The sequence below is a fragment of the Rosa chinensis genome, chromosome 4 (genome assembly GCF_002994745.2).
Source record: "Rosa chinensis cultivar Old Blush chromosome 4, RchiOBHm-V2, whole genome shotgun sequence".
In the NCBI taxonomy this organism is placed as follows: Eukaryota; Viridiplantae; Streptophyta; class Magnoliopsida; order Rosales; family Rosaceae; genus Rosa; species Rosa chinensis.
In genome coordinates this window covers 49044015-49116103 of record NC_037091.1, presented here as the reverse complement: position 1 = coordinate 49116103, position 72089 = coordinate 49044015, and the positions used below count along the sequence as shown (strand labels likewise).

At 37.5% G+C, this 72089-nt stretch overlaps 1 long non-coding RNA gene and 1 pseudogene across 1 annotated transcript; both read left to right on the top strand.

Annotated features, from left to right (window-relative positions):
- Nucleotides 1-31863: 31863 nt before the first annotated feature.
- Nucleotides 31864-32854, top strand: LOC112198312. Its single transcript, XR_002935934.2, has 3 exons — nt 31864-31999; nt 32306-32365; nt 32472-32854. It is a non-coding gene; the product is annotated as an uncharacterized LOC112198312 (long non-coding RNA).
- A 10087-nt stretch (nt 32855-42941) lies between these two features.
- LOC112199467 lies at nt 42942-45392 on the top strand (annotated as a pseudogene).
- The last annotated feature ends 26697 nt before the right edge of the window (nt 45393-72089 follow it).

The window sequence follows — 72089 nt, the reverse complement described above, 5'->3', positions numbered from 1 at the left end:
ATTCAAGTTATTAATAAGAAAACCAAATATTAGAGAAGTTTCTCTATGTTTCTTACGGCTGTGTCCGTAATTGCTAGTGGATTCTAGTTCATCTCATATGGCTTTCGACGTTTGACGGAGCCTTTTACTATCGTGTTCACGCTTCCCGCATCAAATTTGAAGCCATAAATGGTAAACCAAGCAAGAATGTACACATATTTCAATAGCATATGCAAGAAACCTGATTAAAATATATACAATACATGCGCTCAGAGCTGGCCTTGGGGTAGTTCAACTGGTGCAGCTGCACAAGGCCTCCGAAACTTGGAGGCCTCCAATCTTATAATTAATTTGATGGAAATGGCTTCTGGTGGTGGGTTCGATTAATTTTGTTTACTTTTCTTTCTTTTTTCTCTCTCCTTTTTTCATCTCTCATTTGGTGGGCATTTATTTTCTTCTTCTTCTTTTCTTTCTTCCCTTTTATCACCTCTCATTTTTTGCTGTTTATCCTTATCTAGTTTTTTTTTCTTCTCTTTCCTTTCTCAATTAAAAAAAAATTACCAAATTGGAGGACGTAGGCCTTATAACAAATAGGAAAAACTGAAACTCAACAACAATGAACTTTATATTCAATATTTTATAGTTATTTATTAAGTTATAAAACTTATTTACTTTTTCTACTGCGCCGAAATTCTCATAATGTTTTGATGGATACACAATTAGTAAGCATTGTTATAATTTTAGTAAATTTATAAAAACGTACGTACTTAAAAAGACTGGCTAGATAAATAGCTTCTTTCCATTGTAAACAGCTTATAAGTTATAACATAAAGCCGTGGAAGTGCTACTACATAAGGGTATCAGTTATTACTCTGATGAGATAGTACTGAGAGATTCATCTGATAATCACTCTGCATGCTTCTGTATATAAAACTTAAGAACGCCTATTGACGGTGGGATTATTCGTAGTAGTACCATATTCAGTAATGACAATCCCACCGTAGCGTCGCGCTGCCTCGTCAGAGTTGATGGGCTGCTTCTTCGGTGCTCCTGGACAAGGGTAGTTAGGAGGAGTAATAGTATTCCTTGGTTGAGGCCGTGTCGGAGGTGCTTGAGTATTTCCCATGGTAGAGATTAGCAGAAACAAGTACACGCCCGGATCTAGTAGCTAGCTAGTTTTGCTTTGTTTTATTGTTGGAGGCACGCCAAGCCCCATTATATAGACATCTTGGAAGCTTAACCAGTACGTTTGAACCCAAAGTCTTTCTTTACTCTTTATGGTGGAGGCCCCCTGTTAGCTTCATGTCAGTGTTGATCTTTAGAGCCCGCCCCCACCACCCCCCCAATCTTTGAAAATATACCTCATATATTGATAAATGAATCTTATGGTTCTAACTTTATGTAGTGATTACAAACAACGCCTTACAGTTTATCATCAACCCACCCCCCCCCCCCCCCCCCCCCCCCCTCATTTTAAAAATTTATATTCATACCTCTTTTATTGGTAAATAAATCTTATATAATTTTTAAAATATTTTAATTCAAACTTCACCTTTTTAAAAACAGTATGCGATTGCAGACAACAACGCCTTCTCCTCCCACCCCCCTTCCTTCCTTTGTTACCTACGCTAGCTTCAGTTATTGAAGAATTTTATTGCAATCAACTAATTGAAGTGTTGATTGCAATAAAATTCTTCCTCTACAATTGGGAAGTATTGAGTTCATTCTCAATTGGATTTTCTCTCTCTCTGGGCAAAAGGGCAAAATTAGTTTAATGTGAAAAATTAGAACACAGAATGTCCAGAGGTCAATTTCAGAAATCTGAATAGAAATTCTCTTATTTTTTTGATAAGCAATTTAATTTTTTGTTGGTTTTTAACATTTTCTTTAGTTACATCTAGAGCGCTTATTGAAAGAAATATTTTTTTTTTGTGGTGTAAATTGAAAGAAATATTTTGGAAGCGTAAGATTGTGAATTGATCTTTTTTGCTAATAAGAAGAAAATAATTACAACAAAATGCGTATGGCCAAGGTAAGCTGCTTACGGTGGCAAGCTTATGCAAGAAAATTATTCTGCTTCATCACTCAATTAGGGTTGGGAGGATTTGAGAAAATCTATTTCAGTAGTGGAAAGGAGCATCTTTATTGCCTATTGGCCCTGAAAAAGTAGGGTTTAGAGCATTTATAAATACTTATATAAATAAAAGGTGGTGCTATTTACACACATATTTTCTCTATTCACACACCCCATCTATTGTTCTATTACTATAATTTAATATTCTTTTACAAATTACCCTAACTACCCTTCCTTGCAATTATGTTTTCTTTTCTTATTGCTTTTTTTTATTTGGCAAGTCAGTCATGAATCAACCATCATTTTACAATAAATCAATTTTTTTTTCTACTAAGATATTATGATACTAAGATCTTCCAAGTAACACTAATTTTCAGCGGTAAATATAGTTTTGCTCTCCACATTGTTAGATAAAAAGGTACCTGATCTAATTCAACATTGTGAAGAGAATGCCAATACAATAACTTGTTGGTTATTTAGAGTAGTAGTTATAGTTACTGAACTGAAATGTATAGATGGTAAAAAGTTGGTACGTATATAAAAATGAAATGCATAAACCATAGTTGGGGCTGCAAAATCAAAGAGTAAAAAGTTGCACATGAACTTACAGTAGCAAAGAGCAAGCTATCCTTATCTCAACACATTTAATTCCTTTCAACTAGAAGCAATGATAAAATTGCAGCACAAATACTTCAATAATGTATATTGGAGCATGAATTACCCAAATAATTTGGTAGAAAATAACAAAAACCAATGTACCAGTCCACGACATTGCTTCATAAAAATAAAAGCCAATAAACAAGAGTAATTAGAAGCATCAAAACCAATCAACCTTCAATAAAATACACAACCCGACCCCCACAAACAACCACCCCTTATCTCTGAAACCCCCCTCAACTCATATTTGTATAATTTTCCTATGGCAAAATATTTTGTATTCTAGCATAATATAGTAGAACAAATCATGTCCATAATCATAAGGCTATCATAATTAGGTTGTTGTAAAGTTATATAGTTGCTCAATGGATACAAATACACCAAATATTTTCAGTTAGAATCGTACCAGGATTGATGGATTCAAAGGGACTCGAATGATCACTTAACTCATATTTTTCTCACATGTCTCCATTGCCAATCAAGTGTAAAATTTTCTCTAAAATGGGTCTAAAGTTGCTTGTTCTACTTTGATTGAACTTCAGAGCATCACATTAGAGAGATAGAATGACTATGCTAGAGAAGTTTTTATGGAAAAAAAAACAAAGGAATTGAAAAGAGTTTTGAAGTCCTCTGTGCCTACAGGAAAAAAAAGGTTTAGGATTTGGGGATGATTGAATTGCCAAATAGAAAAAGAAAAAAGAAAAAAAACTTAATTACAAGAGAGGGTAATTAGAGTAATTTGTCAACAAAAAAAATTGATTTAAAGTAATACAAAAATAGAGGGGGTGTGTGAATAAAAAAAATGGTGTGGAATAGCACAACCCTAAATAAAGTGTCTGAAATTGGATTTTATTCCCATAGAGTTATACCACAACTGACCTACCAGTGGTTTCATGCTTCCTATTTGTGGCTTAGCAATATATGCTTAATAGGCTAGATGGGATACAGCAAAATGGAGTAGTTGAGAGTATGAATAGAACTCCTAATTATCATCAGCTAGATATTTACTTCTTTAGCAGAGCATATTCTCTGTATGTGCATCTTTCCTTTCACTGATATTAATGTCTTACCTAGACACATGCACATGGATCCACATGCCAAGTTTAACTTAAAAGTCGGAAGAAAAATCTTCGGGAAAATGGAAAGGTATTAATTATTCCTAGAATCCCAGCTTGCTTATATACAAACTTGATTTCGGGAAGGATCGAATTCAAGATAAAAAGAAAGCTCAATAATTGTACGTATAAATTCGTCCATGTTCAAGTAAATTCAGAATATGTGTCTGGCCCAAACTCTAGGTTACTTGACCTAGTTGTAATAGAGTTTAGAATTAAAGATATCATCGGAAATATTCATAGATATCCGATTAATTGTACGATTATCTTTCCTTGGACAACTCTGATACTATGTCTTGTAATCCTCTATATAAAGAGGCCCCTATTATCAATGAAAGCATGACTCAATTCTCTCCCAATTTTGGATTTCCTTAAACACGTGATCAGCATGAAGGCCTAACCCTGAAACCCTAAAATTCGTAGCCTTCAAACCCTAGCAACCACCGCCTCATATATTGCTACCAAATTTTACCACCAGCAGCGCCTCGATCCCAGGATCCAGGAACTGGAAACAGAACTCTAAAAACCAGTCTAAAAGCTGTTGAACCGGCCTGCAGAAAAACCAGCAGAAGAAAGGAAAAAAAAAAAAAAAAGGTAGCCCAGAAGCCTACAAGCCCAAAGGCCCACAGACGCGCCCACTACCACGTCATCACCGGGCCCCACTGCCACGTCAGCACAGGGACCTACTACCAAGCATCACCGAGATCCACTGCCACGTCATCACCGAATCCACTACCATGTCAGCAACTCGACCCCACTACCACGTCATCATAGGGACCCACTGCCACGTCAGCAGCCGGACCCCAGCACAGTCAATCCAGCGATTTTTTCGGGCACTTTGCCGGCGACTTTTTCATGTCAAATTTTCCGGCGACCTATTTCGAGGTATTTTTTTACTAAAAGTTCCCTTTTTGAAGTTTTTATTTCTTTTCTCTTCTTTTTCTAGGGGACTTGCAAACTTCCTTCTTCTACCCCCCTTTCTTCATCATAGGGGAGACCTAATTAAGCCGAACTGTGGGAGTTCGTGCTCACTCCAAACTTGGAGCTTGTTGAGATCTCCAAACTTAGAGTTTGTACAGAATTTATGATCAACCACTTACGTCATTGTTTCGATCTAATCCAATACCTCTTGGAATTGAATTTCTTGGAAGCGATTACGCTCAGGAATTTTATATGTTTTCGTGGTAGCTTTTTCGCTCTGAAACTAACCTTTTTTCTTGTTCTCTTTCAGGATGAGTAACCTGAACAAATTGGACTTTGCTCCATTGGGAACAACTGGCTCTGGATATCACAGGTGGGTTCGTGATGTCTGCCAGCATCTCAAGGTCGATGGAATCCTGGATATGATTCTCAAGCATAGCCAGGACATGCTAACTGTTAAGCAAACTCAAGGTTTGAAAGCAAATAGAGCAACCTTAGAGGAAAATAAGGCGAAAGCCATCATCCTAATGACTCGTCATATGGATGATTCGCTCAAGTATGAGTGTATGAATGAATAAGACCCCAGAAGGATGTGGGTGTCACTCGAAGAAAGATTTGGCAACGTCCATGACTCCCTGCTTCCTGACATAGAAGTAAGATGGCATAGCCTCCGCTTCTGTGATTTCAAGTCAATTCTTGACTACAACTCGGAAGCACTTCTCATTAAATCCTTAATGGAATTCTGTGGTAAAGAGATTGCAAATGCGATGTTGATTGAGAAGACTCTCTCTACCTTCCCAGTCTCTGCATTGATGGTTGCTAAGAACTATCGAATTGATGTTACTGCAGGACGGATCACAAAGTTTCATGAGCTTGTTGGAGCTATGAATGTCGCTGAAAAGCATGACAACATCCTTATGAATAACTATAATTTGAGATATGTGGAAACATAGCATATTTTGGAATTTAATTATAGTCGTGCTCCTAAGAGAGGCCGCCAAGAGCGAAACCCTAATCTTAGGAATACTTCTGGATGTTCTGGTCCATATAATCGCTCTACCTGGGAAGGTAACCTCCAAAATAGGCGAACACAGAACCGAAGAGGTCAACGTGGAAAGAGAGAGGAAGGCAACGCCTCTGGCCATGTTGGTGGCGCCACCAACACTAGGAGCCATCTAAATGACGCTTTCAAATCGCCTCAATCAATGGAGTCTGAGCGAAGAGATGTATGTTCTCGATGTGGAGTATCCGGTCATTGGGCACATATTTGTAGAGCTCGTGAAGAAATTGTCACCGCCTACAAAGCATATTGTGAAGTAAGAAAAGCTCACTATGTGGAACAAGAAGATCAAGAAGATGATCTAGAGTGAAGGGTTGAAGACTACAAATCTGGCTGGGATCAATAGATCGCCAATTCTGTGTAAGTCTTTATTTTTCCAAGAGATGTAATAAGCAATTGCCATAAACTTTGTTGTAAATGCCATTGGTTTAGTTTTTCTTCACATAGGCTCATCCAAAATAAATATGATGTCTAGGAAGGTTTTGAGATAAGTGGTACTTAAGCGAGCTTTACTGCACCGACATCTCTCTACTCACCTGGTCATATTTATTTTGGAGTTACCAAAAGAAGTCAAACGACTACCTTTTTTTTTTGCATTAGCTAGCATTTGAATTAGATTCTCCTAATGGTTAAGAGATAATGATGTACTCCTTTGGCTTATAAATAAAATCTCGAGTTCCTTTCATGACTCCATTTTGATTCTAAGCATATTACTTTGTGACTACAATGGCTGGGCCATCAGTATTAATTCAAGGACATGAAATAGCCCAAGTTCCCCTTGCCAAATGGCACATTGATTACAATCACAGAATCTCTCTACGCTCCTAGGGCAAATCGCACCTATGAATAGCCAACGGATTCCATGCGAAAACGCATGTAGAGAACGGAAATGATTTCCTTTGCAATACCTCTAATAATTGCGAACAAATACGCATCTTAGAGAAGTTTATGTGTCTCTCTAGTGGACTCTATGTCACTATTCGAGCTATTAAATCCAATAAAGTTATAAGAGAAGATCTCTTGGATTTTGACAGATATTGGCTTTGTCATGACAGGATAGGTCATCCTGGTCTTGATATTATGATCCGTCCACTAAAGACTTCGCACGGACATCCATTCTCTCGAGCGAAAAGAAGCATAAATCAAAAGTTGATTCTTGGACTAAGTGTGATCGCCGCCGCAGCCTCTGGCGCCGCCGCCGTCCACCACCAGCCTAGGGCTGGCACAGTCCCTATCCATGACTCCATGGATGGCGTCCATCATGGTGATGGGACCCTAGGTGATACTGCAATCACCAACTTTTCTTCAAATAGCGTTTCAGACGCTCAGGCCCAACCAAAATCCTCAATGGTTGCTTATAAAGCCTCTCGCTCGTTTTACAAAGCCTGTTCCTTAGGGAAATTAGGACTGAGACCATCCTATGCAAATGATATGAAAATACTAATGCTGTTCCTACATAAAGTCCGTAGGGATTCTGTGGACTAGTTCAACCAACCTGCGAACGTTTAAATATCTCATGATGTTGGTTGACACGCAAACACGCTGGTCACGTGTTGTGCCATTGTCCACCTATAAATGCTGCTTATGTTACACTCCTAGCACATATCATATGACAACGGGCTCACTCCCCGAATCATCTTATTTAGTCAATTGGATTTGACTATGCTAGAGAGTTTACATTGAACACTTTCGATGGATATTGCAATGGGGCTGATGTTGAACATCATATTCTCATGAACACACCCAAATGGTCTCTCAGAAACGACTACGATGGTAGTCAGGACATTGGTAATGCGCACCACTTTCCTTATATCAGCTTGGGGTGATGCAATATCACATGCAGCTATGCTAATTCGTCTACGACCTACCGCCACTCAATGTATCTCTGCGTTACGTACAGCTAGTGACTGGGTACAAGTATTTCATACTTAAGCACATTTGGGTGAGCCATTTATGTGCCAATTGCACTGCCACAGCGCACTATGACAGGTCCTTACAGACGAATAGGCAATTTCATTGGATTTGAGACTCCAACAATTGTCTGCCACTTAATGCACTTGCAAGGCGATCTTATTACCGCTAGATTTGCAGGTTGTCACTTTGATGAGACAGTCTTCCCATTGTTAGAGGGAGATAAGAACATGAATGTTCAGCAGGAACGACAGAAATTGTCGTGGTCTGTCCCCACTATGTCTCATCTCTATCCCTACTATATCTGCTGCAAACATGCCTACAAGGATGGATGTCCTTATGAGAGCTGCAAACATGCCTACAAGGATGGATGTCCCTATGAGAGGACGTAGCGCCACCCTACATGGAGGTAGGCATGGCGCCAACACCATAGAAAGTGGCACTCTGGCGTTACAGGCCATGGCCCCAGCTAGAATGCATGGGAGGCCCGTGGGTTCGAATGATACTTTGGCACAACCCAATGCTTGGATCATCGACACTCAAAATCCATCTCATGAGTATCTTCCGAATTATGGTTATCGTTGGGGGACGCCTCAACGTCATAACCTATTCCTCAGAATATAGAGCTCTATGAAACTTACACTAGTGTACATAAGACGTGGGATAAAAACTCCATCATAATTGATGATGTAGTCGCGCATTTCGTTTCGCATGAGTTTGTTGATTCCGATGATATTGAACCACGCTCCATTGATGAATGAATGCCAACGTAGAGAAATTTGGCCTAAATGGAAAGATGCGATCCAGGTTAAGATGGATTCTCTAACGAAGAGGAAGGTTTTTGAGTCAATGATGCCAACACCTCCTAACATAAAACATGTTGACTAATAGGTCTTCGTTAGAAAGCGTGGTGAGAAAAAGAGATGGTAATCTCACCTTATGGCACAAGGCTTCTCATAAAACTCCCTGGAATCAACTACGATGAGACATATTCTCTCGTCATGGAAGTCATTGCACTCCACTACCCTGTCAGTTTGGTAGTTTCCAAATAACTGATCATGCAGCTTACAAATGTGCTCACTACGTATCTCTATAGGGATGTAGATACGAAATGTACATGAAAGTTCATGGTGAACTTCATTTACCCAAGTCAAGTGGCTCTAGACCACGGAGTGCGTTTGTAGACACAAGAAATTTAATGAAAATAAAATTCATTAAATAAATCGGTCAATCTTTGAAATTTTGACTAAACAGGCTTAGTTGGCACATGGGTTGTAACGCCCCAAACTGCACCTCACCAGCTTGAGTACGTTACAGTGCCGCGAGTCTCTAAAACATAAACCAAAAAATTCAATTTACCTTCTAGAAATTCGCTAGGCATTTGTTCGAAATAAATTTTGACAAAAATTTGCAACGGAAGCTTTTAAATTCTTTTGAGGTGAAAACCTTTCTAAACTTTAAAATCAAATGTTCGTCCAGAACTTAACGTTGCAAACAACCGAGGAATAAAGGACTTAGCATCTAACAAACAAATTGTGACCAGTTCCGAAAATACAATTTTAAGGAACATGAATAAGATTGGAACCCATAACCTGACTTCTATTGATATCTGCACACCCAGCTCCATCCGCTCTGATTCCATTACCAGTGCACAGTACATGCATCCACACTGTTGCAGGGGTGAGCTTTCGTCCTTGCTGCTCAATAGGGGCTTCACCCGACTAGGTTTGAAAACCGACACATAAGATAATAATTTGGGATCCCAGTATGAAAAAGTTAAACCATTTCTTTAAAGAATGACAAACTTTAAATATCTTTCGGACTCAAAATCCGATGCACGAAACTCAAAGAAATGTATAATACCTTATGGCCGGTCCCATGGACCAACTACACGGCCTTACCTCAAATAAAATCATCACCAGGTAAGCGTAGTGAGAGTGTCCACTTACGCCATATCACCTAGAAATAGTGCCACACCTCAGAGGATGTCAGACACCATTCCGTCCATACGGCCCCTTCGGAGGTTTAGGGGATCGAAGCCCAAGGAATCGCTATGTTCCACTCACTCTCAAGCCATCAATAACCAAACCATGCAACTCAAATATGCATAAACATTTAATTCAAAATGGAAAACAACTAACCGAATGAGTCCCGAGTCCCCTACCTGGATTCCGATGCTTTAACCTTTTACGTTGTCCGAGATTCACGAACCTTACGTTCCTCGGGTAACTGGAAATCCTAGATTCTGACATTTTGATAGTTAATATCTCATTCAACAATTATATGAAATCTCGACGATTAACAAATCATCCAACCAACTTTTCCTGGTTTGACCAGGAGTTGACCAATTTGACCATGTTTGACCCATCGAGATAGGTTCAATAATTAACTTAGATTATCGAACATTCACTTGAAATTACGATATCGACCAAACCTATATTGAGTGCACCCGATTACTAAGGCCACCCAATATATATATATATATATATATATATAATTTCTTTTATTTACTCACTATCAATTTAACATATGCACAAGCAAAAAAAATCATGTTTCCGTTTTCATCAACGATTTATCTCAATTCATCCGACACTTGGTCTTTTACTTCCAATTCACCTTTTGTTGCATAGTAATTCGACGAAATTTACTATGGACACCCAGTTCACAATTTTAATGTCAAATATGGTTTACTCAAAACACTAAGGACACCCAATTAAGACCCTAACTTACCCATTTCTCAAACTTTTCCCAATCATTTCGATTAACCTGCCTTAGCAACACTAACAAGATTTAACTTACAAAACCAGAAACAATCCCAAATCACCCAACCACACATCAATTCAAATCAAGTCACTACCAACCCATTCTGCACATGCAAACAACATCTCATAGTCAACACAATACACTTAACTCATGCATCACCGGTCAACCATTTCACAATGAGTATACAACAAAGCAATCAATCCCAATCCAAAGTTTCGATACCAGTAACAGATTCATCAACACATAATCAAGAAGCTTTCAATTTCCCATACACTCAAAATCCCAACAACTTTAGAGAACAGAACTTTGATTTGAGGTTCTGCATTATACCTTTGAGAGCTTTGATTCGTAAACTGTTGCTTCGATGCTCAAACTCGGTTCTCTGGGACAAAGCCGATGACAAGCTGTTGATTTGATGCCCACAACTCAGCGAGTTCCTAAACCCAATTCCAAATCGTTGTCAGCCTTCATTAACAGGAGCAGCGAAGCTAGAACGAACCAAGAAAAGCCAGAGAAATCGCCGGCGTCGAAGAACAGCGCCGGAACCGAGATGAACCCAGAAACAAAACCATCAAAACTTCATCAATTTCAAAGACTAATTAACCTAACGTGTAGAGAAAGGCGAGAGGAGGAATTTCTATACCGAATGCGGCCCAGACGGTGGCCGGAAATGGCTGAACTTCACCGGAGCAGTCAGATCTTCTCACTGTCGTTTCTCCCTCCTCATCCGGTGCATGGGTGATCAAAGACCACAGTCATGACAGCGACGACGAGACGAAGGCGATGGTGTCCTTGCGCCGGCCGTAGGTGGCCTGATGGTGGAGCGCCGACCGAGTTGAGGTGTCGGGTCAGAGAGCTCCCAGCTCTCTCTCTCTCTCTCTCTCTCTCTCTCTCTCTCTCTCTCTCTCTCGCGCTCCCAGATCAGGTGGTCTAGCAGCTATATAAGCCTCCTCTTCTTAAAATCCAACGGTTGTGATCAATCGATGGAATGATGGATGGCTGGGATTGCTCCACCTATTTTCTATTTCTTGAATTAATTTCCAAAATCCCAAAACTTTGGAAAATCACGATAAATAGCTCGAGTATCCGAAAACTTCAAAAATTTCCACGAACTCGTCGTGACGTGTACTTTATTATCCAACTCCGAATTTGAGGATTTCACTTTATGAAAATTTCTGAAAATTTCCTCGAGCACTTAGATGATTATCGAGATCATTAAACAATTCCTCGCACGATCAACTAAGCTCGATACAGTTTTCCGGGGCTCACATGGGTCTTACAAAAGGTACACGTGGCTCATACGTCACCAAAATTATGTGAGCTTCAAGGATGACGCATGTCAAAATACGAGTGATCTATCGATTGAATGATGTGGAAGCATCAATTGTGGAAGCATCAATTTGTCGCTAATTGATTGTTTCTCGAGTTAAACATTTAAAGCAGATCAATTGTATTAAACTGATTGATCTCGATGAAAATCAAGCATCAAATACAAATATCAATCAGATTAAATTGTTTGATTCTGATTGAAAACAAGTATGAAATACAAATATCGATCAGATTAAATTATTTAATTTTGATTGAAATCAAGTAATAAATTCAAATATCAATCAAGTTAAATTGTTTAATTCTGATTGAAATCAAGTATTAAATTCAAATATCAATCAGATTAAATTGTTTAATTCTGATTGAAATCAGGCATTAAATCAAATCGAAATTGATTGACATATTCCTTAAATAAAAGGGAATTAAATCAATCAATTAAAACTGATTGATTTAATTACACAATTAAGGAATGTGATTAATGTTGTGTCATCAATGTCTTCCAAGTTGAGGGAGGTGACAACACTATAAATACCCCCTCTCAAATCAAAATAGGACGACGACAAATGACTGAGAAGGACGACAGACAAAGGGACTCAAGCAAACGGAAGAAACCTCTCCAAAGCTCAGAAGTCTCCCAAGCTCGTGAAGAACCATCAAGCTGCCAAATAGCTGGTCTCTTCACATTATCAACTTCAGACAAACAAGGGAAATCACCTGCAAGCTCAGAAGTTGTCAAACTTGTGGAGAATCAACAAGCACCAAGCAAATGTGCCGATTCATCCGCCATCAAAGCCATACTATCCATGTGACACTTCTCGTGGTTCAAGTCTTATCAAGATCAAGCCTCTATAGCACTTGATCATCCTTCGTCTTCAACAAAGTAAATCCTCTAGTAAATCCTCTACAAGTTCTTCATCAAGCTCGTGGAGAATCAACAAGCACCAAACACACGTGCTGGTTCGTCCCCTACAAAAGCCGAAGAACGCTCACTACGTGACACAACTCATGTCCTAAATCAGATCAAGATCAATCTACAGCCCTTGGTCAATCATCTTCCTCAAATTGTCAACATAACAAGAAGTTCACACTGCAACCGTTTGATTTAAGATCAAGTGCTCGCCACCTTTGGATCAAATCAACGTCAGAGATTGAATAAGTGGAGATTCTTCTGAAAGAGCATCTACAGAGATTGTAACCCTCAAATTCATTAATAAAAAATATATTATTTTGTACACGTGTCCTTCTTTCATTCGTTGCAGGATTTTCGTGTTTACAGCGTTTATAATAAGGTTGAAACGCTCACTAAAGTGACTACTTGATTGGGAAGGGATATTCCCGCGCGTTTCCATAACAAGTTTCGGATTCTATCGCTGTTCATGTTGGACATGATCTTCATTGGAAGCCCTTAAAGAGTTAAGGGAAACCGCTGAACACTTGAAATCCGATTTTGAGATGAAGGATTTTGGGAGAACATGATTATGTCTCGGTTTGGAACTTGAGTTGATAGATGCTTAGGCATTTTGACAAGGTCAAACCTTCAAGCACCCTCATGATTGTCCATAGTCTTGATCCTGAAAAAGGGTCCTCTTCGTCCGAATGATGATGACGAAGATGTGCTAGAGGCAGAAGTGCCTTACTTGAGTACAATAGGCGCATTATTGTTCTTAGCTCAATGCACAAGACCGGACATCTCATTTGCCATGAACTTGTTAGCTAGATATAGTTTTGCGCCAACGCGACACCATTAGATTGGTGTAAAGGATATCTTTCGGTACTTGAGATGTACGATTGATATGGGCTTGTTCTATCCCTACAGAGAGATGATGGATTCGGACCCATCACACACCAAGAACGCCGCCAACGCTGGCCTGCATCCACTATCCCCATTCCAAAATGACATGTGTTTTGGAAGGTTTTGCTGATATTGGGTATCTCTCTGACCCACACAAAGGTCATTCCCAAATTGGTTAAGTGTTCACCATGGGTAAAGACCATGATATCTTGGAGGTCTACAGAACAGACCCTAGTCGCTATATCTTCGAACAATGCAGAGATTATTGCTCTTCACAAAGTGGTTTGTGAATGTATATGGATTGGATCCATAGATTCGCATGTTCGAATAATTTTGGTTTGAAGTCTACCACAGATGAGCCTACGAGCATATAGGATAATGCTGCTTGTTTTGAAGCAAGGCTACATCAAAAGCGACAACAACAAGTATAATCAGTAACAACAGACTCTTCTCAAGATTAAAGTGAACTAGGTTCAATTTGAGGACAGTGCGGCAGGCTTGCTCACTAAGTCATTGCCTAAATTCCACTTTCGGGAAACATGTTGGTAGTATCATTTGCGGAAGTTATCCGAACTCCCATGACTGTAGTCATCAGGGGGAGATGCAGACATTAGAGGGAGATGTCTACATGTATGGTCTCGAAATGTGAAGGGTATGTTGTGCTCTTTTTCCCCTTCGACCGAGGTTATTTTTGTCCCATTGGGTTTTTGTTACTAAACAAGGTTTTTAATGAGGCAATGAGAGGAGCACCACGTTAGGGTGAAACAAGGGGGAGTGTTCAAGTAAATCAAGAATATGTGTCTGGCCCAAACTCTAGGTTACTTGACCTAGTTGTAATAGGGTTTAGAATTAAAGATATTCTCGGAAATATTCATAGATATCCGATTAATTGTACGATTATCTTTCTTTATACAACTTTGATTCTATGTCTTGTAATCCTCTATATAAAGAGGATGAAAGCACGACTCAATTCTCTCCCAATTTTAGTTTTCCTTAAAGAGTCCCAACTTTTTTTTACCATTGTTTAGATCTTTGACCAACACCAAGAACTCTTTCGAGATTTGTTTCTTGATCACAAACATGTTGTGTTTTGTCCTCGCTGAATCTGATACCCTGCCTAATCTTTCGTTCAACTCTATGGCATAATAGTACAAGACAAACAATTAAAGTGGGCAAAAAAGAAAAAGAAAAAATCATCGGTAACATGTCAGTCGTTAACTAAAGCTATTATCAGTGACTCACACCTCGATCTATTTGTAAAAATTAATTTGATCAGTCAGTAAGTCCAAGTCACGGAAAATGATAACAAGCTTGCACAAAACTATAAATACTGATTAATAAATTGATTTTTTTTAGTTGATGTTAGACTAGGAATGTGTTCATACATTGTATGAAATTAACGGTTTTGGCAACAAAGATGCCACAAATACTTGGGCACCGAAACCCGTGTATGAAAATATAATGAAAAATTGTCAAAAAAAATAAAAATAAGAGAAGACACAGAGACTTTGGTGGTCATAAATTGATTCAGCCTAACAGTCTGCACCCTATTTCTCATGGGATACTGACCCTGTAAGCGAATATGATGAGCGTGTTCGTCTTCTTTTTTGTTCTGAGCCTATTGTCGGAATTCTAAACCTCTCATCATTCAAAGCTTCAGCAATTTTCATTATAGAAGCATACATAGACTACTAATTTTGTTAGTGAGGGTGATTACACATTATTAATTATGAATATCTAGATTATATATAAAGTGCAGATTCAAATCACTTGTGCATATATTTTTGATCTGAACCACCGATCACCTTTAAACATATACGGTACATGCATGAACAGCTTTATTTATTAGCTACTAATTTACACCGAATAGTATAAGCTAGCTAGCGAGGCTACTAACATCGAAACCGTTTTTGGTCATATTCTTTGATCTCAAACCCTCCAAAGGCCAGAGCTGCATCCTTGCTGTTAATAACACCGGCCTGCTGAGGACGTGGTCTTCCGGCTAGTATGTGATGAGGATGAGCTCGAGGTTGGTGATGATCTTCATGAGAATAAGGAAATGGAGTCCTGATTCCCCCTCCGGCAATGGGCCGGCCATAGTACTTGTCTAGCATAGCAAAAGCCTCCATCCCAAGCTTTGCTAGGTCTTCTTGCGTTGCCATAGATGATGCTCTAGTATAATTGGAAAATATAGAGATGCACAAATATGTTAGTTTTCTTTGCTGTTTCGATATCTGGTAAAAGGGTTGGCACCAAGCCCCATTTATATAGGAGTTAAAAGATGACCCTGAATGGATGATGAATCCATCAACACTATCTTGGAATGGATAACATATATATATATATACAGATCCTATCCAGAGCGGAGCTCCGCTTTGAAAATTAACGTGTGAAGTTCGAGTTTTGGGTCACTTTTCGGTCGCACATCCACATCTCGACCATTCAGTTTTTAGGTACTAGTTTATAGATCATCTCTGCAAATTTTCAGCCAAAATGATGATCGTTAAGGCATTGTTAACTACCTTAAAACTAGTACGGTTCAGGTTGACAGATTCAGTCCGTCTATTTGTTTAAGCGAGTTAGATACCTTAACAATCATCAACTTGGCTGAAAATTTGCAGAGATGATCTATACACTAGTACCTAAAAACTGAACGGTCGAGATGTGGATATGCGACCGAAAAGTGACCAAAAACTCGAACTTCACAAGTTAATTTCAAAGCGGAGCTCCGCTCTGGATAGGATATATATATATATATATATATATATTATGAGTGAATGGATAACATATATCTTCTTTCGACCTTTTGGTGATTCTCTATCTGAACACCTAGACTTTTGAATGTTCTTTATAATTAATATCTGGGGGGTTTTTTCTGTTGAAGTTTGGGATACATATATATTGGCTGAAAGATGAGTGAATGGATAACATATATCTTCTTTCGACCTTTTTGTGATTCTCTATCTGAACACCTAGACTTTTGAATGTTCTTTATAATTAATATCTGGGGGGTTTTTTCTGTTAAAGTTTGGGATATTTAATAATGCATATAATTACAACTAGGTGCAAGTACTGTTAGATTCTCGCTCACAATACTACAAGTTTGGTGGCACACATGGTTTGGCCAAAAATTAATAATGAATAATACTAGGATTACTATCGAGCTGATTTTCTAAACTGAACGTGGAAAGTTGGAGCGAAGATATCAACTACCAGATTCCCCGAAATGATTGAAAGGAATCAAGATATGTTATCTGGTTTTCCCTCAGGTGGCTTATGGATACTTTATAATTTATATATCTGGTATCTTATAAACAGTGCTTCTACAAACACAAGCTATGCTGCTGCTATAGCACAGATTGAGGATCACATTAGTTCAGCAAAAGTTGTTCCTCCATTTGGCACTATCTAATTATATTGTTGAAACATAATAAGGCTAGCAATAATTAATCCTTAATTTCATGTAAATTATAGTTCACTAAAGCAAGTACAAAGATGTACTTTCGTATATATATTGACCGATTCACTGTGTAATACAGACCTGGCCAATCTCTTTGGGACCGCAGAGATTTTTACTGGTTCACCTAACCCATCATATTTTATATCCAAGGTATAAATGTGATTTAAGTATTTTAATCTCACACTACTACAAAAACTCAATCAGACGACGCCTATCACACGACGTATCATAATTTTCCGTCGTCTAATTGATTTTTATTTTTTCAGACGTCGTTTTTACAAAATTTGTCATCTGATATGGACTTGTGAATTAGTTCAGACGGCGTTTAAGGAAAAAACCGTTGTGTGACGCTTAAAAAATTGAGCGGCAACTTTCCCACCATGTAAGTGGTGCCAAACCCCATCTGAAACCCCAAATTTTCCCCTAACATGTATTAATCCGACGACGAAAAATAATAAAACTGTGGTGTGATCAGTATGTTTGGCTGAAGGAGGGAGATTTCCCACGCCACAATTTTTCTCCAACTCCCGAAGGAGGGAAGTCCAATTAATAGGATACAACCCCCAAATTTAAATGGCTTCATTCAGACCACTTTCTTACACAATTCTGTTGTGTGAGTCCTTTTCCAAATTGATAGGGCATATATTAGGGCCTCACAAATCTAGTTGAAACCCTAACACGTACTTGGAGCAAAAAACATAACAAAATAGCAAAACCCTCTCTCGACAGCTAGCGCCTCGCTCTATCTTAATTGACTCGTCTCACTGTCGATTGACACACCCAAAAACAAAGCCCTCCTCTTGGTCGCCTCACTGTCGACAGACCCAGACGAAAACTAGAATCCTCACCCTCTACCCTAAACCTCACTCTCCCAAACCCTCATTAATTCTTCTCTCTATCTCGATAGACCCATACCAAAACGAAAATCCTCACTCTCTAGCCGAAAGCTCACTCTCCCAAACCCTATTCTTCTCTCTAACCAATCTCATCTCTCTGCGAATTGGATTGAGCTGGTGAACTGAGATTGAGCCTCTCCAGATCGAGCCGATTCCCTTGGAGCGAAGCACCGCTGGCCAGTTTAGCCGAACTTGTTCCCGTCGCCTCAGGTATCAAAATCATTTCTTTTGGTTGATTGTCTTCGATTCTGTAACTGGGTCTCGATGCTCTTCAAAATCGTTTTCAATTTCTTTGGGGTGGGGGGCGAGGGGGATAGGTGGTGTTATGTGATTGTGAGTATGTTGGTTTTGTTGTTGTGGTTGGGTTATTTTGGCTGTTAAGGTTGATATGAAGCGAACTGAGACATCCACTCGGGCCTATCAGAACGATGGTGGTCGGTCTGTCACATTGGTCTGACCCACTCCATCTCCATCCCCAATTTCATTTCACCATCTCCATTCTCATTTCTCCTCCACCACTACCATCCAATAAGCTATGTTGTGTGCTATGGCCTGCCATTCAAAACTTATAGCTTCCCTTTTGGCTCCTCCTTTCTGCCTTCATGTCGTTTTGGAATTCATCAGTTATCACCACTTGAGCAAGTGTTGGTGTGAGAGACCTCTAGCAGAGCAATGGCTTGTAATATATCACAGTTTCAATTGGGCATATAATTATTCTACCTGGGAATTTTTGTGGGTGGCTTGATGCCAATTCCACTCGATGGCATGAAACTTTATTTATTATTTATTTATTTGTTTGCTAGAGTGATTTCTTTGATAAAGTTTCGGATTGGCAACAGATTGCAGGGCATGTTCAAGAGGTTGGGGCACTACGGGTTCCCCACTTCCGTATTTTCTTTCACTTGGGTCCTCTCAAGTTTTGATCTTTTTGTTGTAATTATCATGGCTAAGCTTTTGGCTTTTTAATAATCTGTGAATATGTTTGATCATGTTCCTTCACGTTGATTTTCTTTAATTATCTTATGGGTTGCTTAAAATTTTGTTTATATGTATATACATGGGGTGATGATAATGAGAAGCAGATTTGAATATTTGATTTCATGGGGTGCTATGTATATTGAGGAATTGAAAGGTGGGGAAGGTTGAGAGGAAGTGGATTCAGGGCATGGAAGTGATGGCAGGGGCATCGTGGGTTCGGATGGGAAACGGGTCTTGATCAGCGCGGGGACTCATGCGCTATTTTACCCGACTCTGCTTTACAATGTTATCAGGAATAAGCTTCAAGCTAAGTGGTGAGGTACAATATGCTCTTTCTCATAGTTTTTTGTGTATCGTTGATTTGAATTTTGATCGAATGTGAATTTATTTCTCTAATGCTTTTTTTGCAATTGTGAATTGCTTTGTAAATATGGGAGCTTTATACATGGGTTAGCTGATGTTATTGTGAAAATCTTTTGCTTATTAGTCGATTGGACATGTAATGGAGATGTGCTACTTGTGAATAAACCGAATTTTTTGGGTATGAAATGTATGTGGCTTTTGCATGCTGAGTGTGTTATGTGACTGATGAGGTGTTCTGTTGATTAAACTGCTGTTCTTTTGTATTAGACCTGCAGCATCTTATTTAGTTTAATTTTATGTCGGTCTTTATGTGTGTGAAATGTTGGACTATCTAGATTTTGTTTAAATTCTAACAATTCTGTTTTCTTTTTGTATTGTTAGGTGCCTCACTTAAAGGAGGTCGGAATTCGTGGAGTCATCACACTTAATGAGCCATATGAGACTGGTTCCAACATCTCTTTATCAGGTTAGTTTCACATACACTCCATATGGTATGCTTGCTGGCGTTTTATTTGGCACCTCCTTATTTTCAACTTTTTGCTTAAATTTTGCAGTCCAATGGCATTAGCCATCTGGTGATCCCTACCAGAGACTACTGCTTTGCACCATCGCTGGATGATATATGTCGTGCTGTAAACATCATTAATGGTAAGCATTCTTGCGACTTGAATTGATTGAATTTGATAAATTTTTCTGTAATGGAGGAGGCATATGTTGGAGTTGCTTGTTGTAATTTTAAATTTAAGGGCATACAAATTTTTTGATTGGCTTCAAAGCAGCACTCAATGTGATTTCTTCAGTTAAAGGGGGCTGCAGAGTTGTGATACTTCTGTTTTTATTTGCTTTGTTATTTTAGTCTATTTGCAGACTTTCCTGAACAATGATTTAACTATATATTTCTGATTTTTTGTTGTCAATATATATATATGTATATGAATCAATCTAGAGATGACAGATCAACCCTATTGTAGTAGGATTTATATTAGGATTACAGAACCACTCCATCAGGCAATTAGCTAGGCCGCATGTTTCAAATTATCATCTATAAAACACCTATTAATCCACAAAACAGCTTTAGGACAAATTGACCATGGACTTGAAAACCAAGACATAGATATAACAATATAGCTAATAGTACATAGTGTGTGTGTGTGTGTGTGTGTGTGTGTATTTCTAGAAATTTGAAGCTGCTCAATCAACTGAGAGTGAAGGTTTAAATGAGATATGTATATTGTATAGGGATTGAATAATTCAAACTGGTATGTACTCTGTTTCCATAGTAGAAAATGAATGCTCATCTTAAACATTGAATCTAAAACGGTTTTAAATATAGCCATGGGCTGGTCATGAAATATTATATGTACCTTTCTATGTATTCCTCTAACTAATAACTTTCTACAAGTCTCCTACATACCTATATGCTTAGCTTGGTGTACCTTTCCAAATTCAATTATCTCACCTGCTTTATATTGACACAAAACTCATTTAAACATTTCCATTGTCTATATCTAATTAATCTAGGTTTGGAATTGTTGATTTTGCACTGAAGCTGCTAACCACAAAACTGAAATGCCAGAAGCATAAAATAACATAGCTTTCGTTTGGTTTGTTCTACCAAGCATGAAACTTAGAAAGACTGTTTGTCTTTTGGTAAGTTCATTGTGAAAATTACTAGCTAGCTAATACAGACACTAATAAAGTAAAAATAGATCTGTCTCTTTGGTAATTTTCTGTCTCTTTGGTAATTCCTTCAAATGCAATGGTAATTTTCTATCTCTTTGGTCTTTCAATTGTTGTGGCATGTACATCTTTAGTTATAAATACACGGTTGTTGCTTTAATGTCATTGAATTGACAATCATATCAACCTCATATGTCGTTAACTTGTGGATTATGAACTAGAATACGTATGCAGCTTCGTCAATATATTTTTGTACGACATTGGATGCTAAATGAATTTGGTTGTGTCATGCTAATTTTGTTGTTGACTGCTTGCAGTTGTACATAGCACCTATATATTCATGTTGCAGGTTTCATCGCTATGTATGCTACACTTGCCAGTCGCGATGTGGACTATTGTTTGATTCCAGATTCCCCCTTTCTTTCTTTCTTAAAAGGACGAGGTGGACTTTTTGAGTTCATTGAAAAATGACTCAGAAAATGAACATATGGTTATTGTGATTGCTGAGGGAGCAGGACATGATCTTCTTTTAGAGAGCTTGTAATCCATGAACCAGCAAGATGCTTCAAGAAACAAGCAACTTAAAGACATTGGGTTATGGATATCTCAGAGGATCAGGGTATTACTTGCAAATCCTATAGAGTTAGTGCTTGGAAACTTCCAAAGCTAGACTCCAATGAGGCCATGAGAGCAGCAAAACTAGACACAAGTAAATTTCTGGATGTATTTTGCTAGGAGAGTACTATTAGATGTACTCATTTTGGGGATAAAAGATTAACTTTGCACAATCCATTTTGGTGCATGATGTGAATTATAACAATTTCTTCTATATATATATATATATATATTGATCAGTTAATTTGATCTTTTTTTTATTCCACATCCAGCAAATATAATGCATTGAATCATTCTATTAGGACAACAATAACCACAAAAAAAACTATCGTATGTGCACAATAGTCACAATGACCCAAAAATAAAAACTGTCGTCTGAATGTAAAATAGATAATGGATACTTTGAAAAACTGTCGTCTGAATGAAAGTCACACAACGGGCATAAAATAAAGCGACCTCTGAATTGCCTTCACACAACAGTTTCTAAAGTCGCCCGTCGTCTGAAGAATAGTCACGCAACAGCTAATGCTATCGACAGGCTGCCGGCATGCTGCGCGCCATGCTGCCGAGCCCTTCACACGACGGTTCCCTACAATCGATCTTCATCAGACGGCGCCTCAATAGACGACGCTTTGCCTCCGTATCAGACGACGGTTTTTAGCCGTCGTCTGATTCAATTTTTGTAGTAGTGTCAACTCTTAATTTTTTTAGTCAAATGAAGTAAATGATCGATTAGACCACACCAAGATAATGAAAGAAGTGCTGTCTAGTTAGGAATTAATAATACTAATTAGTTGTCCTAAAATTAGTGTTTTTATCTTTTCAAAAAAAAAAAAAAAAAATCACTGCAAGTGGCCTAGTGGTTCTTGCCTAGTTGGGTGTGCTCCCCAACCTAGGTTCGAACCCCCGACGCTGTCAAAGTGACCAGGCACTGTGCTGCAATGCACAGTTGGAGCATTTCACATGCGCCGAAGGAGTTTATCTTGGGCCTAGGAAGCCTTTGGGTTCCCCTTGACAAAGTCAAAAAAAAAAAAATCTTTTCAAAAAAACAAAAAAAAATTAGTGTAGCACTAACCCCTATTTCAGTTTAGAAAGTAAAATCCAAACCTCAGTTTTCGTTCAGACCAAAAAAAATAATTAAAAAACTTAGTTTTCGTTATGAACATCTTGTATTTGACTAGGACTATGTTTCCTGATTAAGTAGGATTTTTTGTATTAGTGGTTCCATTTATCGTAGATCAATTAGAGATTTACTTTCCAATTGTAAATATCTTATCTCACTATATATAGATATACCCCTTCAAAGGACAAACAATATGAAAATTTTGTTAACTCTGTATTTACTCAAAATCATGTACTAAAAATACAATTAAGTACCTGTGTTATCTGACCTAGCGCTCTGCTAGGGTTTAAGAACGGTCCCCCGCGGCGATTCGTTTCTCAAAATCTTCTTCATTCTTTGGAGACTATGGCAAATCTTGGTTTGCTCGTCCTTTTCTTCTTTTGTCTGAGTGGTGTTGCTTCTGGTTTGTTTTCGATTTTTGATGTAGGGAGTGCTCTGTTTGGTGGGACTTTTCCCGGACGCGATGGTGGCACGGCTGCGGGTCTCAGCAAGGCTGACTTGGTGGTTTTAGAGGTGGTCAACCGCGTGTTTGAGAGGCTGAGTTCTCGGCGTAGGGCCATGGATTTGGCTTCTGCTAGGCTGGGATGGATCTGGTCTGGGCCTGGTTTGCTGGTGTGATTGTACGTTGTCTGGGCGGAGGTGGATCTGCTCCTACTTGGTTGACCGCTAGGTGCTCCATAATGGCTTCTAATGGTGGAGTCCCTATTACCGTCAGTGGTCCATTGATTTGTCCTAGCAAGTTGGATGTTTTTAGGGTTGTCCAGTTTGTTGATGGTGGAGTTGCAGACGGCGGCGGAGGCGGATGTGAGGATTCAGGCTCGATGGAATCTGCTAAGACTTTTCCAAATGGGCTTATTGGGCTGCTGAAGGAATATTGGATTTCATGGGGGCCTAGTTGGGTGTCCCTGGTTGTAGAGGGAGGAGTGGAAGGTGAGGCATCACCTCCTACAATTACTTTAATTTAATTATGTTTTCGGGTCGCAAAAATCAGTGTCTTAGTTGTTAACTTTTGATGCCTGCTTCGAGATTTCTAGTTTTTGTTAGAATAATGGTGCGTGGATTTCCAAAAAGGTGGGTGTAGGGGCTTTCTGGCATGCTATTCGTTTAGAATAAGGTTTTTTGAGGTTCTAAGGAACGATTGCTTTCTGTCGACCTCATTGGGGTGTTTCGTTCTTGTACTGCTTGCTGAATTTAATGAAAGGGCTGATCTATTTTCATTCAAAAAAATATATGAAAATTTTGTTGTCCATCAAAATATGTTTTTTTTTTTTTTTTCACTTTATTGCTTTCGAAAATACCATACTTCTAAAACTTACATTCACTATTTAACCAATCTGAAAGGGTAAACTAAGAAAGGAGTATGCAATATATGTCATTGAAAGCGTCCATTCAAGAAAGACCAACATATTAACAATGGATCCATAACTTTAGGTCAAATTTAAGCAATTGATTATTGAAAAACTAAACTTCAATCACTGTAATTTGATATAAAGCTAAGGATCCATCATTGGTGATGTACGTTGTTCTTTTTTTCTTGAATGGATGTTCTCAATGAAATATTTTGCAAAATCCTTTTTGATCAAGTTCATTTTTACACATCGATTATGATCCAATAATAGGTGAAGGAACTGTATCTTCGAAAGCAACAAAGTAGAAAAACTACATGTTAATATACAGGCAACAAACAAATAAATTTCTTTCACATACACAAAAATTAAATTGAAATACCTTGTATTATTCTTATCGTCTCAAAAGAATATTATGTCTCAATTTCAATAAATTTTGGGATATTCAATCCTTCATCTATTTTATGCAAATAGAACACGTTAGTTGGGTAATATGCACTACTATAGAAATTGAATCAGACGACGCTATGCAATTATCTATCGTGTAAATGATTTTTTTTTTTTCAGACATCGTTTTTGTAAGAGCTGTCATCTGATAGGGACTTAGGAATTAGTTCAGAAGACGTTTAAGATAAAAACTGTTGTGTGACGCCAAAAAAAATTGAGCGCCAACTTTCCCACCTCGTTAGTGGTGCCAAACCCTATATGGAACCCCAATTTCTCCCTAACATGTATTGATCATATGACGAGAAATAATATAACTATGGTTTGATCAAATAGTTTGACATAAAAGAGGAATATTTCCCACTACAATTTTTCTCCAACTCTTCAAAGGGCGAAGTCAAATTGATAGGAAACAAACCCCAATAAATTAAAACTGATGCATTCAGACCACATTGTCATGAATTTCTGTTATGTGAGTCCTTGCTCAAATTGATGGGGCATGTCCAAAATTGATATAGGCTGGGCTTGAAACCCTAACACTTGAGCCAAAAAATATCAAACCTCCTCACTCTCTCTCAACACAGACTCAAAAGGCCAAAACCAAAACCAAAATCTCCTCACTCTCCCTACAGCATCTCCCCAAAACCAAAATGGCAAAACCTACAACCATCACTACCTACACTTCAAATCCATCAGATCTAAGACATCTTTTCTACACCGACACCAAATCCATCGGATCCAAAACTTAGACTTCTCTGCTCTCTCCTTCTTATCTTCTACACCTATACCCCAAATCCATCTCTCTGACAACCAAACCTGTTTTCGCATCAACCAAATCTGCGAGGAGCCTCTCTAGCCTCAAAGATGACGTCGTCACCTGCGGCCAAACCCTCTTGGCTCAAATCGAGCCTTCAATTTCCAGCATCAACGGGTATCCAATTTCTCTTCTTTTCTATTTTGACCTAACTTTTTAATTTTCTGAATTTTGGGGATTTTGATTTCTGATGCAATTGGTTTCTTTGTTGCAAGAAGAGGACCAAGAGGGAGGTCATCAGGCTTAAAGTGGAGGGTCCGGAGATCAGAATCGGAGCTCTGGTCGACGGCGGAGGTGGAATCTGCTTTGGTAGGGAGCAGCGGAGGAGCTCTGGTTAGGGAGGACTTGGTGTTCGAGCCTTTATAAGAGGACTCCAAGAGTTTCTGCTGCCAGAAGCTTCTCGAATTCATTGATTCTCTTGGTAATTGTCAAGCTATTCGTGTTTCAGTTTCATTTAGCTTAAGCTAATCTTCGACCGAAGTTAGATTTTTTTTTTTTATATATTTTTGAATTTTTCTTAATTTTTTTTGTCTTTGAAAATGAAGAGGCTTGGGTTCTTGTTTTTTTTTTTAGGATTGGTGAGTACTGAAAGTAGGGAATTGGAGCAGGGGCTAATGATAGGACTGGTAAGGATTGGAAGAAGCTGCTTCCTTGTTTGAGGTCTCGTCTTGGTGCTTATTGCAGTGTGAGTTTGTTATCTTTCTTTGGTTTGTGTTACCAAGTTTTGAGCTTGACCCAGATACCCAATTCCGGTTGACTAGTTCATTTGAGGTTGGAACTTGGAGGCATTGATTTTATGTCGTTGTTGGATATGGATGAATTGCTTGTAGATGTAGTTTTGGATCGGTTTTTTTGTTACTTGGCAACTGATATGATTAGTGGAGATTTGCTTCCACTAGGCCAAAAAAGCTAACAGACAACGGACCAAAATCGTTGTGTGATTTGGACGATTTCCGTTGTGTATCGGAGCGTTGTGTGATGAAAAATGGCACAACGGTGGAAAACCGTTGTATGAAACACAAACAGTCAACAGTTTCTTTGTTATCAGCGTTGTACCTTTCCTCAACAGATGCCAGGCACATCTGCCACGCAGCCATGCGCAGCATGGCGGGTGCATGCGTCAGACAACAAAACTTGTTTCAAACTGTTGTTGGAAAGCCTAGTCAGACAACGTATTTTTTAATTTCACTGTCGTCTGATTTCTCCTCACACTTCAGTTGTAGAGTATGATTGTTGTGTGACTGGATTTTGGACAACAGAATTCAGTTTTTACAGTTGTCTGATCGTAAATGAGAAGACATAGTTTTTGTAAAACCATTGTGTGATATGTAAAAATGCATTGAGTATATGACCCAATTTTGTGTGTTCAAACAATGTTGGATTGCCATTATATAAAACTGTTGTACGATGCATAATAATGCTCCAATTTACCTAATGAACATTGATCAATTGGAATGAAAACACATTATAAATCAATCAAATGAGTGATCCAACCCATTCTATATACCTCAAATGTCAAAAGGGAGCATTTCCCAATCATCCAAGCCAACATTCAAAGAAGAAAAGTATTCTCATACATGCTGATCTAATTGGGACATCAAAAGCTGATACAAATACATATTGTTTCAAAACATGCCTCTAATAAAGTCTGCATTGATGGTTGGCAAATTCCTTGAACAAATTCTTTAGCATCTTTGCTTTCCTGTATTCTCAATTACCAAAAATGATAACCTTTAACTCATTGCTATTTGAAGTTCTGCCCTCCAATGCTATCTACAAAACATATAGGAAGAGTACATTATGCAACTATACAAGAAAGTGCACAGCTTTATAAACATCCCAAAAAATTATGCAAGTAGTTAGGCCTAATCGTACCCATTAGAGTAATGGAATCACAATGACAACAGAAAAGCAAGACAAAAAATTTGGTATACTTATCAACATACAAGTCATGGCTTCAAAAAATTAGGATTCAAAGAAGATACTCATGGCTTCATGGCCTTTAGTTCATAAAACTTCACTGCTACTAAGAAAGAAATGTAAACCAACTATCAGAGAACAACATTCAATAATATTCAGGGAAGAATGAAAAAATATATTGCTGAATGCAACATTTTAAGAAGAGATAGTCCACTGTTGCTTCTTAGTTCACTTTGAAGTTACTCAAAGACTAAGCTACATGGTGCAGGTGTAATAGATATAGCTTAATGACCATAACATATCCTTGTTCTATCATGAAATAAAAAAGGATGAGCCTAGAAGACTGATCTCTCAAACAACTCCATATATACGTGCAATACATAAAACTACTATACAAAGTAAATTATAAATTTCTCTAATCCTAAAGGCTCAAATGTTAGCAAGTGCTTTTTAGAAACACCTAAGTCTGTCTCTTACACACATAACAAGAGATGAAATAAAAGATGGGAATAAAACATGATAAGGTCTGCGTAGTAATACGTACCTCATTGAAACCATGACGGGCCTCGATCACAAATATGGAGTAGAAAGAAAATGGTAAATCTGTGATTTGGTCCAAAGATGCGAACTTTCATTACCTTTGTAATCCGATAAGAATATAGATATATGTATGATCTACGTAGGAAATTATTGCACTGAAAATACCAAAGGGATTGCTCATAAATTCTCAGAAGTTATAAATCTATTAGTATTCATGTATGTACCTGTTCCCAAATCATCACACAATGTAAAAAAGAAAGCTTATGCTATATTTCATTGTTGGCATTCAGGCCAGTTAAGACAAGAAAATCTCCTGATTTCTGCAATACAAAACTTATTAAACAGTGACAGTGCATCATCAAGAAGATCTCCAGTTTTCCATAGAAAGAATCCCTATTATTAATAACCTTCCAAAACCATGGCAAAATTTATAGAACAAAATTGCTGAGTCCATAAGTAAGGTCAGAAAACAAAATGGAAGTTGCTGAAAGTCAAGAAGAAACATCAGTTAAGATTACCAAGGAGAACTGATGGCAATAATAATCACATGCATATACCTTATTTCAAGACATTAGTATCAAAAACCAAATTCACATCCATTTTCTTCAAGAAACGAATCTCAGACACAAGCAAATAACATCCAGATCAAGATTCACTCTAAACAAAATCTGTACAGTAAAAAAATGTGAATGATATTTTACTTCACAATTCCATTGTTTTGTTTGGTAGACAAAAATTTACGGATAACAGCTACTGTTATGTTCTGGTATAGCCCTTTAGATATCTTATCCCAAAAAAGCAATATTAGCTCATTTCAATGCAAAAACATGTTCTTCAATTAGCAGTAAAAACCACCTCAGGGAGTTGGACAGTTACCATTGTAAAACCAAAGAAGATGACAGTTACTGAGATGCAGCCTCTCTCTGCCTTCATGTTCTGCATCTTAGACATGTACTATTCTACATGCTCTAAATTTGTACTCATAGATATGTAAACCCCAGGTAACATGTCATGAGGGAGTTTAAACTCCCATTCATAAGCATAAATGAACTAATAGAGTAGACATGACACCTTTTCCCCTTAAAAGGGTCATGGAAAAATTCACAAGACTTCCTCGTACCAAGGCTTACTATGCTTCCAATTTTTGTCACTGATAGTGAAAATACCTACACAAAGTAAAGTTTTCATATATTTATACATTCATTATATAAGTCAAATCACCTTTCAATTCAATATTAGGAAATGAAAAGTGAACGATCAAAATTATAGCCTATAGGATTCCAATGTCTGAAAATAGGACTTTCCAAAGTAAACATATAGCCATACTGAACCTTCACAATTACTCTTCAAATTCTACAATTCCACAAACTATTCAGTGTTCGTACTAACAAAACATCACCTACTTTCTGCTCCAATCATACATTCAAACACTTGCTGTAGGAGAAAACTGAAGTAGCACAAAGCCTTCACTCGACAATTTGAATGCTCCTGACTGCAGAAGACACCAAATCATGATATTAAAATCAATAAGCAATGAGATAAGGCATTACAATTCCCAATTAATAATTATCAAAATTAAGCAATACCAAAAGTTAACACACTTGCCTTGTTGAATCGTTGTGCAGAGCTTGCCTAGAACCTTTTACTGAGCCTACTAGTCCCTGAACTACAAGCACCTTTCTCAACAAAAGTCGTATTCAGATTAGAGCAAGTGCTTTTTATGTTCTCCTGGGCTCTTTCAAGAAATGAGCTCAACACTGGGCTTATTTCCTCATCATTAGTAGGCAGCTTAGAATCCCAATGTCTGGACCACTAATCCACTCCACAATGAACCTGCAAGTACCTATGCTTCTTCCACACAACCTAACCATAACAAACCACAATAAAAACACCGTGACATCTTCACAAACTAACCAATTAAGTATGCTTCTGTGTTCTATATATAACAATTAAGTTATTAACAATTAGGAACTTAGTAAGTACTAAGAATCAATTAACAATCAGTAACTAAAGTAAGTAAGCAGATGATGCTAATAATTAACAATTAATCCAATCATCAGTCAAAACCAACTAACAATCAGTCAAATAGTTGAATATAATCCAACAATTAAGTGAATTAACAAAACAACTCGTGTCAACTTCAAAAAGTCAGAACCGAATTGAAGCAGAGGCTGGCCTGTTTCGCAACTCACCAAATTGAAGCAGAAAGAATCCAAATTTCAAGTTCGAGCCTTGCGGCAATTTCAAATTTCAAGTTCAAGCCTTCGAGTTGCAAAAAAAATAATAATAATAATAAATAAAAAATAAAGCCACAAATTTCAGATTTCGAACAGTGAAACAATTCATAATTTTGAAACTGCAAATTTCAAATTGGGTCATTGGGAGACTTACAAAGTTACAAATTACAAGCAAAGATTGGGACTTTGGGAGGGAACGAGAGAGAGCGCCTAGGCTCAGGCTGTGCCTCTGTGAGATGACGAGAGGGCAAGGAAAGAGTGAGAGGAGGAGTGTCGCTAGCCCGCTGGGGTCAAGGAGGAGCCGAGGAGGTCGATCTGTACTTCTTTCACTTATTTGGTTTGTTGAGGCTGAGAGAGGAATGAGAGAACCCTAGAGGGGATTGAGAGAATGGGTTGAAGAAAACTAAAATTTCTTCCTCATTTTGAATTTCTTCTTTATTTTCTAACCCAGGACCTCACTACGTCGACAAATCGAGTACCCACAATCCCCAAATCCGGTAGCCCACAAATCGAATAGCCGTGAAACCCCCCAAATCGAGTAGACCACAAATCCCCAAATCGACGTTGTAAACCCAGAGATCGAAGAACCCTAATCTTCATCAGTAGATCGAAGAACCTCCTCCTTCTTTCCAGTGCGGAGAATCCTCCTCCTTCACAAATGGAACCTAAGTGACGGCTGAGTCAAGATAATAGAACCCTAATCTCGGCGGTGATGTGTGTAGGATAAGGTCATGATGTAGATGTAGATGGAGGAAAGGATTGTGGAGATGATAGCAAGAGAAGAGTGATTTGGGAAGAGAGAGAGTAAAACACCAAAGGAGACGATGTTTTGAGGAGAGATGGTTTTGAGGAAACGACTATTTTTGTTTAAGTGGGCTGGAGACAAAGTCTAGCCTTAGTTAAAATGTCAAAGGTGCGCTCCTTTTTCTTTTGTATTCATAATCAGACAATACATAGATTAGGTTAGGTTGTCTGATAATGTATACATTAAATTTGAGCTGAGGCTTCAAAGAGGAAAAGTTCCCACTATGTGATTTAAAGTATCAGTTTTGGCGCTAGAATGAGCATTTCTCATTCAGACAACATAAATAAGTAATTTATGTTGTAGGAGCTTACAATCATCACATATTGTCAATCAAAATTTTTATGTTTGGGGGAGAAGAGTGGCATTTGAAGGCACATCCAAACATTCCCAAAATATCTTCCTTGATCATACAACACAAAGTAAAAAACTGTTGTATGACATTTTGTAAGTTACACTCATACAACGGATATAACTATTCTGATGTACTATGTAGTACAAATTTAGAGCTAGATTTGAGTCAAGGTAGGAGGGAAATGTGCCGCTCAATTTTATTTCATTCACACAATAGACCATTATTATAAGTGTTGTGCAATTACCTTTTAGCTAAAAACTTTTGAATTTTAACAGCCTTATACGACGCAAGTTTTTTAAACGTGTTGTATGATTCACTTTCCCTCATCACACAACAAATTTTTTTTTTCGTTGTGCAAAAAGTGTTGTATGTTGAGGTTATTGGCCTAGTGTTCTTCCATAAAAAATGTCTATTTGTTGAAAAGGGTAGTCCTTTTGTTAGGGAAGTGTTTTAACCGTGTATGCTTTGAGTAACGTCACTACATCTATGATTTGGTTGTTCATATTTTACAATATGTTTGAAACTTGAAGTTTTTCTCATCATAAAATTTATGGGATGGTTCAGGACTTCCGTCTACAAGGTATATCTGAGTATGAAGAATGGTATGGTCAGGCACATAGAGCCCCAGATTTGCTGGTATGTTGATTATTGTATATGCATATCTAAACTTTATCGGTATACTAAGTCCACCTAGCTAGCATCACTTTTGAAATAAATTGCTTCTAATAAAAACTCTTGCATTCTTAGTTTCTAGAGTGCGTCTAGTTGCTAACACTGGCTGCTATCCAACTTCGATCTGTTCAGCTTCCCCTTGTTCCATTGTTTGAGGTGTGTATGTTATTTATTAGTTCTCTGCAAATTGCATCATGATGATGAATATGTAAGGTAGCTAGGTGTCATGAAGTATAAATTCTTTTGAAGTTTAGTTATGCATTTTTCTTTTTCTTTTTTGAATTAGTCTTCATGAGTCGCTATAATCATAAAAATGTCAGTTTCGAGTCACTGACCTGATGCTAGTTAGGATTTTTTTTATTTTCTATGGTCCTGGCACATGCTTTATATCTTGAGTTTGTTTTGATTAGCCATATTAGTCAATCACAACATCCTGGTTTTCTTAATGGACTTCCTTTGCAGGTTAATCTCATTCAATCTAAAATATTATTATTGACTCAAAATCGGGTGTTAGTGGAGCAGGTTAGGATGCGCCAACTGTTTCTTACCTTTCTATGCAAAATATGGCCATATATATTTTTCGTCCTACTTTTGTATAGTAACATTTGCAACTTGGTTAATTGTGCAGGACGTGGTGCCAAGGAGGCTAATTTGTACACTGAAATAGTTGAAGGCATATATTCTTATAGCATTACTCATCATCATCGTGGTAAAATTTTGAATTTGCTGGAATTTGGATTGTTCACTTCTTGGTAGCTACTTGAATGAACTTGAGAAATTAACTATGTTTATGTTTGTTGGAATTTGTATCTCTCGATTTTGACAAAAGATTTTGATAATATCTCTCAAAATTTTTTGCCAGCTATTATCACTGCAATTCTCCCCTGGTCATTTCAGAGAAAGGGTACGTGCTAAATGCTATGTTAGCAGAATGTTTTTAATGGCTACACGAATGCAAAAGGATATTTATGTTTGTAACATGCTCAATATACAAATCCATACTCATTTGTATTTGTAGGCAATGCATTTAAATATTTATTTTTTAAATTTTCCTGCTTTAAGTTTGTTGAGCTATCAACATCTGTAAGGGCGGCTTTCAGGTGGAATTCTGTGGTCCATCTTATATTCTCATGATATGACCTTCAACTAGGATGTGAATCTGTTCTTCCGTGAGTATAGAACCTCCTAGTTATCCATACACACACACACACACACATTCAAGATGTGCTGCTTATGAAAAACTCCAGTACATATGCTTTAACTAGGAATGGATCATCATGTTGAAATGCCTTCATCCTTCCTTGATTATAAAATTTCTTTATGCAGATAAATTTGTGTTGGTTGTATGAGTATTTCTTTTTCAATTGCTTTGTTTAGCTTGTGGTAATTTTGAATGTGCTTCTGTTTAAGTGATATTATCCTTGTTTCTCAATAATTTTGGTCTTGAGAATTTGTTCTCAGTGATTATTTCTAGTATGTTGTCCTTCCTTCTTTACTTACTTTCAGTTCTAAAAAGAAAGTACTGAATTTGTGCGATCATGTGTAATTGAGCTGGTGCTAAAATTGATTGATATTATCAAATTGCAGACTCAATCACAGAATGTTGGGTGCAAAGCTGCTTCATATATAGATTGTGCAGGAGGGAAAAGATACAGTTCATGTAATCTCAATCAAGTCAAGCTGGGGTTCTTAGTTTAGTTTTTGTTTTCTCCTTTTTCTCCTCTACAGGGTATATTGATTACAACAAGCTGGAGGAGAAGGCAAATGTAATTTGTGTGAATATTTGGGAAATATATATATACTTCCTTTTGATATCAATTTACTGAATTCATTTTATATATGGTGGGATTTGAATTAATTTTATATAATTTGTAACAATTAGACAACAAGAATGAATGGAAAGAATTGTCCAAGATGTTATAGCACAATGGTAAAAGCTCAATGTGTCGTCGCATAAATACATTTAATTGTTATTCTTCACATCACACTTTTTGCCAAAAGAATTGTCGCATGTATATGATAGTCACAATGGATACAAACTAAAAACTGTCGTCTGAATAACAGTCACACAACAGTTATTAAAAAAAACGACTTCTGAATTGCAATCACACAAAAGGGCACAACGGATTCTTAAGTTGCCTGTTGTCTGAGTAACATTCACACAACAATTAATGCTGTCGACATGGATGCCGAGTTCTTCAGACGACGGTTCTTTAAATCATGTTTTATCATACGGCAGCGAGATATACGACAATCATGAGCTCTGTATCAGACGACAGTTTTTAGCCGTCGTCTGATTCAATTTTTGTTTAGTGATGTATTATGTTATTTGTAATTAATATTTGTATCGGATCCGTCGTGATGGCCGGTTTTTGTAGTTTGTATTTTAGAAATCAAGAAAATGGAAAGTGCTAAGATCAAGTTAATTTTACTAAACCATTTGACGCACAGCTGTTTATCAGGATTGCAGAGAGCCAGAGATGAACATAGGATTAATTAATCCAGTACTATTCAAGTAATTCAACCAAAGCCTGTTTTCTTTTGGCATGGGTTACTTAAAGAGTTCCAGCTTGCATGATTTTGCGTTGCATAATTATTTGACTAATTTAATTTTGTATGTATAGAGTTCTTTGAAACCCCTTAGAAACGCATTCAAGGCGGCCATGTGAATCGAAATGAATAGTGATAGATGGACATGCATCCACTAGACTTGAAAACATATACCAATTAACTAAGAGCGGATCAAGTAATACACACGCAGATTTATATATAATCAAAGACTAGAAGCTAAGCTAGTCTTCAATTTTCCTTCAACATATATATATATATATATATATATATAAATTAATTAAACAACTTCCTTTGTAAACAGCTTTATAAAGCCACGGAAGAGCTTACCGTACAAAAGGACTAGGCACCGTCATTCATTCATATATCGTGATCATCACCTGCATGCTTTTAATAACGCCAATTACGATTGATCACAGTTTTATTCGTAGCAGTACCGTATATTTCAGTAACGACTACCCCACCGTAGCGTCGCGCAGCCTCATCAGAGGTGATGACGGGCCTTTGCTTCTGCCCTCCTACTCCTGGAATTTGGTCACGATTATCCTTGTTCATGTTGGCATATGCATGTCGATCGGTATCATGTCCCCCACGAGTGTAATTAGGACCAGTTCTTGGAGGAGGCCGTGTAGGAGGAGGAACAGAAACTTGAGCATTCCCCATGTTACAAGGAATTGGAGAAAATATATATAGGAAGCAATCTAGCTCTGCGTAGTAGTAGATCTGCTTAGTTTTTTGACAAATATTGTTGGCGGCCAAAGCTCCATTATATAGAAACAGTCTCGGAAGCTTATGCAGTACGCTCACTTGAATATTATTGCACATTCTGCTCCAATATTCTCTCCACAACACTGTTAATCCAATATATTAAAGATATTTTTTTCATTAATTGTCATGCTTTATATATTCTTCTGCATACATCTAGCATAATTAAGAACGTATTACAAGTATATGGGATTTGATTCCTGGATCACTTTTTCTTCTAGATTGTTGTATATATTAAAGGAATAGGCCGGTGATCAATCTAGGGTTAGGATTAGAACACGTATATTGGTTTAGTCTTATACACCATGCACAATTTGATATGTTTAGTTGGTTTAAATTAGTACCGCCATTAATAATCATAATTGAACCCGACGGAGCAATGAATCATGTGTGAATATATGAAAGTGAATGGTGTCTCGATTAGCATAACATCACAAATTTAGTGCTTCATAGACAATTTATCGATCAAAAACGTACGTCATTAGTCAGTTGTCTGAACTGGCGGAGATCATGTTAACTTATAGTTAATTTTTCGCTAATTGAGGCTCTAGGGCAATATATTTCTGCCAGCGATCGGGGTGTGGCAACATATAAGTTGTCTGAAGCAGAGTATAACTGTACATGAACGTATTCCATGATTAGTTTGTGAATCAAAACCTTTTTTATTTATTTTTTAATCGAGATCGAACACAGTATCTTCATAAACATATTGGATTCAGAGACCGGTCCGTGTCAGGGAGTTATGTTATTTCCCCTCGAGGCACCAAGAATAGATTGAGATTTAAACTGTCGGCGGGACTTGGACACTGATGTGAGGCTTCCACATTTAGAAGCTCTTATATATCAACTCGACCACATGTGATCATTGTCAAAATATAATCTTGATTCTTCACTTTTGTTTTCGGTATAAATAAAAATCATTAATTACTTCATTAGTATCTGGATTTTATTCTCAATTAACAATAAAGAATCAAGAAAAGGTGGTATTTTATTGATTTAATCACACTCGAGTTGGTCTCCATCCACTTCCAATCTAAACATATCAGCAGGTTCCTTTCAATTTTTAAGGAATGACCATCAGACCTAACTAATTAATTAATAGCTCATTATATTCCCTTCCATTTGGATTATAACTACAGATTGATGTAACATAATTTGTTAAATCATAAGCAAAATGTAGTTAGATTCCTCAATAATTTAGGGCTCATTGGACATTTATTTTGACTATGAAAACTGCTTTGATGAAATGAAGATTCTAATGCACATCACCATCCTCAATTCCTTAATTATATATATCGTTCAGTGCTGTAATTTTATTTTATTTCTCCTACACTTACTTTGGTTGTTTAGTGAGGGAAGGGAATCGACTAGCTTCAAGGAAATCAAAAATTAGACGAGTGCAGAGCGTTGGTGGTTATGAAAAGGAACTCGTTGTTTACTTTCTCAAAAAGCAATGTAGATGCTCATATATTTAAAAGTGCTTCTATAGGTTAGGAAACAATTACAATATCTATCTCTGTTACTTCATAATAAAAATACTTTCAAGCTAGTTATCAAATTCAGTTGGCAGTCTAAAAACGAGAGAAAACCTAGGGAGGCAAAAGAAAAAAAGGAAGAACCCTCCGGCGGCACGCCCTCGTGGCGGCATCATTAGACAGGTTTAGAGTGGACCTAGTGTCCAGTGTTGAGTGTGTAAAGACTAAAGAGTATAATTGGTAATGAAGAATATGATCCAGAAGTGGACACGTGTTTAGCTAGAATAGTCTTAAGGGTCTTAAGTCTCTGTTAGTACAAAAAAATTGATTCTCTTCTATCATGTTAATTCTCAGCCTTGTAGAAACATTTTTTACTGTGTCAATACAACTGTAATTTCTTCGTCTTTTCTCTCAAATCTTTCTTCCTTGTTCATCTTCTTCCTCCTTTAGATTCATACTTAGAATTCCAACATGGTATCAAAGCCCATGGTGGCCCGACCATTGCTCTGTCACTCTTATTCTGCTGCGATTTTCTTTTGATATCCAAGAAATAGCCCAATTTCAAAACCCTAGATTGATTCAGATTTGTACAATTACCAAATCAAATACCAATTTTCTGTACAATTACAAAGCAAAATCATCAACCAAAGCCCGATTTGTATATCTCAAAGTTTCAAGAAGATTTGTACGTAGCTATTCATTCTCAATTTCTCAGTTCGAAGATTCAGTCTTTTGCATCATACAATAGTCGCAAGATTTGTAGCTGTTCATCTTCAAGTTCCAGAAAAATTGTTCCATCTTCAAGATCCAAGAAGTTGCTCACAGCTGATTCACCTCAAGATCTGATATGGCGACCTTGAATCAACTTTGTAGTGCAATCTCTGTTCGTCTTGATGATAAAAATTACCCCACTTGGCATTTTCTGATGCAGCACTACCTTCGTGGTCTTGGATTGCTCAAGTTTGTAGATGGTTCTTATTCTTGCCCTTCGCAGTTTCAGAGGGCCGATTATGATTCTCTCTCTGTTGACAACACTGAAGCTTATGAAAAGTGGCTGCAACAAGATAGTTATGTGATTTGTTTGATTACAGCTTCGCTTTCTGCTGATGCACTTACTCTGGTTATTGGATGTCAGACATCGATGGAGGTATGGCTCACCCTTAAACAACGATATGCTACTGTTTCTGAGTTCCATATTATGCAGTTGAAATCTAATTTGCAAGCAATTCGAAAAGGATCAGATTGTATAGATAAATATTTGCTGCGGTTTAAACATGTCAGAAATCAGTTAGCTGTTATTGGTGTTAGTATGTCAGATGAGGATATCAAACCATTGATTTTAGCTGGCCTTCCTAGTGAATATGCTCATACAAGGCAAATTATCAGAAGCAAGAATTTTATTACTATGGAAGAAGTTAGGTGTTTGCTGCTCTCTGCTGAGTTTGAGTTTGAAGTTGAACACAAGGCACACCATTTATCTCCCTTTACTGCTATGATTGCACATAATGGTGTATCAAATCCAACACATCAAAACATGCAGTATGGCTTACCTAATTCTATTGCACAAGCTCATGAATTGCTTTCATCACCGTACCTTAGTAATTGTGTTGTATCTGCTCCTATACATCATAATGTTAATATGGTTCCTGGAGTGTCAAGTGTGCATCCCTACAATACATCACCTACTGCCTCCACTACACACTTTGGATATGCTCTACCACAAAAATCTATGTCGTCAAGCTTTGGATTTGCTATTCCCAATGTTCCTGCAAATTGTCATTCTTCATACAACACTGGTATACTTATTCCTACATCTAGTGCTCCTTCAGCTCCTAATCCTAGATATGTGTTGAATAACGGTATTGGTAATGATATCCTTGCTGGAACTTTTTCCCAAACACCCCAAGTGGCAGGGAAGCCTGAATACTTCTCAGATGGGCAGATAAGAAGGAAGGAAATTAAATCTGAACTCCCACGTTTAGACAAGTTTTTGGTTGAGGACATGACTAAGCTTGAAAAAGAAGTGCAAGAAACCAAGAATAGAAGGAATGATTCTAAGGAACAAACTGTGGGAAATTCCAATAGAATTGTCGATGAGAATGCCAATTCAGATAAAAGCAAAATTACCTCAGAGACTATTCTAGGATTGGGAACTATCATTTTGAAGCATGGTTCAAAGTTTGAGAAGCAGATCGAGGAGGCAAAGGAAAAGTCAAGAGGAGATTGTGAAACACCTCGGAAGAATTCTGAGAGAAACAAAACATCATCTGAGACTATTCACAGCTTGGAACGTATGTTGATTAAACATTCTTCAAAACTTGACAAGGAATTTGAAGAGGCCAAGAAGAACTTTGTAGGAACATCTGCTATTGACTTGAATAAGAATGCTGCAGAAAACATGAAGAAAAATGCTAGTGCGACGGAAACAAATAAGAAGGCTGGAACCAAAGGGGCTCAAGGTAGTTTGGATAAGATCATGCTTAATAATGTGTACAGGTTAGAAAGAGAGAAAATGCAAGCCTTGGCAAAGGGAAACAATTATGAATTTCGTACAGTTGACAAGAAGAAGGGAGGAAACAATGTGACACTGAAAGAAATTGACACTTTGTTGAGACAAGGCACTTGGCAGCTTCCCTGTACTCCTCATGAAAGACCTCTACTGAATTGTAGGCAGGCTTATTGTTCTATGGAGCTATGTCAGGCACTACCACTCATTCCTCCTGGTTGAGACAAATTTTGGACCGTTCCTTGCTTGATCAACTTCTGCACTTTTACCAAAGGCCTTCTCATTGCACAACTTATATCTCTGCTGCAACCTAGTTCTTGGTTCCCCAAGCACTAGTTTGAGGGGGGATGTAAAGACTAAAGAGTATAATTGGTAATGAAGAATATGATCCAGAAGTGGACACGTGTTTAGCTAGAATAGTCTTAAGGGTCTTAAGTCTCTGTTAGTACAAAAAAATTGATTCTCTTCTATCATGTTAATTCTCAGCCTTGTAGAAACATTTTTTACTGTGTCAATACAACTGTAATTTCTTCGTCTTTTCTCTCAAATCTTTCTTCCTTGTTCATCTTCTTCCTCCTTTAGATTCATACTTAGAATTCCAACAGAGTGTTCATGGAATGATCCCAGTCGGAGGGGTGGCTGCTTGGTGGTTTCGCTGTTGAAAAAGAGAGGAGGCTTTGCCTGGGAATTAAGATCATAGTGGGTACAGCGGCTGGAGGGTGGGGCTGGGGTCGATCTCACAACGAGCAATAGGCGGAGAGATGGGAGAGTCGCTTGGTGATACGATGGCGGATTCCAAGGGATCCAGATTGGATCAGGGTGACCCATGTTGGTTTGAGTCGTTTGGAGTCACCTTGTGGAGAGTGGTGGCGGCGATGCATGATGGCTGGTTAGGGTTGGCGGAGAGAGGGGCTGTCGGCCTGAGGTTGCCCGATGCGATGGTTGGGTTGGCCGCCGGTGGGTGGATGATGGGGCTTTGTCTTGCGGATTGGTGGTAGGGTGCCAGCAGCAGTGCATTGTTTTGGTTTGGGCTAAATGGGTCATGGGCTCTGGACCCAAACTCCTTTTATTTTATGCTTTATTACTTTTTATGGTTTTTAGTTAATTACTTAATTGTGGTTATATGCCGGCAATAAGTCCCTGTCATTTTAGGGCAGGGCGATGTGGGCATTGTCCCGATATACATACTTAGTGTGCCTTGTCTAGCCTAGTGAGGCAGTGAGGTATTTGCTTGATCAAATGGACGCAACCTCCTAGTGGCAGGATGAAATTGAGTGCCACCGGATTTATTTACATAAGGCAACATAATAAGAAAGCTGTGTTATTTGTAATGATGCTTCTTCGTTATAGAGTTATCATTCCGGTATGTCACTGCTATGTCAAAGCAAATTGAGTAGTCATTTATGTACTCTTTACTAATTGGTGCTTGTTAGAATACATAGATCTTGTGGAGAGTCTTAGTATTATTCAGAATGTTCTCTTTATGCTTATTGTAATCTGAGATTCAGGCTCTACGTCCTCCCTTTATATTCTGCAATTTCATTAATCAAGACTTGAGGGTAGCCGTACTAGCCCCATTTCAAAAAGAAAAAAATAATACTTTCAAGCTATCAAAAATACTTTTATATAGCTCTTGATAACACTACGCCAAAAACCTCAACAGACTACGCTTTTCACACAACGAAAAAAAATTTTCTGTTGTGTGTTGATGGAAATTGCTTCATACAACATGTTTAAGGAGCTTCCGTTGTGCGAAGATGTTACAATTCATAATTTTTTAGATAGAAGAACATTGTACAACACTTATAAGGATGGTTCGTTGTGTGAATGAAAAGAAAAATGAGAGGCACATTTTCCTCCTACCTTCACTCAAATTTAGCTCCAAATTCTACCTCACATGCACTGATTTTTTGCTACATAGTACAATATAATAGTTATATATGTTGTATGAATGTAGATTATAAAATGTCACACAACCGTTTTTTTCTTTCTGTTGTCCAAGTGAGGAAGGTGCTTCTAAATTGTCATTCATTTCCCTCCAAAACGAGCAAATTTTGATTGAAATGTAAGTTACATATATGTACTTCTACAACGTAATTACTTATTTGTGTTGTCTGAATGAGAAATGTTTATCCCTAGCGCCAAAATTGATTTTTTGATTGCACACAGGCGGCGATGTTCCCTCCTTACTGCCTCAGCTCAAATTAAATGTCTTCAGAATCAGACAACATAACTTCATTTATGTGTTGTCTGATTCATGAATACAAAATAAAAGGAGTCAGCTGCTCGCGCCTTTGACAACTTATCTAGGCTAGGCTTAGAGAGTTTTGTGACTTTTGTCTCCCACTTGATTTATTTCCAAGCACTAGAACAAAACACTCAGCCTTTTCTTCTAGCAAAACACTATCATTCTGAAAACACCCTCTTCTCAAAAGTCAAAACACTCGGCCATCACCATCTTCTCACTCTCCCAGTTTTATAGTTTTTCTCTAGAAACTCAATTTCAATTCGTTGGTCTGGTGATTGGGTCGGGATTCTCCGTTGGAACGCGTTAACCCGAAGGATCCCTAAATCAAAAGAGCTCTATGGAAACCCCCAACCTAGTTTTTACGGTTAAGGCTGGCAAACTCGACTCTCCTCTCGATTCTCATCGCTTCGCATTCATTTTCCTCCCTTGAAATTGCTCTTAATCGATTGCCTGGGGTTTGTAATCAGAGTCGGATAAAATTAGGGTTTGGGATTCGCTTCAGTTTTTACAAGGCTTCCCGATTTCGATAGCGATTCAGGGCGAGATAACATTCTGGTAAGTAATTTTGATTGCAGAAATCAGCTATTGGGGTTGGGATTTGGATTTTTTTTGGTTTTGAGTATCGGAGTTAGATATGGAGCTATGGATTTGGGATTGAAATGGAAAATGTTGAAATTTGCGGATAAATGCAATACTAGGTCAATGGGTTAGATTAGAAAATTTGGGGTTTGTTTGAAATTTATTGAATCGATGCAAACTATTGATTTTGAAGGTTTGATTTAAGTGCTTGGCTATTTCCAGGTACCCAGAATTTGTACTTGTTTATTTAGGGAAGAGGATTGATACTCTGGAGTTGAGCATTATGAAGGATGTTGGTACTTCTTCTCCTCCAAAGAGCTCAAAGAGATGGATTACGAGGAAGAAAACCAGAGGTGAAAAGGTGGGTGATAGAGGAGATGTAGGTTATCAGTTGAGATTCCTGGCAGGTTGATTAGCAATGGCGGCAGCAAAGTTGCTTACTTGTATACTTAGTAGGGCAAGAAGGGAACCAATCAAGATGCCATGCTTGTTTGGAAGGTTAGTGATGACTTGGTGCTTACTTTGTTCTAGATTTGAACCTTTTGTTGCTTTGTGTATGATCATCAAAACCAAATTGTTTGGCTTGCAGGGAGCATCCAGCTCAGGAGCTCCTGTAAGTACTTGAACTTATGCTAGAGTTATATTTAGTGAATACACACCCCATTTTTGATTTAGTATACTTTTGAGACATTGCACTCACTAGGATATGCTTAGGGTCTTGTAGGAAGTTATTAAAATTTAGGAAGACAGTTGACTTGTTAAGAAAAATAAGCTAGAATTATTGTGAAGCATCAGAGCTTCAAGAAGGAAACTTATCAATGAGATCAAGGAAAACTAAGGAAATGCTACCAACGGGATTCAGCAGCTAAAGCTAAAAGAAATGTCATTCCCTCTCGATCGAGTCCTAAGGATGCTCAGCTTGCTACTGTTTTCACTCGCCTGCATCATAAGTTCAATATGACCTTGAAGTCATTGGAATCGATTCAAGCTAAGAACTCTGAGTGTGTGTTCAATACAGGTTTGTTTGATCCATGTTGTTAATGTTGAGGTTTTGGAGTTGGGATGGGATTGTGAATATGTTTGCAGTTATGACTTACATTCCTCAAGATTTTCGAGAGAGGCTTATTAGACTGCAGAGGGAGCGATCCGAGAGGAATGTGAGTGATCTGAGAGGAATAAGCAAGCTAGCGGAGATTGATGCTATGATTAGTTCTGGGGCAAGTATACGTGATCGTTATGCTCTCCTGTGGAAACAACAAATGGAGAGGTGAGACTCCTCGCTTTTTTATTTTTGTTTACCGAGTCAGGTTGCTGCTTGTGATCCACCTTACATACTAGTTATTCACAGCCCTTCCAGGAGGAGACTGTTGGCACAGCTTGTTTCTGCTACTGGTGTCTACAAAACCCTTGTCAAGTACTTGGTTGGGGTTCCACAGGTATGCTCTTGTGGCATTTGCCTGCCACTTTTATTTTGGCTGGTCATTACTCTATCCTTGTTTGGACCTTTATTTTTAGTTCCTATTTTGTCCATTGCAATAGTTACCTGTTCTTAATGTCTGATTAGCACTTCACGATTTGGTGTGCCAACTATTAGGGTTCCCTTTGTGGTTCTCTCATGTTGTCCGTGTATTTATCTAGTGAGAGGGTGATTTTTGATGCAGTTTCAGAGTGTACATTATTCTGAGATATTTTTTAAATGCATGCTTTACCTCAATAATATTACACATTGAGACTATGATAATTTGTAATTGTTCTGGCACACTTGCTTTTCGATGCAGGTTTTACTAGATTTTGTTCACCAAATAAATGATGATGATGGGTAAGTTCTTTTGGGGGAGTAGAGTTTATAGCATCTTCGATAGGAACATAATGGCTTACTGCATCCTTTATTAATAGGCCCATGGAAGAGCAACGACAACATTATGGACCACCTTTGTACAGCCTTACAACTTTGGTGCTTCTTATACGTCTGGCTATTTTGCTGTCTCGGGGGCGGTTTGAAACTAGAAAATTGTGAGACACTTTGCATAATTTTTATCTCTAGTTTTTCTATCCAAACCATATTCCTATTTATCTTTCATGTTGCACTTTTGTTTGCATTGACTTTTTGTTTCATATAATGAGCAGAAACAAGCAAGAGGTAGCTGTCTTGGAATAATCTGTTGACGTCTACACCACTGAGTTTGAAAGTTTATTAGGTTTATTAGGTATTAATGCTATTTCCTCTGTTGACTTGGTAACATTAGACGTTGATGTTATTATTTATGGTAATGATTCTTTTCACCATCTCTTCTTAAAAAAAGCATATTACTTTCAAAGTTTCAATTTATCTACCCTTTCCTTTTAGCTAGTGTTTGATTATTTCTTTACACCCTTTCATCCCAAAAATGCGTAAAAGTGAAAATTGACAAATAGATTTCATGGTATGCTATTTCTAATCATGCATCATTTAAGTTTGCATGAACTGAGATAGCTAAATGCCAAAATGAAGTTGTGTTGTCTTCTTGGGCCGCAAATCTGACTTCAAATGTACTGCCCACTGCCGCTAGACTTTCAGCTGCTTATTTCTATATCAATTAATGTAATATGCATTTTTTCAGTGAGGTTTTTGCGAATTCGCCCTTCTTTATTTCAGCAGAGGTTGCTAGTGCATTAGATGGAGGGTTAGATTCTGTTCTTTTTGTTTCTTTCCTTTTCTTTTTCTCCTTATCATGCTTCACTTCTCTACATTCAAAATATGTATATACATATATAATATATAATATTTATTCGCTTCCTGTATAGGAATAATGATGATTACAAAGAGACAAATGTTCCTGCCGGTAAAACACATGGGGTATGTTTCATATCTATTGGACTCCTTTAATTTTGGGTGGATGCTACTTATATTCATTCGGATCAGCATCACCCTTTATCTAGTCCAGATGTGATTGAGGGATCAGTTTGAATGTGTGACTGAAACCCCAAGTAACTAGGTAATGTGTTATTTGATTTATGATTTGTTGGTGTTTGTAAAAAAAAAAAAAAAAACTACAAGTTTTCAATTCTAGTACATTGAGAGTAAGGAAAATCTGAAAACTTGTCCATCTAAACTGAGTAATGTGTTATAAGATTTACTCAAGCTTAGTCGAGTAGGTAGTGAAGAAACTTAGTAAGTAATATAGGTTCAGAAACAGCCTTCTTAACTAGCTGGTTTGTGGTATAGAAACAATCCTGCAATTATCCTATTCAGTTTCTCTGTCAAATATTATTGCAATACTGCTCCAAACTTATGGCATTTTGTAATTTCATCACTCTTTTAGGTTTCTCTATCTATGGACTCGATAAATTCGTATATTGCTTGTTGCTTGGGATTTTTCGCTTGTGCAAGGGAAGATAAACTTGGTATCGTTCCTAAATTTCATTTAATTACTCGGTGAATGTGTCTTCTTCTTTCATAGCCTGATGAAGTATTCTTTCATCTGTGATGTGAATGCTCTGGCCTTTTTCATTTCCTGTAGTTCTCCGTTGTGTAACTCGTGCTATTTTCTTGTATGCCTTGTTTGTTTGGAATGAGATTGGTAATGAGTCCAATAAAAGTTATTGATGAAATGGCAAATTTTAAACTGTATGAAGATTGTGTGAGGATGTTGGGTTGGAATATTCACTTTCTGGTCATTGTTCGACCCAAGGTTGCCATTCTGAGTACTATGAGGTTGAATATAGCAAAAAAGTGCTCGCTTTTCAGATTCTCCAGGAAATTTGGCTGCGTAGTTGTATAATGATATCCTTGTGAAGATTATCTTTTTATTCATCTCTGTATTCTGACAGGATCACCCGGTTTTGAACAGATGCCTTTTAGTTATTTTCTGAGATAATATTTACTTCTGATATAACATTATGAATGATATATGTTATTCATCTTGTGAAGGACCTTTAGACATTACCCAAACCCCTATGTTTGATAGTACTTTAGTAGTTCTTGAATGTATATTATCTTTGAGTTCAAATGATTGATAATGAGATATGCTGTATAATATCAGTATGTGTTCCAATTATTAAAATAACTCTATATACTTCTTTATGAGAAATTTCTGAAGATTGATGTCTGTGGTCAGAATGGTTAACTCTATATACTTCTTTTGTTTCATACATAAATGATCACTATATCGATTCGAAGTTTGTAAGTGACATTGGTTAGTATATATTAGCATGTATCAATCAAATCATATTAAGAGTGTAGCAAATGACTAATATACAGCTCAGAGATGTATATGACTTCTATTTGGACAACTTGACTTGCAACTTTCAATATTTAAATCATAAGCATAACAATTGGATATATGCACTTTTGGATGGCAGGCAGAAGGTTGTGTTCTGATGGATAGAAAGGAATTTCAACTTTCTGAAGCTTATTTGTTTGTATATAGGTTCTGGACTAGCTTTTTTGGCTGAGGTGTCTTTGGTTGGACATTTGGACAGAAATTGCAAACCACTCGCTTCAACTTTAAAGGTTTGACACCATGGCTGCACAGACTAAGTTCCTGGAATAGTGGGAAGACGAGTTTGTATCAATATGTTGGCTATTGAAACCAAGTTCCTGCACAAACTCTATATGTGGCATGTTTTACGTAGTTGTATCAGATTTTGGGAAATGCTTTTAACATTAAGAGATATTTGAAATAGGTTTGATTCCTCATTTGAGCATTTGCAATGTGTTTTCTTTCCAATTGATCAACGATCTAAACGTACCATTATTTAGGTAATAATGGAGCATTAATTTTGCCTAATTCTGATCACACAATGATCAGGTAACAAAAATAGGACAAAAACACATTGTAATCAATCATATCATACATCGGTTTTTAACAAATCAGTGTCTTCTAATTTATACTTAGACAACAGAATTAATTGAACTTTGTTGTCCTAAAAGTTAATCACACAACAGAATCAATTGAACTCTGTTGTTCTAAAGTTAATCACACAATAGATATAGTCCAAGAACTGAAGTTTGAAGATCAATCAGACAATAGACAAAATAAAAATATGTTGTCTGACACGCTTAACATACAACAGCTTAAAACTGGCACTGTTGTCTGAAGACAGCTCCTCAACTGCTGCGCAGCTGCGCTTCGCATCTGCCGAGCTATCACACAACAGTTATAACACATACCTGTTGTCTGAATGTTTATCACACAACTGTGCTCCACCGTTGTCTGATTTTTCATCAGACAACGGCTCACTCTACAACGGTGGGACTCCAAATCCCACATCGGTTTTTTGCCGTTGTCTGATGCGATTTTTGGTGTAGTGTAAGTGTATGTTGTTACAAAAAGAATAATGCTAAGTGAATTACATTTTGATATACCACATAGAGTCCATATTATGTTGCAGCAGACGTGGATGGTTACATCCTTTGATGAAAATTTATGATATGAAAAAAGTTATGCAACTTCCCTGCAATATAAGCTTAATTCTGCATGGAACAACATAATGTGGTTTACCTAACATTATTCTTGAAAAAAAAATACTTGAATATTTTTATAAAAAATCCATGTGCTTCATATAAAACCACTTCCAATGAAAGCACTGCATGATATAAGCACTTTTGAAACAAAAATTAGTGGAAGAAGACTTGGCTTCCAACAAAGTAAAGTGGAGAACAAAAACATAAGAAGAAAGAAAATTTTCAAAATGACTTTGAGTGAATCTCACTGGCATCATGATGAGTTAGCGTGGGGACTAAAAAAAAAGTTGGCCAAGATAAATGGATCACGTCTTATAGTCTAATTATTTGAGCCCATATGTAGCCCAAGATCAAAGTTCTAGAGATCTTTGCCTCCTCCACCATTTGGATTTCAAAAATTGAGAGAAGGCAGTTGCATATCAGAAAGCTATTATTATCACCAGCAACAAAAACTACTATCACCAGAAAGCTATTATTATCACTAGCAACAAAAACTACTATCACCAGAAATAAAAACTACTGTCACCAGCAACAAAAACTACTCCCACCAACATAAAAAAAGCTACTCTCACCAATACCAAAAACTACTTTAACTAATAGTAAAAACTACTCATACCAACACTAAAAACTACTACCATGCAAAACAAAATCTATTCGCAAGATTGAAAAAACTATAACCCGAGAATAACAATGCTACTATCAGCGACTGAGAAAGCTATTACCAACCAACACAAAAACTACTATGAAACATTCAAACAACGATAAATTTACAATGTCGAAGGCTTGCAATGCTCAAACTTGCATGTATTGCACATATCATAATCCATCAACATAACTTGTATCCATGAACATCATTCACTAGAGTGAGCCGTAAAATCCATAAGAATTACCAAAATCAAACCAAAGCTATCAAATTGGATGACAAATATCAACAAATGAACTTCCTACCTAATCCAAAAACTGTAACAATACATAATTCCGGGTTTTGAATGTGTGAAATTTCCAGATCCAAGTTGTCGAAAAGCGGCGTGATTCTGCCGCCGTATTTGCAGCACATCCATGTTGTCATCGATGAGCTGAAGCAACGGAAGCTAGATTTGAGGCTGTACATGAATGTGGACGATTCTGCCGCCGCCGCCGACGACCTTTGCAACGCGCTGTGGAGGCATGTGTTATCTCAACCACCGGATCAAGGTTTTCTATTATCTCCTGATGAAGCCAGTGAAAATAATAGTCCAAAAATCACACAAAATCTAAAAACTGCAGAAGAAGAATCACCAGCAGGATCATTCAGGGAATCATAGACCTAGAACTTAAATAGGAAATCTCAATCTTCAAGTCATAATAAGCAAAACTAATATCTATTTGTTTCATATCCAAAGCTTCAAAACAAGAACAGTCCACAAGCATAAAACTATTTGCTGAATCAAAAATTGAAATTGAAGTAATGGAAAGCAATCAATATTAACTAAAACTCGAAACAATCAAAAATTTTCAAACTGTTACCAACCATTTGTAAAATGATGAAAAAATCGACATAACCAACCTCACTGTAGCTCAACTCAATCTGACCAATGCTTCGATGGCGTCGGCATTGGCTGCCTCATCCACCTTCTGAGCTTTTTGCCGCCTCCATACTCGCTCCTCTGCCTCTTTCTCCACACCGCGGAAAACGTTGTCTCTGTCAGAGATCACAGTGCCGGAATAAGACTATTGTGATTGTTGATGGAATCTGCGACCTTGTTCTTCCTCTGGCGCTTTGTATAGGTCATCTTCTACCATCCATTTTTGTTATCTGCTGCCATCCATTGCAAGGGTGAGAGAATGAAATCCGGCGAGCATTAGTGGAGAATGGAAGAATGAGTGAAGGAGTCGATACCAAAGTGAGCCCTAGACGATGTCGCCGATGCCTGGGCTGCCTCGCCTCACCGTGCATCTTCATCATCGTCGTGATTCTTCTCTCACCTCTACGATCACGATCATCAACCAGAAATCAGACAACTGCCGACAATTTCCAGATCTGCATGTTCCTCTCTTGTTTTCATTCGATCTGTAATAGGTAACGACGGCGGTGCAAGGTATGGTAGCGCCATGCCAGTGGTCGTCGGGATCAGAGGCCTAGACCAAGACGTGAAGGCAGTGGTGCTCGAATTGGTGCAGCAGAGAAACATAAGGGGAGCTTTCTCGTTGAAATTGGAGACGGCTTTGTTGAAATTAGAGAGGAGAGAGAGAAGATTGGCTTGCCGCCTCGTCCAAACGGCATCACCGACATCTTCACCACTGGAGAAGAGCATAGAGGTCGCTCCACAGAGAGAGAGAGAGAGAGAGAGAGAGAGAGAGAGAGAGAGAGAGAGAGAGAGAGAGAGAGAGAGAGAGAGAGAGAGAGATCTGTGATCAATGTAAGGGGCGGATCCAATTGGTTTTCTGAGGTAGAACCGTAGAGGGGAATAATTGTCAGGAATAAAATATTTTGTGAATGCAAGTGGCCTTATATGTACAAAAAATATTTGGTGGCCTTCTGGCTAATTAAAGTTTTAGAATGACACTTATGAGTAATTTTCTAAATTAAAAAGTATTTAATGCTTTATTAGAAACTAGCATCGTAATTACCCTCGTACATGCGTGATATACGTGTGATTGGTAAAAACATTTCAATTGTCACCTATTTCTTTAAATTTTTTATATGTATTTTTTTTCCTTTTTTTATTTATTAAAAATACTACAGTATTTAGATGATTTCATCATGAGCGACTAAGGCCCAGTTTGGGATTGATTTTGGAGCTGCTTTTGGGAGTCAAATTGCTTTTACAATTTAGTTGGGCTGTTTGGTAAAACCTGTAGAATCAGCTTCCATGCGGAAGCGCTTCCTTGAACCGCAGAAATCAGGAAGCTCAATTTCTTAGCTTTGAAAATCTGCTTCTGTGGGAATCAAGTTGAAGACGCGGAAGTGGTTAATGAAATTTTTGATATTGGCGAAATTGTCCTTCTGGTTTTCTTGTTTCTTCTTTCACGTCCACATCCTTCTCTCTTTCACTGCTTCTTCTCTCTGACTGGCAAGGAGCCAACCCATATCGTCAAAGGTAGGCCTCTCATCCTCTAGATCCAGGTGCAAAAGTTAAAGCAAGATGAATCATTCTTCGTCAATTCTATATGTATTTTGCAATTTTTGGATGATTTCTTTCTTCTCCTTTGTCGTCAATATTGAATTAACCCATGGGTCTCCTCCAAATTCAATTGCTAGAGCCATTTGGAATTGATATCTGCTGGGAATTTATGTCTGTTTTGAGTTAGCCCAGGGTTAGTATTTCATGAATGCATGGTTTTTGCTTTGTTAGTAATTTGTATAATGATTCTGAAAGGGGCCTGCAATTTTGTTAAAATTGATATGGCAATGCTGCAATTGATGTCTTCTGTTGTTAATTGAGGACTTTGGGGTTAAGCATCTGTTGCAATTGGTATCTCAGATTCTCTAAATACCAACTCAGGCCAGTATCTATAGCTAAAAGTTTAAGCTTTGAGATGCCCAGATGGTTTTGATAGATTTAATAAAAACTTTGAATTGGGATGATAAACTATGTTGGTTCTGGATGATAAACTATGTTGGTGATGTTATTGTTATCTCATTAACTTCCAACAAGGCCATGTTATTAAAGATCTTATGGGTTCTATTCTAATATCCTCAGTTCAAAACTCTTCTTTGAGTCTGTATGCGGAAATGACATGGAAAGTGCACAGAAGTCGTTTGATGAAATATCTGAAAGTCATGTTATCTCTGGGAGTGGGATGATGGTTTCAAGAAATCAAGAACCATAGATGGTTTCAAGGTGGGGATCAAATGTTCTTAAATGATCCTCATGGCATTTCTGATCAGGTCGGTGCATAGCCTTAATAATTTCAGAATTTCTTTATATTCTTGTTCTCTTTTATTTTGTATCCATGCCTGCTTTGGGATTTTTATTTTTTATATTTTTTTATGTATATATACGTTGTTTTGGGTCTACATATGTGCAGGGTATTGACAACAACATCTTATTGGAGACTATCAAGAAGATGCAATGTGAAAGAGAATATCTTATTCAGTCTCTAATTCAGGGGGAACACACAGAGGTGGATTTTGGACATCAGTAGTTGCTTTGGATTTCCGAAACCTGTCGCGTCGACACCAATGTTGTGGCTCCGACCCGATCCAGTAATCCATTTTCACAGAACCACCCTTAGCTGAGAATTGACTCAACTGGTGCCTTTGAAAAAATTGGTCGAGATTCCAACACCGTTGCAGAAGAGACATGGCCTCTCCATACCCACTTCGCCCTCCACTCGCCTCTATCTGGTCTGGAGAACAAGACGCTCCCCGTAGCCATCACAAAACCTAGGTTTTGCCTGTCCGAGTCGCTCCGCAAGTTTCAGATATCATACTTACCCCATCAACATATTTTTATTCCCACTAATCCAATTTAGAGAGAAATGACAAATTTACCCTCAGTCTAATTAAATAATTACACAAATGCCACTCAAGTCCTCTCTCTAACCAGCACGATGCATTCTCTCTTCACTCTGACAATGCTCTCTCTCTCTCTTCACTCTGGTAGCTATCTCTCTCTCTCTCTTCACTCCGGCAGTGCTCTCTCTCTCCTCCCTCTCTCTGCCGGCAACTTCTTCTCTCTCTCTCTCTCTCCCCTCTCTCTCTCTCACTCTCTCTCTCTCTTCACTCTCTCTCTCTCTCTCTCTCTCTCTCTCTCTCTCTCTCTGTGCCGGCTTGCCTGAAGACAAGAAGAAACTCTGATCGGAGCTACCTCGTCGATGGAGAACTCGGATCTCGATGCAAGGCTGGAAGTCATGGGCCCTACTCTCCAGCGTCCAATTCCAATCGCCACTGATCCATGCTCCACGGCCTCAAAGAAATCCCGGTCTTCTACGCCTTGCTGGACTGAATTCAACTCTGACTACCTGGTTCGAGTTCGACTGCAACCGGAAAGGAGAAGAGGAAATGGGTGCCCAAATCAGTTTTTTTTTTTTAAGTAATGGGGTAGAAGGAAAGGAAAAAAAAAAGTTTTGAATGTCTATTTGGGGGCAATCACCATCAATACCTCGGTGAATGATGAGGAACGCATTTTTGCTACTAATATAATACTTGTACTTGCTCTGTTATTTTGCCCCAGCCTGGCTGAGGAAGCATTACGGGGCATAAAACATATGCTGATTCGCGCCGGACATACTATACTTAATTACCCCTCTATTGAGGGGCAATAGACGTCTATTGGGAGTAAAAAACATTTCCGACGACCTATGAAATCTTTGACAACCTCTTTGGAGACCTCCGGCGAGGTTTTCAGAAAAATCCAGCAAGCGGCGGCCGGTGACCGAATTCTGGTGAAAGTTGTCCGGAATTCGGTGACCGGTGACGGGAATCCAGCCAAAGTTGGTTAGAATCCTGCAGTCGGTGACCGGGCTCCGGCAAAGTCTCTTATGGTTTCTCTCTCTTCCATTCTCTCTCTCTCTCTCTCTCTCTCTCTCTCTCTAAGTAACAAAGGGAATAAGGGTAAAAAAGTCTCCCAAAAAAAAAATCTTAATGAGGTATAAAGGCCATAAGGAAAGACTTCCTTAGAGTGTTTAGGTAAAGGGGAATTAAAAAAATTTAATGGGAAAAAAAAAACTCTAGAAATGGGGAAATTAGACAAAATCCCAAAATGAAATATGAGTGGGTCCCATAGAAAACTCTCACTAAAATCTATGTGCAAAAGCCAACGGCCACCCCACTCAAATGGGACAAAAACCTAATATGTGAGTATAGGGTGAACAATGATCATAACACACAGATTTAAGTGGGTGATGAGACTAATACATGGATTAAAATTAGTATGTAACATCCTTTTTTTGATAAGCAATTTAATTTTTTGTTTAACAAAATTTCCTAGTTACATCTGGAACGCTTATTGGAAAAAATATTTTGCAAGTGTGAATTGATCTTTTTTGCTAATAAGAAGAAAATAATTACAACAAAATGCGTATGGCCAAAGTATGCTGCTTACGATGGCAAGCTTACGCAAGAAAATTATTCTGCTTCATCACTCAGCTAGGGGTTGGGATGCAATGCAAGGTCTGTGAGATATGTCTATCGATCGGTTCGTTGCAGGATTTGAGAAAATCTATCTCAATAATGGAAAGGAGCATCTTTGTTGCCTAGTGGCCCTGAAAAAGTAGGGTTTAGAGCATTTATAAATACATATACAAATAAAGTCTCTGAAATTGGCTTTTATTCCAATAGAGTTATACCACAACCGGCAGTACTCCTCGGCTCCTCCTACCAGTGGTTTCATGCTTCCTATTTGTGGCTTAGCAATATATGCTTAATAGGCTAGTTGGGATATCATCAGTTAGATATTTACTTCTTTAGAGGATCATATATATTCTTTGTATGTGCATCTTTTTTTTCACTGATGTTAATGTCTTACCCAATGGGGTTAGTACACATACACATGGATCCACATGCCAATTAAGTTTAACTTAAAAGTCGGAATAACAAGAAGAACAATCTTAGGGCAAATGGAAAGCTATTAATTCCCAACTTGCTTATGTACAAACTTGATTTCGGGAAGGATCGAATTCAAGATATATAAAAATAAAGCTCAATAATTGTACGTATAATTTCGTCCCAACTTTTTTTTTACCATTGTTTAGATCTTTAACCAACACCAAGAACTCTTTCGAGATTTGTTTCTTGATCACAAATATAGTGTTTTGTCCTCGGTGAATCTGATACCCTGCCTAATTTTCACTTTCATTCAACTCTATGGCATTATACAAGACAAACAATTAAACTGGGCAAAAAAGGAAAAAAAAAATCATCAGTAACATCAAGTTAATCATTAACTAAAGCTATTATCAGTGATTCACACCTCGATCTATTTGTAAATCAGTCGGTAAGTCCAAGTCATGGAAAATGATAACAAGCTTGCACCAAATTTTAAATACTGATCGATAAATTGAAATTTTTTTTTTAATTGATGTTAGACTTGGAATATGTTCATACATGGTATCAAATCAATGGTTTTGACAACAAAGATGCCACAAAGACTTGGCACCAAAACCCCTCTATGAAAATAGAATGAAAAATTGTCAAAAAAAAAAAAAAAACACACACACAAAGACTTGGAGCAACTTTACCAATGTCACTTTTTAATTAAATTTTAGTCAAAATAGCTAGTAAGTCATTTTAACTAGTATGTTTGCATCAATTCTCTCTATTTTAGCTAGTTTTGTATTTATATTATGGGTAAAAGTTATAAATTTAGTTTGAAGTGATACTCAAAATTAACCTTGTGGTTTAAAAATATTTAATTTTACCCCTGTGGTTTGCAACTAATTAGTATTGGTCCAAATGCTATTTTTGACAAAAAATCCCACATGTGCAAGGATAAATTTTTCATTTCAATTTAAAGTAGTAAAAGAAATAAAATTAGGGTGGTGCTATTCACACACCATTTTTCTCAATTCACACACCCCCTCTATTTTTCTATTACTTTAAATCAATTTTTTTTTTTACAAATTACCCTAATTACCCTCTCTTGCAATTAATTTTCTTTTCTTTTTTCTTTTTCTATTTGGCAATTCAATCATTCCCAAATCCTAAACCCTTATTTTCCTGTAGGCATAGAGGGCTTCAAAACTCTTTTCAATTCCCTTTTTTTCTTTCTTTTTTTCCCATCAAAACTTCTCTAGCATAGTCATTCTATCTCTCTAATGTGATGCTTTGAAGTCAATCAAAGCAGAACAAGCAACCTTAGACCCATCTTTAGAGAAAATTTTACACTTAATTGGCAATGGAGATCGACATGTGAGAAAAATAATGAGTTCAGTAATCATTCGAGTCCCTTTGAATCTATCATTCCTGGTAAGATTCTAACTGAAAATATTTGGTGTATTTGAATCCATTGAGCAACTATCTAATTTTACAACAGCCTAATTATGATAGCCTTATGATTATAGACATGGTTTGTTCTATTATATTATGCTAGAATACGAAAGATTTTGCCATAGGAAAATTATACAAATATGAGTTGAGGGGGGTTTTAGAGATAAGGAGTGGTTGCTTGTGGGGTGGGGGTGGGTTTGAGCAAGGGTTTGTATTTTTTATTGAGGGTTGATTGGTTTTGATGCTTCTAGTTGCTATTGTTTATTAGCTTTTATTTTTACGAAGCAATGTTATGGACTGGTACATTGATTTTTGTTATTTTCTACCAAATTATTTGGGTAATTCATGCTTCAATATACATTATTGAAGTATTTGTGCTGACAATTTTATCATTGCTTCTAGTTGAAAGGAATTAAATGTGTTGAGATAAGGATAGCTTGCTCTTTGCTACTGTAAGTTCATGTGTAACTTTTTACTCTTTGGTTTTGCAGCCCCAACTATGGTTTATGCATTTCATTTTTATATACATACCAACTTTTTGTCATCTATACATTTCAGTTCAGTAACTATAACTACTACTCTAAATAACCAACTAGTTATTGTCTTGGCATTCTCTTCACAATGTTGAATTAGGTCTAGTACCTTTTTACCCAACAATGTGGAGAGCAAAACCATATTTACTGCTGAAAATTAGTGTTACTTAGAAGATCTTAGTATCATAATATCTTAGTAGCAAAAAAATTGATTTATTGTCCCCACAACAAAATCAGTCTTTTACGGCCCACATTTGAAGTGCGCCGTAAAAGACTGTCATTTACTGCGCACATCTCATTTGTGCCGTCAGAATGTCTTTATTCCGGTCATTTACGGCGTGCATTTCATGTGTGTCGTAAATTTAATTATTTATTTTCGCCGTGCACAATATGTGTGTCGTAAATGAGTTATTTTACTATTATTTTACGGCTTACCTTTTTCTAGTATTAAATCACCCCTCCTCTCTCTCTCTCTCTCTATAACAAAAGAATCGCAGCCCAAGAAATCGATGAGATTCAATTGGAGACTCTAAAATGAATCCCTCGTTGTCTTCTTCCTCTCCTCCTTCTTCTACTTCTTCAGCTTTCGTCAGTTCCTGGTTCTCCGGCGTTGTCCGGGGTCGGTCTAACCGTGTCGGCTCCGTCGTGTGGAAGAATCAATTCCGAGGGGCTCTCTTCAAGTACGGCCCCAAACCAATTCAGGTTAGGTTGAATCAAAGATCGTACATATGTGGTTTAATTTCAGTCGGAAATGGATTTCGAGACCTTGATCTTTGCTTGTGAATCTGTGATTGTTATATGCAAATAAGCAATGTTTATGTGTAGACTAAGATTTGAATTTGGTACATGAATTGGTGTTGAGCATTTGGTTTTGGTTACCGATTATTGGTTATGAAATGCTGGAACTTGCGTGTGAAGGTTAACCTAGTTTTCGGTATCATATAAGGTATATCTAGATTTAGTTCAGTGGAAACTGTGAGACTATAGCAATTTGGGATTGATAGAGTTTTGAAAGAGTAGAAGTCAATTCGTGTGTTGGAAGGTTCAATGTATAGCTATTATTGCCTTCAATGAAGAGCAATGTTTACGGTTACGGTAATGTGGGAAGGTTTAGGGCTTAAGGCCAACATTCAATTGGAACTTGTAGTTAATTGAAGAAATTTAAGCTTAAAATTCATTTTCAAGTTGAAGTTGTTTTTGAGTGTGATGAAATTCATATATGTGGTTATGTTAGGAGAGACATGCAATGATTTGGGAGTAGTTAGTTCATCAATGGGGGATAAAGAGTTTCCAGCCTAAGAAATGGTTAGAGTTTTGGAGGAAGAAGGTTCATGGATGCTGAAGTTCATGAACCTTACATAATTATAAGCATTGGTATTTAAACCAAATGTTACAAGTAGTTGGATGCCATTTTTATGTCACATGAATATGTTTTATAGCTTTAATAAGTTTTGCATTCAATTTGTCTTTTATAGTTTCTCTGCACTTTCTAGTCCCACCAATTCCAAATACAGAGAGGTATATTTCCTTTTGAAGTCTGCAAGTATGAGGATATCAGAAGAAGAAAGAGCAAGTAGTGAGGTATATTATTGAGGAGGAGGTGATAGAAGCTGGTAGGCTTGATTAACTTTGCATATAAGCTGTCTACGAATAAAACAATGGTTTACATCTGAACTGAAGTTCTTTCTGTTTTTCAGCTAGGCCACATGGAGCAGCAGCTTGAGAAAATTCTTGATACTGTGATGTCCAAGTGCAGGTATTTATTGATGATGCTCTCTCAAAGTTGATATTTGACAGCTATAACTGATTTATATTGTACTTAAGTGGAAAACATGAGATGGTCTAATGTTTATTTAGGAATGTGGAAGGAGATGGTTGAGACAATTTATGAACTGAAATCATGATTGAGACAAAGTTTCACATGGAACAGATGGGTTCATAAGATAACCTGGATTTAATTTCTTTGGTGAATTTAATCCCTCAATAGGCCATGAGGGATTGGTACAATGCTCAAATATTTGGAGCCTGTCTTGGCTCCTTGTGCTGCATTTTGGGCTCTGGAGCTTTGAAAGTTCTCTCACATTTCAGTTCATTTTTTTTTTTTTTTTTCAACAGCATAGTTCCCATTTTAGCTTCAGTTTTCTTTCGACAACAGCATTGTTTTTTCCTCTTGATTTCACTGATGATTAGGAGCCACAAAGGATTTGTAACAATGCTCAAATGAATGGTTTTGAGTCTGTCATGGCTCCTTGTGCTGCTTTTTTGGGGCTTTGGAGCAAATTTTACTTGCATCATTCATGTTTCTTTGCTTTGAGAGCTTCAAAACTCTTTTCTTTGTAGCGCTAAATTCTAGAGTTAATCATGTTGTTTATGCTTGTTAGCTTACGTGTATTTTGTATGTGCTCTTGAACATTGCATTATATTGACAGTTGGTGGATCTTACTTTCAGGGCTTAACAATTGTTACTCATGTAATTAAAGAAGGTAGTAAATTTATTGTGAAGATATTCCTTGGAAAAGATACTAATCTTCTTTATTGTCAGGTAGCTTTGGACCTCCCAAATTTGGGTGCCTAATAGACTTGTTACAAATTATATTTCTGCATGTTGTTGTGGTGAGAACTACATTTTGATCCAATTTCCTTTTGTTGCAGCTAAAAGTATTTTTCCCGATTGTGACTTTTGCAAAATCAAAAAGCAGCCGCAATTCCAGCATAGGTATTATATTTTGAGTATGTCTGTTATAAATTTGGGATTGTTCCCGGCAAGTGTGGCTGCCAATTTGAGTATGTCTGGTATAAATTCGGATTCTTTTCGTTCATTATGATATTGAAGTAATATTTCTTGGTTGAATTGGTATGTACATGTGTTTGTTTATTATTATTATTATTTTTATTTTTTATTTTTTTAATATACATAGGCCTGTTTATTTTATTTCTTACTATGGAAATCACATAAATTATGTAATGGTACAGGGCCATTTTGGTTAAGTTGAATTTGCTTCTTTGCTTACTGGGGTTGGCTGTGTGGAAGGACAAAGCCTCTTAGATGTCATTCCAGATGCTCTTTTCATTCCTTTTTTATTGTGTATGCATTTCTTTGTTTTTAATGCATAAATATTAGGGATAATGACCATTCAGATCCTATCCAGAGCGGAGCTCCGCTTTGAAATTAATGTGTGAAGTTCGAGTTTTGGGTCACTTCTCAGTCGCATATCCACATCTCCACCGTTCAGTTTTTAGGTACTAGTGTATAGATCATCTCTGTAAATTTTCAGCCAAAATGATGATCGTTAAGGTATCTAACTCGCTTAAACAAATGGACGGACTGAATCTGTCAACCTGAACCGTACTAGCTTTAAGGCAATTATCAATGCCTTAACGATCAACATTTTGGCTGAAAATTTGTATAGATGATCTATACACTAGTACCTAAAAACTGAACGGTCGAGATATGGATATGCAACCGAAAATTGACCTAAAACTCGAACTTCACACGTTAATTTTCAAAGCGGAGCTCCGCTCTGGATAGGATCTGAATGACCATTTACACAATTTTAGGATAAAAATTGTCCACTTACCCAAACACTCTAAGAGATTATTTCCCTAATACTCAATTAAGTATTTTTTATTCATTTTTATTTATGTTTGGGACAATTTTACCATCTCCTTCTTTGTCACTTAGAGAGAAAAGTCATCGGAGACATTGCCGGACTCTGGCGACCAGTGGCCAGCCGAGGACTCCAGTGACGAAACTCCGGCGACCGGTCACCGGAATCCCGAATCCGGCTACCAGACTAGTGACCGGATTTTCGGCGTCTGAATTTATTGCCCCCTAATAATACCCAGTAACCATATTATTGCTGTTCAATAATCATATTATTGCCTCCTAATAATCACTGGATTCTCGAATCTGGCTACCGGACTGGTGACCGGATTCTGGCGTATGATTTTATTTCTCCCTAACAATACCCAGTAATCATATTAGTCTCCCAATAAACATATTATTGCCCCCAGTAATATGATTATTGCCCCCAGTAGAAACATTATTGCCCCTCAATAATGTTATTATTGCCAAGTCAATTTTGAAAAAGCTTGCTGGGCAAGTCAAAAAATTACCAAACCAAGCATATAACAAGTATTCATATAGTGAGAGAAGCTTATAACAAGTATTCATATAACAACTCTTTTGACTGATCACCGTCCTAGTCAGCACTTCAAAAATTACCAAACCAATGGCCCACTGGGTTTTCTTCTCTGTGAATTTCCAAGAAGCCTTTCTCACGATGATGACTCAATGGCCCACTGTGTTTTCTTCTCATAAATGGATTCGACAGGCACTCCTTGCCGGAGACGATGATTCTAACTCTGAATTCCACCAAGACCAGAAACAACAGCGACGCGGCAATTTCAAGAGCTCCACGGACTAAGAACCCGACCTGTACTCCACCTTCGTCTATGACAGCAACTCCTCCCTCCCTCCGCTCCTCAAACGCCTCCCAAGGACTTCGGCGGCGGAGCCTCCCTCAACTACTTCAAAGACGAGGACGACAACAGCGGCGATTTCGGCTCTGTGATCATCAAGAGCCACTGCAATCGAACCATGAGGAGATGTGACTAGGGAATCTGAGCCGTGGATTGCGGCAGAAGAGAGGCGTCGCTGATGAGAGAGAGAGAGAGAGAGAGAGAGAGAGAGAGAATCGTGGATGGCATGATTTTAATTTTATAATGAAAGTTTGTCTAAAATAGTCTTGTTACTTTTAAATGGAGTAAGTGGGCACAATAATCTCTTAGTGGAGTAAGTGGGCAAATCTTATCCTAAAATTGTGTAAATGGTCATTATCCCTAAATATTATACATGTCATCATTGTTTGCATTTTAAATTGTACCTGCTTGGTTTTTACTTGTTTTTTGCAACTATATAATATCAGGGAAGAACTTTATATGTTCAAAGCCTCCACAATTTCATGCTTTGGTACTCGTCATAATTTGTTGATTTTGGCGCCGAATTTGCTTGTGCTTAAGTTGTAGTTGGTTTTGCGTTTTACGTTGATGTGCTTTCATTTTAGCAGAGAGATGGACTGATTGAAGATCCAACTTCACTAATGTTTGTCATTGCTTGTCTTTGTAGGCTCTATGATGTTCGACTTCTTTATGGGAAATGGTTGGCATGTGGCATCATATCAAGCTATCCTCAGCCCCTTCAAGTACTCATGTAATCAATCTGAAGACAATTCTAATCTAGCTAGCATGTTCTATATTTGAAAACAAGTTTAACTGTACTATGATTTTGTAATATGAAGTTACTTAATTGATATAATTTACTACATGAATGCTTTTGTTTACTATGCTTGAATGAAAGGGTTTAATTGAAAGTATTGTCTATTAGAAGAGTGAATGAAGACATCTTCTATGACAAGCGAAATGGTATTTTACGACATGCAAATGGGCCTTTTGAGACAAGCAAAAGGGTCTTTTAAGACATGCAAAATGGTCTTTTACGACAGGCAAAATGATCTTTTATGGCACGCAATTAAAGTTGTAAAATATCTTTCACGGCGCGCAAAAGAGTATTTTACGACACGCAAAAAATGTTTTTTACGGCGCACATTTTGTGTGCCATAAGAGAAATCTATCTTTTACGACATGGTCTTTTACGACACGCTTCTTTGTGTCGTAAAGTTCTTTTTTACGGCATACATTGTGTGTCGTAAAAGACTAGTTTTGCTGTAGTGTGTATAATGATGGTTGATAGGGGGTGTGTGAATAGCACTACCCTAAAAGCATTTGAAAAATGAAACTAAAAAAAAAGAAGGAGGTTGTGGAATTCTGGTTTTTATTTATTTTTAATTTCATTTCCTATAAAAATTTTAATTTATTTTTTTCGTTTTATTTTTTTTATTGATGACAAACTTATCCTTGCACATGGATTTTTTTTTGTCAAAATTAGCTTTTGGACCAACTTTGATCAATTTCGCAAATCACAAGGGTAAAATTAAACATTTTAAAACCACAAAGTTAATATTGAGTATCATCCCAAATTACAAGGACTATTTATAACTTTTACCCTTACATTATTTATAGAATAACGAAAAAAATAGTTTAAATATATTTATAAATTACATATAATAACTTAAAAGGAATGTTTTAAATTAACAATAATAGTATAGAGCCTTATCTCGCTCTAAAGACTTACTCACCCAAGGGACAGTTTTAAGGGATTGTAAGGGACAAGTAGATCTCAATCACATGTATTAAATTTAAATCCTGAAATTACAATAATTTAAGGATGTGACCGTTGCCACCCTACTAACTACTTTGTTCACCATACAAGTTTCTGATTTATCAAAATGCTAACATATCCTAATATGAAATTACAATAAAAAACAATATCTTATTAAAAATTACAATTAGTTTTTCTTATTATCCCTACAGAAAACGTATTTAAACTTCATTCTTAATCTTTTCATTCATCGTGAAACCTGATGAGACTGATTAACAAAGACTTTCTGAGCTTGAGACAGCCAAAAATAACTGATAGAGATGCGGAGGAAAGCGAAATAGAAAAAGAATTTGAGTTAAACCCTACATTAAAAAGGGTATTTTGGGGTACTGAAAATGGGTGAACAAAGTAAACATAAAATTAAAAAAAATATGTGTAGGGTGAGAAGAGAACGTAGGGTGAACAAAGTAGTTAGTAGGGTGGAAATAGCCGCACCCTAAATTGTGCATTTATCATCAGCCGTTAGATGCACTTGTCCCTCACGGTCTCTCAAAAACTGTCCCTTAGGTGAGCAGCGTTGTCGCGCTCTATGTATTTAGGAGCAAGATAACTAACAGTTAAAATGAAGAGCCACTTAAGAGTCTAGTGTAGCTGCTAAAATTGATTAAAAAAATAATTTAAAAAAATAAAACACTATCTCCAAAATAGCTATGGAGCCAAGTTAGAGAATCTGCTACAAATACTCATGGGTGGTCATGAATTAAAGATTTAGCCTAACAGTGTGCACCCAATTTTCATGGGATACTAACCATGTAAGCGAATATGATGAGCTTGTTTGTCTTCTTTTTTGTCCCGAGCCTATGGTCGGAACTCTCTATACCTCTCATCGTTCAAAGCTTCATCACCTTTTGATTATGAGAAAAATTCACCATTAGTCCCTCAACCTTTTGGTGCCAAGGCCAATGTGATATCCTGACTCATAACACTACAACACTGTGATACATGAACTCCTATTTTGCTATCATTGCAGTACTTCCGTCAATTTTTCGTGACGTCTCCGTAAAAAATGATGACATGGCAAACATGTGGGAAAAAAGAAGCAAAATGATAGAAATAACCCTCAGCATTCAACATCACCTCCTTCCTTCTCTCTCCATCTCTCTTTCTCTCTTCGTTTATGTACAGAAACATATTTAAACTAGCAACAGCGCCCGCGTTTTGCTGTGGGATGTGAATCGTAACCATAATGTCTTTTCTTACTCGTTAAACTTAAAGGATTATCTTGTCATAGTAGAGTGTTCATAAAATAGGCTATCTATAGTAACAGTTGCTGCTGGAATATTTTTTAAAAAAAATGGTCTAGTTGTTCTAGGTGTATATATGCAAAAGGTGTTAGCCTATCAAAAAATTGCTTGCTCCAGTTCTATATATACAAAAAGTGGTGCAAGAGTTGCAATCAGTGGCGGAGCCAGAACGTTAAGTTTACTGGGGCACAAATGGATATATAAAAACATACAAAATCTCTAAATAAAATTTCTATCTATTAACTTGATTATTGTCATCGACGTGATTTCATATTTTAAAATCGTTTCAAAATAGTATTCTTATCTATATTAGTAAAATATTTTCTTAGTAAATAAAATCCAGCAATCAATTAACAGAATGCAATAATATTTGATTTTCTTTTAAATGAATATATTAAGTAAAGAAAAACATCTATAATTATTTAATAAATTTTTTTTTTATAATTAACTAAGCATAAAACAACACAAACTAGAAACAAACAACAACAGAAATTTAAAAAGGAAATAATTACTTCAAGGAGGTACTTTCAACAACAACACAACATACCAGAAAAAAAATAGTAATAATGCTGCTAAAGAGAATTGAACCCTAGACCTCCTTACTAGCAAGAATAAATCCCAACCACTACACCAAGCTAGCACTTGGTGATCAAAGGTAACTAAATTTTATTTGTATGTTAAAAAGTCAGTGGGTCACGGGACCCACTGTGCCCCTATATGGCTCCGCCTCTGGTTGCAATGATACGTTGCTTCAGTCAGTTTTCTGCACAGCATCTATTGATGACATTGTTGGTTCACTGTTAGCTTTCCTATCATTGTGAAAAAAGAAAACGTAGTTATTGTTTTTTTTTTTCCATACACTTGAGCTGTCAAGAAAAATGAAGTTGAATGAAGAAAAATGTTGTAATAAGTCTGGAAGAGATTTTAGAGTCATTTAAATTGCTGTATTCATAGAAATAAAAGAAATAGTTATGGAAGAATGATTCGAAATTGGCTGTTCTGGAAGTAGTGCAGAGTTCATATATTTTTCTTTTATTAAGTCAGTGATAAAGCAAAAGGTTTCCTTGAGTTCACCAAGAATTAATGTTTTAATGTTTAACGCAAAAAAAAAAAGTACACACACACATGTATAGAGATGAACTTCTTCATTGTTTAAGTATCAGTCTTACTTAGCCAACCATAACATCTAATTATAATCAAATGAACTTTAAGATAATAATAGTTTGGTAGAAATCATTGCATGCAGAGTACAGTGATAGATTCAAAGTTTGCTAAATAATCTGCATCCTTACTTTGTTAACGGAAACAGACTTCAAATGGCAACACATGTTAGAAATAACAGGGACTTCACATAGGAAGCTAGAAGGGTCAACTGAGGATTAGATCATATGAGCTTTCGCCTTAATAATTTTGTAGTTTAGATATCAAGAATTCACAAAACTTAAATAAGATAATAACATAGTTTGCATCTCTCCGAGTACTACATCCTGTTCAAGCACCAAAATAATGAAGAAAAAAATTAAAAGACTGATTTTCATTTTTGGAATGATACCAATAACTATATTATATTTCCAAGAGAAAAGAGCAAAGAGCAACGTGCAAACATGTAAAGCTACTGGTCAATAACTATAGCAACATCACTAAAAAGAGATATGCAACATGAGCACTAACTTTCTTTGGATCCTCTATCACCAATTATTCCAGTGCTAGCTCCTAGTTCCATTTACATCCTTGTTCACCTGCAACAAAACAGCGACTTAGAAGACAAAAAAGGATACTCTAGATACACTAATGAATAGAGAAACAGGCAAAACCAATCAAGAAAATTACATGTTAGTTTCTAGTACCAGGAAACAAATTAAGTAGCAGTATGTCAAGAATATGGTATTTTAACCAATAGTAAATCATGCTATAATAGGATACAGAAGATAACACACCTCTCCGACAGACTAAACATAAAGCCTACCTACGTCAACACCCCTCCCTTCAGTCTGACCAAGCCAAGGAAAGTAGAAGGAATTTTTTTTCCTTATAACAGGCATGATATAAAATATTTTAAGAAATATAAGGTGTAGATCTTTGGAAGAAAGAATGGAGTCCCTAATCATGTTGTATCTTACAGTATTTGATCGTACACTTATAGACCAACACCCATTGAAAATAAAAGAAATGATAATTTAAAAAGTGCTTCATCCTAATCCAGAATTTTACAAAATCATCGATCTTTACCACATGTATCATCACATATGTAGTAGACTCACCTTTTCAAAAGTTAAAGACAGATCATCAGCATCAGATAGAGTGACACCATCCTGCCAATAAGAAAAGCTAGAACAAATAGTTATACCACTTAAATTTTCTTGCACTACTGTTCTGAACAAATATCAAAATATACAACCACATTTCTACTGTTGAATTGAAAACCTACTCTCAGTTAATGAAGACATGCTTAACCATTTGCCACTTCTGTTTGTAGTATTTCTTAAATACTTTAAGCAAGTTCTAACTCATATGCAAATTGAACTAATTTCAGAAACCAAAATAGGGGAAAGATAATCTAGAAAAGAGTATCCGACCTGCAACTCTCCTGCTTTCCTCAACGCAATTCCAAAAATTGCCTTCCTTCTCCTTGTTGATGACAAACCCAATTTGACAATGGTAAACTCCTACATCACCGAAACCCCAAATCAGTCACATGCAAAGAATCCAAACGAATTTGACGAACCCCAAATCAAAGGAAAACCCAATAAATAAACCCTAAAAAGAAAACAGAGTTCATCAACAACCTTCAAACCATAAATAAGATGAAAAAAGATTTCATGAACAACCTTGAGTCTAAAAAAAGATCGATTCCTGCACAAAAAAGGAGCCATGCTAACTAAATGGTACGGTAATATCAGTTGAAAAAATTGGCAATAGTTTTCTTACAAAGGCCATGGATTCAGGAATTGAAATGCACAACATGTTCCAGTAAGATCTAAGTCAAAAGACATGGATTTAGGAATCCATAATATACACTGCTGACAATTCCAAGCCTTAGCAGCTAGGTTTGGGCGTTTAAGCCCGCAAATCCGCAAATCTGGACCGGCCTGTCAAAACCCGACCCGTACGGTTCGGGCCGGGCCTTGTGTTTCAAAGTTGAAAAGGCCCGTCAGGCCCGTATTAGAGATAAAAAGACGGATGTCCATGTATTATTGGTCCTAATATAGAGAGTAAAATCCTAATCATAGGATTGAACACACAAGATTATACTCTTCACTCAAATACCTAATCTTCAGCCTTCATTTCTAATTTCTACACGATCTGAACGCACAAGAAGATAGAGGTCCATACTGTCACGCCCCTGATTTTACACACAAGAAAATCGATATATATAATCCCATAATTATACATGCGTGAATGTTCAATCATCAATACAAAATACCTGAAATCTTTTTTTCCCTTTAACTTACACAGATATTGATGCCCTGAACCCTCAAAGTTAATATACACTCGCTCCATAGAGTTATATATTACACAAGCTTACGAATTAAATTGTCAACAACAAAATAAAACGTAAAGGCTGCTCAGAGTAACTATACAACGGAAGTCCTTATCAAAGGTAAAGTCACAAAGATGGCTTCCTACCGTAAAGCTGCTAACTCGCTGCCTCAACCTCGATTATCCTAACCTGCAGGATTAACCCCTACACCGTTGGAATGGTGCACCGGGTTGCCACACAACAAACCCGGTAAGCTTTTGCAAGCCCGTATGAGTAACTCAAAACACATATGCACAACTCACGCCAGAAACGAGGAAAACCTTTCAACTCGCGAATAAAGAAAACATACCATGCTTCCAAAAACAATACTCTTTTCCCAAAAGGAACAACGAAAGTCACACCGTGACAAAATCATATAAATCGTTAACCTAACAATTCAAATATGATAAATCGATCCAACCTGGATAAAACAATAATTAGGTCCAACCTGGACAAAACATCAACACAAATAAATCATACCTATTGTTAACCTAACAAGTAGAATATGATAAATCAATCCAACCTGGATAAAACAATAATTAGGTCCAACCTGGACAAAACAGCAAATAGGTCCAACCTGGACAAAATATGTACCCAGGAGTCTTAAGCAACCTACTTAGATCCCTGAAGTACGATGGCAGACAGACTAGAGCTCTAACTGAATCGTAACCTGTCACCCGGCCAAGGTTCAATCTTACGATGTAATATTGCCATGAGGATACAACCTGTAACCCCGGATCCTTAGGCCAACCTGACCCTCAGATCAAAACGTTAAATCAAATCAAAAGGAGAAATCACAACCTGTGACTCTCAAATCCTCAAACACTTTTCAAAACAATAGAAATACCATTTCCCACCATTTGTTTTCCAAAAGCCACAACCCAAAACAATAAAAAGCATCATTTCATGCATATTGTTTCACAAATCCACAAACCACCAAAACATATATATATTTCTTGTAAACATATATCTACAAATACATGAATACGTATGTATATATATACATCCCATAATATATATATATATACACACACATAGTCATCTACTCAGAAATGCCACTAATACCATCTATAGTTTGCAGTTAACTAATTAACTCTCAAAACGATAAGGGTATTCCCGTTCGTGAATGAACTTCGTGAGATTACTCACCTCAGAATCCCGCTGCGTCTTCAATACAGAACAAGGCAGCCAATCCACAAAATAGCCGTCCGAGGAGTACTACGTCACGTACCTAAGGAATTACAGCTCTGATTCAGTCAACAAATCACAAGAGATAACGTTCGAAACCCTAAATCGAACCAAAATTCCCAAGGTGACGCCAAATGAGGCGAAACCACATCCGAGACCTCCTAAAGTCCCCGGAATACGTCCACGATCGATGTGACCAAACCACATGTCGATCGGACGCTCAAATCCTCAAGGATCGAATAAATCGATCGGTATGAAACTGCAAAAATCATAACAATTCCATACGAACTCCAAAATTTACATATTATATCTCGAAACGCTCGTATCAACGAGTAGAACATATATAATACCAAAAACAGTTCCTTAAGTGGCCGGAACACCGCCGGAACGCCACCACAGACGGTGGTGCACCGCCGCCGGCCAAAAACACATTATTTCACAAAACTCCCAACATCAAAGTTCTTCATCTAAGCATGCTTGTGAATTCTCATAACTAGCTCGAAGTCAGAAAACAAGCATAAGGGGTCGAAAACTACCTCACAAGCCGTGAACAGTAATCCAATCCGAGTTGATCGAAGTTTCAAGTGAATCGATCCAAACAACCACCAAGGATCGATCGACGAGGCCGCTCTGAGTTCAACCAAGAAGACTTGAAGCCTTGCCGACGTCGGAACAAGGAATTCCGACTGGGTCCGAAATCCACAAACTGAACTGCCTTGCAGCGCCGCCGTGGAGGAGAATCGGCGCTAGAGGACACCAGAGGGACGACCAGACGGAGGAGACGATCCTATCTGGAAAGTTTCGTCGCCGGAGACCGCCGCAGTTCGCTGGAAAAGTCGGGTCGGATCGACCAGGTCCGGGTCGGGTCAGTCGGATTATTTCGATACTGAAGGTAGCAGCCGAGAGAGAAGAGAGAGGAAATGAAATGGTTTTCCGGAAAAGGAAACTTATGAAAATAGTAAGTTTCTCCTTCGGGAAACTTCTATTTATACCAAAATGGAAATTCCTTCCAATGGCCATAACTTTCTCATACGAACTCCGATTCTCGCGTTCCATATGTCCACGAACTCGTATCGACGCGCTCTACAACTTTCGTGAAGGAAGTTTTTAGAGAATCCCAACGAATAAAAAGTCAACCTTTGGCAACCCCCTAAAACCATATTCTTCAATTAATTATTCGCCCGAAACACTTTCGCTCCATCCACGAGCCACGAAACCGTCCAATAGTTATAAAATTAATTCCGGAAAATCCTCGGAAAATAAATACGAATTTCTGGGGCATCACACATACTCCTGAGGCCTCCTCCGTCTTTCTCAATTTTTCCCTCTCCTCCGCCATAGCTGTGAGGCTGAGACGCCGATTGAGACACCGCCCAAGACTGCTCTCTCTCTCTCTCTCTCTCTCTCTCTCTCTCTCTCTCTCTCTCTCTCTCTCTCTCTCTCTCTCTCTCTCTCTCTCTCTTCACTTCACCTGCATGGCATCTCCTTCTTTCTCCCTACTAGATCGAGAACCGATCAAGACGCCGCCCATGACTGCTCTCTCTCTCTCTCTCTTTCTCTCTTCACTTCACCTGCACGGCGACTCCTTCTTTCTCCCTCACAGATCGAGACTCCATAATCCACATCATAAGCCAACTCGAAGCCAGAGAATAGGAGCCTGTTGTTTTTCAGGTCAGCCACTCTCTTTTTAGCTTCATGGGTTCCTCAGTTTATTGATAAATTTGATTGGCCTCTTTTTTGTGCTTATTTGGTTTGTAGCTAAATTAGGATTTGGGTTTTTGTTCAGTTCATTGGCTGTTGTATTTTGTTCAGTTAACTGGTTTTTGTATTTTGACTGTTTGCTGAGAAAATTAATAAGGTCGATTAGTGATTGCAAATATGCTTGTGAGCTGTGGTTTCTGGAAATGGATTTTAATGTAGCTTGTACTTTGTGATTGCAGCATGGCTACTGATGTGAAGGCTATTGTTTCATCGTCGATAGCTCCAGTTGAACCAGACCATGCAGCTCTAATTGCACCAACAGCTCCAACATCTGCTCGTCCTCCCAGACCAGTCAAAGGTAAGAGGAAGAGGGCTGAGAAGAAGCTACTCAAGTCCCTGAATGTCCAGATTTGGTCCGACATATGGGTACACTTCGAGAAGTTTGATAGGCCTATAGTGGAACTGATGGATGGAAAGAAGCAGAAAGTTAGACGTGAGGCAAGAGCAAAGTGCAGGTATTGTGAAACTGATCTTGCTGGAGATTCTTCTTTTAGTGGCACTAGCACATTAAGAAGGCACATTGAGATTGTATGCAAAAAATACCCAGGTAGGGCTGATATAGAGGGGCAGCAGGTTTTGACTAGCAATATGGGATGGCTTCCTGTAGTCTAGTGTCTAGAACTTGGACAGAAGAATCATGTACTTTAGCTGCCTGTAAAATGATAGTAGTCGATGAACTACCATTTAGTCATATAGAGAAACCCGGGTTTAGGCATTTTTGTGAAGTAGTTATCCCCCATTGGACAGTCCCATCTAGACGTGCCATTGTAATAAATTTTTTAGAATTGTATGATGAAAAAAAAAGGAGCTAAAAATAGAATTAAGCAAGCATAGGGTCTGTCTCACTACCGATACATCGGTACAAAATGTGAACTACATGGTGTTGATTGCCCATTTCATAGATAGTGGGTGGAAAATGCACAAAATAATCTTGAACTTTTGTATCATTTCCAATCACCAAGGCACAACCATAGGAAAAATGCTTGAAATGTGTTTGGTCCAATGGAAAATTGATAAAGTGTTGATAATGCATCAGCAAATAAGGTTGCTATTGATTATTTGAGGAGAAAGATTGCCAATTGGGCTGTACCCCCTATTTTGGGAGGCAAGCATTTGCATGTTAGATGTCTTGCACATATTTTGAACTTGATTGTGAAATCTGGTTTGACTATATTAGATAGAGCAATAGCTAGTATAAGGAATGCGGTGAAATATGTACGGAGCTCTTCATCTAGATTAGATGTATTTAAGTTGTGTGTTGAAAGAGAAGTGCCTGAATGCACGAAGGTGTGTATACTTGATGTTCCAATAAGATGGAACTCTACATATTGATGTTAGAGACTGCAATTCAGTTAAAGAAGGCATTTGTTAGACTGGCAGAAGAAGAAGATGTGAAATTTACAAGCTATTTTGATGAGGATGAGGAACTATTAGAAGAAGAAACTACTCTTGAAGAGGCAAAACGCAGAAAACCGATGAAGAGGATAGAGCCTCCAAAGGATGAAGATTGGGAGAGGACTGAATTGTTTGTGGGGTTTTTTAAAGTCTTCTATTCTGTCACACTCCAGATTAGTGCATCTACTAAGCCTCCTGCTCATAGAACATTTCATGATATTGTTGCTGTAAATGCAGAGATTAATGCATTATTTAGGATGCCGGAATGCAAGATGGAAGTGAAGGTGAGAAGCTTATGGTTCAGATGGCTGTGAAAATGAAGACAAATTTCTGGAAATATTTTGATAGCATAGATGATGTGAATCAGTTGCTGTTAGTTGCATTGGTTTTGGACCCTAGATACAAACTTAGGAATGTTGAGCATATTTGTGTGAAAATGCTACATTTTAACAATGAAAGTGTGAAAAGAAAATCTACCGAAGTGAAGGAGTTGTTGGTATCTTTGATAGATTTGTATGCATCATCAGCTGTTGCTTAAAATAGTCAAAAAATCGAGGAACAGAGTCTGTGAACAGTAGCAATGGCATTAGTATTTCTGCAGCAAAGAATATGACAGGCAAAATGGCAAAAATGCTCGATGATTGGGAGAGGGAGCTTGAAAACAACTGTGAAGTTGTCGTGGAGAGTGAGGTTGATAGGTATTTGTTGGATCCTTTTGAAAAGCCTCCAAGAGCAGCTGAATTTAGCATCTTACTATGGTGGAAGCTTAATGGCTCCAAGTATCCTAATCTCTAGCTTGTAGCAAGGGATGTTCTTGCTATTCAAC